Source organism: Oncorhynchus nerka, linkage group LG11 (genome assembly GCF_034236695.1).
Source record: "Oncorhynchus nerka isolate Pitt River linkage group LG11, Oner_Uvic_2.0, whole genome shotgun sequence".
Classification (NCBI taxonomy): domain Eukaryota; kingdom Metazoa; phylum Chordata; class Actinopteri; order Salmoniformes; family Salmonidae; genus Oncorhynchus; species Oncorhynchus nerka.
In genome coordinates this window covers 51695715-51767803 of record NC_088406.1, presented here as the reverse complement: position 1 = coordinate 51767803, position 72089 = coordinate 51695715, and the positions used below count along the sequence as shown (strand labels likewise).

General features: G+C 42.6%; 3 protein-coding genes, 1 long non-coding RNA gene and 1 pseudogene across 5 annotated transcripts in view; 1 reads left to right on the top strand and 4 right to left on the bottom strand.

Moving 5' to 3' along the window:
- The window catches only part of LOC115137112 (ATP-binding cassette subfamily G member 4-like), an 18931-nt gene extending 11254 nt beyond the window's left edge, over positions 1 to 7677 (bottom strand). The window contains exons 1-2 of the mRNA XM_029673180.2: positions 6863 to 7677; positions 327 to 444 (exon numbers count right to left, since the gene is read on the bottom strand). Coding sequence (XP_029529040.1) covers positions 327 to 444; positions 6863 to 7103 — 359 coding nt within the window. The 5' untranslated portion in view covers positions 7104 to 7677. The remainder of the gene's footprint in view (positions 1 to 326; positions 445 to 6862) is intronic.
- A 14505-nt stretch (positions 7678 to 22182) lies between these two features.
- On the bottom strand, positions 22183 to 35309 carry LOC115137111 (porphobilinogen deaminase-like). Its single transcript, XM_029673179.2, has 14 exons — positions 35122 to 35309; positions 34870 to 34923; positions 34330 to 34402; positions 33355 to 33404; positions 33094 to 33149; positions 31153 to 31230; positions 30466 to 30543; positions 30288 to 30363; positions 30034 to 30147; positions 28238 to 28276; positions 26266 to 26385; positions 24596 to 24649; positions 24402 to 24488; positions 22183 to 24266 (listed from the first exon to the last, which is right to left on the bottom strand). The coding sequence occupies exons 1-14, from the start codon at positions 35146 to 35148 to the stop codon at positions 24093 to 24095; spliced, it is 1080 nt and encodes a 359-aa protein (XP_029529039.1). The 5' UTR covers positions 35149 to 35309; the 3' UTR covers positions 22183 to 24092.
- Positions 35310 to 42579: 7270 nt separating this feature from the next.
- On the top strand, positions 42580 to 54167 carry LOC115137110 (coatomer subunit delta-like). 2 transcript variants are annotated; one of them, XM_029673178.2, is made up of 10 exons: positions 42580 to 42662; positions 45434 to 45697; positions 45959 to 46138; positions 46243 to 46448; positions 49532 to 49693; positions 49856 to 50021; positions 51715 to 51862; positions 52000 to 52108; positions 52364 to 52568; positions 52707 to 54167. In XM_029673178.2, exons 2-10 carry the CDS (start codon positions 45500 to 45502, stop codon positions 52794 to 52796), a joined length of 1464 nt encoding a protein of 487 aa, XP_029529038.1. In that variant the 5' UTR covers positions 42580 to 42662; positions 45434 to 45499; the 3' UTR covers positions 52797 to 54167. The 2 variants fall into 2 exon arrangements, with proteins under 2 accessions (XP_029529038.1, XP_029529037.1); XM_029673177.2 differs by lacking the exon at positions 42580 to 42662 and adding an exon at positions 43826 to 44243.
- A 6583-nt stretch (positions 54168 to 60750) lies between these two features.
- LOC135573999 (uncharacterized) lies at positions 60751 to 62686 on the bottom strand. The gene is made up of 2 exons (XR_010465103.1): positions 62531 to 62686; positions 60751 to 61883 (listed from the first exon to the last, which is right to left on the bottom strand). It is a non-coding gene; the product is annotated as an uncharacterized LOC135573999 (long non-coding RNA).
- An 8-nt stretch (positions 62687 to 62694) lies between these two features.
- Positions 62695 to 72089, bottom strand: part of LOC115137109 (elongation factor G, mitochondrial-like) — a 9496-nt pseudogene continuing 101 nt past the window's right edge.

Genomic DNA, 72089 nt, shown 5'->3' with positions numbered 1-72089 from the left:
ACAATTCATTAATGAATTAGAAATGAGTGCTAATTGATTTTGGCAATTAAAGCATAAAGGAATTTAGAATTCCTCTATCAGTAAGCTATGCAAAAGCAGTGCAGAGCCGCTGCTGAGCGGTAACGTTACCCGCTCATATGCACATGTAGGACCCCTAGAGACCAGGATTCAATTCCTGCCTCAACCCTTTACCCTGTTACACCTATCTCCCTCTCATGTTCTGATATATCTGAATAAAACATAAAAAAATATATGTATGGTAGACTGGTGTTCCATTCTCCTTTAAAACAAAAAACTATGCAAAAGAATGATAACAGCCCTCTCACCTGTAGCCAGCCAGGATGTTCATCAGAGTGGACTTGCCGGCCCCAGAGGGCCCCATGATTCCGATCAGCTCTCGGCTGCAGAACCTCCCCGACAGGCACTTAAGTAAGGCTTTAAAACCTGGAAAAAGACCAGACACTTAGAAAATCCCTCAGAGAGATCAGTGAGATTGTATTGTGTAAGGAATAGGTCCATCTATGCAGTGGTGTAAAGTACTTAAGTAAAAATACTTTAAAGTACTACTTCAGTAGTTTTTTTGTGGTATCTGTACTTTACTATTTATATTTTTTACAACTTTTACTTTATTACATTCCTAAAGAAAGTTATGTACTTTTTACTCCATACATTTTCCCTAACACCCAAAAGTACTCATCACATTTTGAATGCTTAGCAGGACATGAAAATGGTCAAATTCACACACTAATCAAGAGAACATTCCTGGCCATCCCTACTGCCTCTGATCTGGTAGACTCACAGACTCACAAAACACAAATGCTTCATTTGTAAATTATGTCTGAGTGTTGGTGTGCCCCTGGCTATATGTAAATAAAAAATATTTGCTTAATATTAAGAATTTGAAACGATTTATAATTGTATTTTTTACTTTTGATACTTAAGTATATTTTAGCAATTACATTTACTTTTGATACTTAAGTATATTTCAAACCAAATACTTTTAGACTTTTACTCAAGTAGTATTTTACTGGGTGACTCACTTTTACTTGAGTTATTTTCTATTCAATGTATCTTTACTTTTACTCATGTATGACAATTGGGTACTTTTTCCACCACTGTATATATGTCACAAATGGTATGCGTTAATGCACTGACAAGCTGATTAATTTCAGTAATAACTCACATCAAATTGTATTAGTCACATGCGCCGAATACAACAGGTGTAAAACTTACAGGGAAATGCTTGCTTACGATCCCCTAACCAACAATGCAGTTTAAAAAAATATGGATAAGAATAAGATGTAAAAGTAACAGTAATTAAAGAGCAGTAGTGAAATAACAATAGTGAGACTATATACAGGGGGGTACCGGTACATAGTCAATGTGCAGGGGCACCGGTTAGTTGAGGTAATATGTAGGTAGAGTTATTAAAGTGACTATGCATAGATGATAACAACAGAGAATAGCAGCGGTGTAAAATAGGGGGAGATTTGATTAGACCATGGACCTCCCTGGCGAGGCCGGCTGTGACAGAGCCTGGGCTCGAACCCAGAGTCTCTGGTGGCACAGCTAGCATTGCGATGCAGTGCCCTAGACCACTGCGCCACCCAGGAGGCTAATAAATCCTCCTACTTAATGAAAAAAATAACACTTGTAAAACAAACTACAGCCCCCAGGAGGCAACGAAAAACGGTTGTGATCTCAGCAGGCAACTATGGCGGGAATATTTATTCTCCTCCTGTGCAGCAGCCCAACTAGTGACCTCATCACCTCATCAGGTTAATACTCCTTACAGTTGCCATAAGGTGTTCTTAAGGTGTTCTTAAGATGTGTGTAAAGGTGTTCTTCTATCCTCAGTGTAAAGAGAAACTCACTCTACATGCCTTAATAGATTGGAAGTGGAGGGGGAGTACACTATCTGACCAAAAGTATGTGGACACCTCCTCGTCGAACATCTCATTCCAAAGTCATGGGCATTAGTATGGAGATGGTCCCCTCTTTGCTGTTATAACCGCCTCCACTCTTCTGGGAAGGCTTTGGAACATTGCTATGAAGGACTGGCTTCCATTCAGCCACAAGAGCATTAGTGAGGTTGGGCACTGATGTTGGGCGATTAGAACTGGCTCGCAGTCGGCATTCCAATTCATCCCAAAGGTGTTCGATGGAGTTGAGGTCAAGGCTCTGTGCAGTTCAGTCAAGTTCTTCCACACCGATCTCGAAAAACCATTTCTGTATGGACTTCGCTTTGTGCACGGGGGCATTGTCATGCTGAAACAGGAAAGTGCCTTCCCCAAAAGGTTCACACAAAGTTGGAAGCACAGAATCATCTAGAATGTCATTGTATGCTGTAGCGTTAAGATTTCCCTTCACTGGAACTAAGGGGCCTAGCCCGAACCATGAAAAACAGGTAGCGTTTACCTGGCACACGCCAAACCCAGATTTGTCCGTAGGACTGCCAGGTAATGAAGCGTTATTCATCACTCCATAGAACTGGTTTCCACTGCTCCAGAGTCCAATGGCGGCGAGCTTTACACCACTCCAGCCGACGCTTGGCATTGCACATGGAGATCTTAGGCTTGTGTGCTGCTGCTCGGCCGTGGAAACCCATTTCTTAAAGCTCCCGATTAACAGTTTTTGTGCTGACATTGCTTCCAGAGGCACTTTGGAACTCGGTAGTGAGTGTTGCAACCTAAGACAGACGATTTTTACGCTCTACAATGTACTTGCTTCAGCACTCTTCGGTTCCGTTCTGTAAGCTTGTGTGGCCTACCACTTTGCGGCCCAGCTGTTGTTGCTCCTAGATGTTTCCACTTCACAATAACAGCACTTACAGTTGACAGGACAGCTCTAGCAGGGCAGAAATTTGCCTTACTTGTTGGAAAGGTGGCATCCTATGACAGTGCCACGTTGAAAGTCACTGAGCTCTTCGGTAAGGCCATTCTACTGCCAATGTTTGTCTATGGCGATTGCATGGCTGTGTGCTCGATTTTATACACCCGTCAGCAACGGGTGTGGCTGAAATAGCTGAATCCACTCATTTGAAGGGGTGTCCACATACTTTTGTATATATAGTGTATGTATATTTATAGTGTATTTTCAATTAGCTAGTTCCACCTTGTCCTTGATCTCTGTCATGTGAGGTGATGACAGCATGTGATGTCATGTGAAGTGATCACAATACTAGGGCAGGGTCAAAATGAATGAAACACATGCATGTACACACACAGCTATGTTTACGTTACTTGTCAAGACTTTTTGGTGAGTAAAAATGTATTCCCATTCAAAATCCTATTTTCCCAAATCCCTAAACATAACCCTAACCATAAACCTAACCTTAACCCCAAACCCCTAACCCTAAGCCTAAAACTAACCCCTAACCCTAACCCCAAACCTTAAACCTAAAGTAGCATTTTCACTTTTCAGGACATGCAAAATGTCCAGATATTTCATAAATGTTCTTGTTTTCCTATCATGTCAGGACATTCTGGTCCTGACAAGAAAGGACAACAAGTCCACACACACACACACACACACACACACACACACACACACACACACACACACACACACACACACACACACACACACACACACACACACACACACACACACACACACACACACAGAGAGAGAGAGAGAAAGAGGCTGGAGGTGTTTACGTATTAGTCTTTGCTTTGGAGAACAGTTGAAAGGAAACTGGAACACTACCAGTGTAAGACATTGTCGCATGCCAAAATATAATGTTGCTATTATGCAGGAAAACAGGTACTTTTCCTGTCTCAGTTAGCTCCCCATGGCTTAAGACCTCTTTAAATTCCAGGAAGCACACTGTTCTATTCACCCTCCACGTTATATCCTCACACAGCACCGCAGCTTAGCTGTCTATTTTAGGGAACACCTTTGAGGCAGGATTTCAGCTAGGTTTCAGTATGCTACTTATTCACGTCTTTGTTTAGAAAAGGGCTTATCAGCAGCTAGCTGCACCACATCAATCAGTGTCTCACTGAGAGTGCAGTGGATGGATGGATGGATGGATGGTGTGCGTGCAAGTGTGTGCGTGCACGCATGCATGCGTGGGTGGGTGTGTGTGCATGTGAACCAGACTGAAATATGCATTATGTGCTCCGTGGATTTGATTGAATTGGAATCTGCCACTTACTCTCGAGTGCTCTCTCCAAAGTCTGATTCCGACTGCAATGCTAAATAAGGCAATGACATTTCAAACAACCTTCAATGCAGCTGACATTCCATTATGTGATATCAGACAGCCCTGTGTAGAATGAGAGAACCAGCCTATATGACACAGACTGATCCGGCACTGCATTTATCTAGGCAGTGATGCTGCTGGACCGAGGGTAAATGACAAAACACTGACAATGGAAAGTGTTTTATTCAAGGTTTGCTCGTGGCTTTTGGGAAGGTGCCCAGTTAGTAAGGGGAGTGGAAGAGTATTTTTTTTGTGTCAAAGATCAGGGCTTTGCCAGCTCTGAGCTACAGGTCTACTAGTCCCGGAGAGCTAGCGTGAGATTTGATCATGGCTTTGAAAATTCAGATCTTCAGGTCTGCCATTCATTGTTGTGCAACTAGGGCCAGGTCATCTGGTTAGGAAAAACTCCTGGAAAAACTCCTGGGCCTAATTGTGACTGGGTGATGATGGTCAATCCATGGGTTTCATAACAGATGACCAGTATGTCTGTGTGCTAGCTGGCATACCTCTGTGTCAGTCATCTGTGTTTACCTTGAACATATGCTCCACTAAACCTTCAATCATGTACAGCGATGCATGCAATACATAAACACAGTACAACATCTACACTCAGTCAATTAGTGTAATTCTCTGACCCAGGTATCTATTATCAAACGATTAGCTGTACTTAAATTCCGTGGCTGCCACACAGCCAAATTCATGTGACTTGTTGGGCAAGAATCAACTGATTTGTTGCTTTTCCTTGATGATGGGGGACATAAAACAGTTACTATATTGATCTATCCCTGTCTGCCAGCAATGTACATGCAGCCCCAGAGTGAGATGTGGATTAGGGGGGACATAGCCATTCAAAGCAACTGACAACTGTTTGCAAACCTGTCAAACTCCTAGGCTAGGCCAGGGGACACTTACACACTCAGTGTGGGGCACCATGGCACTCTTAATCACTATGTCTGATTCCCAAATGGCATCCTATTCCCTATATAGTGCACTACTTTTGACCAGAGCCCTGGTCAAAAGTAGTGCCCTCTGGTCAACAGTAGTGCACTATATAGGGATTAGGGTGCCATTTGGGACGCAGACCTGTGTATACGGATGTAAAGCCACAAGTCCCTTCCCCCAGTAATGATGAGGTCCCCCAAAATTAAACATATAGGAGCTGTGATTGGTGTTCCTGGATTTCAGAGACATCAAAGGCTGAATGAGACAGCTGTGTGTATTAGCACGGGGGCTGGCTGTGCTGGCTGAAGGGGATAGTTTCTCTACCACTATACTGCATGGCTTGTGAATGTGAGGAACAGTGAGAAGGTAGAGGGAGAGAGAGATAGAGAGGGAGAGAGATAATGAAAGAGAGAGAGCCCACTGGGCACAGACTTCAATTGAATGTCTATTCCATGTTGGTTCAACGTAACTTCATTGAAAAAACGTGGAAATAACGTTGATTCAACCAGTGTGTGCCCAGTGGCGGGGGGGAGAGAGAGAAAGAAAGGGAGAGAGAGCGTGCAAGAGAGATAGAGAATAAAAAGAGTAAAGAGGAAGAGGTAAAGAGAGTGTGCAGACAGTTCATTTTTAGCTTATCTTGCACACCTGAGAGAATTAAGATGTTACCCGCTTTCGATGTGGATTTCTTGCCATGTGAGAGATTTATAGAGAAAATGTCACGTGACTTTTCTAAATCAGAAATCCTGAGTCAATAGTCAATAGTCAATGGTTAATTTTGGCATGACACTTGTGATGGAATATCATTTTCTTGACCATAAAGCATAAACCGCTCAAACACAGCCCATTTCCTGCATAGCATTCTGAGGGCCCACAGCTTAGTGTAATGGTGGTGAATTATTTACTGCAATTGCTTCGACAGAAGAGCACAGGCAGAACAGGAAAATTCTGCCACTTTTCAACTTCCTATTCATCATCTCCAGCACCACACCAGTGTCTACATGTATTTTAAAGATAAGAAGAAAGTTCCTAAAAAGAAATGATTCTCTGTGACATCACAGGGTAGGATTAACAGAAGGGGGGAAAAATGCAACACGTTTCTAGCCAGAGGGAGTGTAATTGGTTTCTCCCCATGTCACCACATATCTCAAAGTGTTTGAAAATCACTGTTTTTGGGTAGAATGTTTGTTCTTTTCTACTTTTCTACAAAACATAGAAATGTGCAGTTTTCACCTATGTAGGTGGTATTGTGGAGATATGGAAAATGAGGTTGAAAAGTGGTGGAGTTGCCCTTTTAAGGTCACAGTCCTAGCGCAGGAGTTATCCTCTCATTAGTGTCCTCAGAAGGACCACTCCCACTAGTGGAGAGCTCATCTGCTCACAGTCATTGCTTTTGTCAACATACATCTATTTAATCATGCAATGCAAATCTAGACACTGAGGTATGTCTAATTCGCACCTATTCTGACAGCTATCACCAAGAAACAAATAGTCAATCCAGCAGCCTACTACAAATTGGTCCTAAACGATTCAGGAAGCCTCAACTGGGGCAAGGAGCTTTTACTGACAACAAGAACTGACTAGGAAAAGACTCAGGGCCCTAGTTCCAGGCCATAACCAAAGTCCAGAGTTTGCTGCCCCATACAGAGATCTCCTGCCCCATACACCTGTTCGTTTGAGGATCGCCGACAGACAATGTGGTGTATGTTACTGTACCTCTCTTTCTCCAGCACGGCCCTTCCCGGATGGTGTAGGAGAGCTCTGTGAATTCCAGGTCCACCGCCGAACGCTTGGGGAGATGGGAGAAACGCTGGGCCTCTGTGATGTGGTTCTCCACCTTCTTCAGATTTGTCAACAGAGAAGGCTCCTGCGTTCCCCCATTACAGATGGTTTCCTCCATCGGGATGCTGACTGATTCAGGTTCAGGAGGCTTGACGGCCGTTCCACTATCAGCCATACCACCGTTCTGCAACGGGGGTGTAGGGGTGTGTTTGAGGCCCTACAGGAGGGAGGAAGAAAAATATTTGCCATTTTTTTCCCATATATCTTTATATTTATTTTTATTTACATTGCCTCTGTTTTGTATTGTGTGTCGTGTATTCATCCTGCCTGCAAACCAAATCTCCATATGGAATAATAAAGATTACCTTTAACCACATGGCGGTGCAATTCCGATAGGATATGGTGATCCAAATGTGCCACTCACACACACGCCGGCAATTGTGCAGCTGGTAAGAACATCATCCGACAAAATGTATTCTTCCTTCCTTCCTATCCATAAAGTACAGGTCTGTAAGGTGGAGCTGGTCTAGATGTTGGTGCTCTGGCAAGAAGCACATACTGTATCTGGTTGCAGTCTAAAAGGGCTGTGCTGATGCATAGACATCACTGAGTAGCAGCAAGTCCCAGGAGGTTGTTTTGAGGAGAGGAAACACCACTGGCTAACTGCAGAGGCAATGAACAAACATGTCTGTCTGTCTGTCTGTCTGTCTGTCTGTCTGTCTGTCTGTCTGTCTGTCTGTCTGTCTGTCTGTCTGTCTGTCTGTCTGTCTGTCTGTCTGTCTGTCTGTCTGTCTGTCTGTCTGTCTGTCTGTCTGTCTGTCTGTCTGTCTGTCTGTCTGTCTGTCTGTCTGTCTGTCTGTCTGTCTGTCTGTCTGTCTGTCTGTCTGTCTGTCTGTCTGTCTGTCTGTCTGTCTGTCTGTCTGTCTGTCTGTCTGTCTGTCTGTCTGTCTGTCTGTCTGTCTGTCTGTCTGTCTGTCTGTCTGTCTGTCTGTCTGTCTGTCTGTCTGTCTGTCTGTCTGTCTGTCTGTCTGTCTGTCTGTCTGTCTGTCTGTCTGTCTGTCTGTCTGTCTGTCTGTCTGTCTGTCTGTCTGTCTGTCTGTCTGTCTGTCTGTCTGTCTGTCTGTCTGTCTGTCTGTCTGTCTGTCTGTCTGTCTGTCTGTCTGTCTGTCTGTCTGTCTGTCTGTCTGTCTGTCTGTCTGTCTGTCTGTCTGTCTGTCTGTCTGTCTGTCTGTCTGTCTGTCTGTCTGTCTGTCTGTCTGTCTGTCTGTCTGTCTGTCTGTCTGTCTGTCTGTCTGTCTGTCTGTCTGTCTGTCTGTCTGTCTGTCTGTCTGTCTGTCTGTCTGTCTGTCTGTCTGTCTGTCTGTCTGTCTGTCTGTCTGTCTGTCTGTCTACCCAATCCTCAGAGTCAAACACCATGGATTCGGTTCTGCTCAAGCTGTCAGGGGGATATGTGCTTGTGATAAGAACTAGCTGTAGTTTCACTTTGATAAGAATTGTAGGATTGTATAACGTTCCCTGGGAACTTCGGGAATTACATGTAGGGGTAACTGTATTCCTAGGACTTCCACTGTCTCGGGAGATGATGAGCGCCTGAGAAATGCAATATTTTCCGTGATCATAACGTGATGAATCGGTTATTATAAAGACGATGGAAATAGAGATATGTTATCTGGATTTTGTTCCGAGAAGAGTCCACTGTAAAGTTCCCAGACGAAGGTGGTATAGTAATTTGTCCTTTTTTTCTGAAGACAGAAGTCACATTTAATCACTCATGGGTTCCTAATCCGTCGAGGATTAACATTAACTTTCTTTTACCCTTGATCTGGGAGGGCTGGGAGCTGATGCTGGGAGCTAAGGCCTGGAGCTGAGTCTTGGGAAAGTTGCAGCCGTTACAGGTACACTGCCAAGCACGGGCATTCCAATAATGTATGGGAATGGTGTGATCCTCGACTTGCCCTTATTACAAATCTCGGCGAACACATTCTACTGACGGAGGGGAGAGAGGAAACCCTATTGGCCTCAAGGCACCCAGATTTGACAAAAGATACAGCCATGTTTTGTGGGCCTAATATGTCACGAGTCATGACAGCCAAACTAGAAACTACGGCACTCTAGGCTAATCCATGCCTGTCCTCTTCTGAACTGACCTCACTTACCAGGCCTTAGATCATTCAACCCAAAACATCCCATAGCAGGCCTACAGTACATATCTAGTTAGGACCTTATGATACCGTCATATGGATTACATAACACCTATTTCTATTAACCTTCATACATTTTTGTTCAGGGAAGATATTAACATCTTACCTGTTATATTTGAATGCCAGGATAATTGTGATCATTTCACAAGTATTTAAATCAGGACCGTTTTATTAGGTCCGATGTGCATTTCCATCTACACTTAAAAAAAAAAAAAGGTTCTAAATGGTTCTTCAGCTTGTCTCTGTAGAAGACCATGTAATGGTCCCAGGTAGAATCCCTAGAACCTTCTCGGGTTACAAAGGTTTCATGTAGAACCCTATTCCCTGTGTAGAGAGGTACTGTTGGAACCTTTTTTTCTAATAGTGCCAGACTGTGTGTAAACGTTGGTTAGTTCAGGAAATCAAGAAGGGTTCAATTAAGTTACTACTGTTTACAACATACCCTAAAGACAGAGCTGGCGAACAAAATGGGGTGGAAAAATGGATCTACGGGTCTAACCTCTACTGTTGTCATATGAACCATATCCTATCACATCAATCTGACTACATTTATGAATTTGTTTGATCACTATGTTATCACAGGAAGGAGAGCAAAAGATGACCATATTTCAACTAAGAGCTGAGGAAGGCAAGCTTTTTGATAAGTAATGTAGAACCTCTGCCTGAAGAATAATGAGATCAACAGGGAAGTGGGCTTGGTCTCTTATGACTTACTATGTAGTCTTCTAGTAAGACCTAAATTCGTAGAAGAGTCTTTGGAGAAAGGCTCACATTCTAACTGTCTGTACAGCACAGTCCCCCCCCCCCCCCCAATCACATATAGAACATGCTGTTGTGCCACGTTAAAACAGTGGAGTTGAAAGGAGTCGGTTAACCCATGTCATCATGTCCAAATCCATGGAAGTAAAACAAATAATGACATGACACACCAGGCTAATCAATACATCCCACTGATGTTATGATATCTTATAAACAGGTCCCTGATTGGCTCCATTTCTCACAATTAGACCCTATCTATGTGAATTAACCAGTCAAAATAGCTATATCTACACTGTAAAGGGGTTACCATGAATCTGACAGTATTTTACAGGCAGCTCGGGGCAAGTAAAAACCTGTATTTAATATTACAGTACACCTACTGTGATATAAAAACAGTATCAAAGCAAGTACTGTGTCATGACATAGTACAATACCATAGAATGTACTGTATTTTACTGTAAAAAGTAAATGCTACTGTAATTGGAATTAATTCATGGATGAATGAATGAATGAATGAATGAATGGATAAATTAACTAAATTCAGTGAGGGGAGAGGTTTATATTTCACAGTATTTTACTGTAATTACAAGGGATTGATGCAAGCAGGTTGGCTGCTAGGTAAAGTGTTTACACATTACAGCATATTAATGACTTCTAGACATCTTAACAAAGGCTTCCAAACTGGCAGCGACTACAGGGCAAAACAGGCCAAAAGGACCAAAATGCTCAACCATTTAAGGTTTAAGACTAGCTGCCACTCCAACCTGTCCCCTATAGATAGATATGGCTCTGTTTGTAGGAATTTTCTAACTATCATCCCGTGCCCAAGAAAGGGACAGTAACTGAACTGAATGACCACCGACCAGCAGCATTCACATCCGTCATCCGGAAGTGCTTCGAGAGGCTAGTCAAAGACCACATAACCTCCTCCCTCCGCGACACACTCGACCGTCTCCAAATCGCCTACCATCCCGACAAATCCACGAACTGCGTAATCGCCATTGCACTGCACACTGCCCTCACCCACCTGGACAAAACCAATGCATATGTGAGGATGCTGTTCGTCGACTACAGCTCGGCCTTAAATACCATAGTGCTTTCTAAGCTCACCACAAAAGCACAAGGCCCTGGGACTGAGCTGCTCCCTATGCAACTGGGTCCTAGACTTTGTGATGGACCGCCCCCAGGTGGGGAAAGTAGGCAACTACCTCTTCCACACTGATCCTCAACACGTGGGGCCCCGCAAGGGTGCGTCCTCAGTCCCCTTCTGTACTCTCTGTATATCCACGACTGCATCTAACTCCATCATAAAGTTCGCTGATGACACGACAGTAGTAGGCCTGATTACCAACAACGACGTGACGGCCTACAGGGAGGAGGTAGGCACTCTGACGGAGTGGAGCAAGGTAAACAACCTCTCCCTCAACATCAACAAAACAAAGGAACTGATTGTGGACTTCAGGAGGAACCATCCTGAAATGGTCAAGCTACACAGACACGGTGGTGAAAAAGGCACAACAGTGACTTTTCAACCTCAGGAAGCTGAAAAAATTTGACCTGTCCCTGAGGGACCTCGCAGTGTTCTACAGGGGCACCATAGAGAGCCTACTGTTGGGCTGCATCACAGCTTGGTACGGCAACTTGGTATCACTGCCGACCACAAGGCGCTACAGAGGGTGGTACGCTCAGTCGAATGCACCATTGGGTGCACACTGCCTGCCCTCCAGGACACCTGGAAGATCATCAGGAAGATCATCAGGGACCCCAGCCATCCGAGCCACGGACTGTTCTCTCTGCTTCCATCACTCAGACACAGGCAGTATAGGATCATCATGGAAAAAAACCTGAAAGAATGGCCAATAGCTTCTACACCCAGACCATCAGGCTGCCTAATAGCCACCACTAATCAGATACCTGCTCTGCCTGTCCCCCTACTGCACCCCTGGGCTCCTCCCCTGTTGCTCCCCCTATGGAGAACCCCCCCCCCAACAGACATTTACCCTGCCCTCACCCCAATGATAATTTACCATGTTACAGTTGTAAATATGTATATATTATTATTTTTATTTTTTATTGTTCATTCACTTCCCTTTGATCTGCACTGTTGCAGATCAGAGTTTAAGATGTTCTCTGTACCCTGCATTTACATCTGCAACCTTGTGATTGTGATTAATAAACTCTCTAAATCTTTACATTTTAAATTGATCGGGCACTCTAATCAGATAGGGTGTTAAATTGGTACAGCATTCCTCCCCTCATGGATGCAACAAATATAGCCTTATACAAGGCACACCTCAAAATAAATTAATGAGCCAGAAACAACAATACCATGCAACCACTAGAGGTCAAAAGGTTTTTGGTGCTCCAAAGATATGGTACAGTACTGTATTCTGTGGAGTGGAATTACAGTACCATTTTAAAAAGAGCAATTTTCTCACAATGCACCATAATATACCATAACTTTTCCCACAAAGCACCATAACGTTTCAGAGTTTTTTAAATGTATTTACTGTTGATAATACCTCAAATTACCATTTCAATGACCGTTTTCTGTTAGTGTATATGTAATAAATGCATCTGATTAACTTTGATACAATGACAAATGTCATAATACTTCATAATAATATATTTTTTAAATCGTTATAAAATAACTCACCTGAAGTTAACTCAGGATAAGAGGAATGTATTATGTTCCTCTATCATGTGAATTAAGACAAGACAGGATTAATTTAACAGCTCTTGTATAAAAAATAAGAAGATTGAATCATACAAAATAACAGAAATGACAGGTGACGTTCGATGTCAAGTAGCACATGCGGATCACAATAACGTCTGGTCCATGTTGATGCGTCCTTACGATTAGGATGTGAAGGTGGCAGTTCGCTCTCTTCTTCTAAATCCTTAGGTGCACTAGAACTGGCAGATCTGTCCTGAAATAGAAAGATCCGCTCTCATTTCCCGAGATGTGACGACTATCTGTCATTCAGAGTCCCATTTCGGAAAGAGAATGAATGGATAGCCCAACCTGCGGTTCTGTGACAAAATGCAACGTTCAACTAAATTTTAAAAAAGACAACTGATACAATGACAGACCTTACATTCGCGGCTTCCCAATAAGTTTGCTTTTTCTGGCGGTATTCAGCCTATCTTCACACTGCGTACCGCAACATAGGCTGCTAGGCTACACGGTCGGCGGTATTGCCAGCTTGTAGCATTCAGCGCTCTCTGCCTGTGTCGCTAAGGCGTTCCTAGCGGGCGTTCTGGGCGTGGACCAGTGGTCCGTTTTGAGGCGAGATGCAGTAGTTGTAACAATATCAAAGCACCCCCACCCCCGCCACTGTTTAGCTAAAAAGTTGAGGGATGGGACTGGAGAAATGTAACCACTCTCAAATTCATAGACAGAGATATGGATGCTAGGACTATTTTTGCATGGGAAAAAAATAATCGAGGCCATGCTGCCTGCTACATTGTTCTTGGAAATACAGATCCCTTCATCTTAATTCAGGATGACAGGGGAAGTGATGTAAACTGTATGCTACATCAATGGATAATCTACAGAATAGTCTTATAGTAATAGTTTCTAATATCTTAGAAATGGATATTTAATGTAGCTATGCAGGGGCTATTTATATCTATTTTTTTGCCATCTTATAATCTATGTTATGTAGGCCTATGTATAGCCTAAATCAGTCGTTTCTCTGAAACGTAGGCCCACTGTCTGTTAGCCTACATCTCAAAACTATTGCAAACTATGAGGGCTGACAAGTGTGTGTGTGTATGTGTTTTAGGGTTAGGGTGTTCATAATATTGTTGTTCCTTTAGGTTGTTGGAGACAACATCGAATTCCACGGATGAATGCAGGGATGTGATGATAATGGCAACGTGCCACAGCTAGTTGACTGGGGGCTGAATTTCTAAGAGACAGTCTCAGCCCTCTGAACGCTGCATGGCAAGTTGAGGCTTGAACACCTGAAAATGCACAAACGTCCACTGTTGCATTGTTTCGTTGTCATTTCGTGTCCCTCCACAGCTACAGGGCAGAAATGTGTCTGCATTGACTCCTGGCGTGTGGGGAAGATGTACGCTATAATTCAATCAATTGCAGATGAAGGAAAACCACACTCCGGGTTCCCTCAGAACGTACATGCTTATTCTGAGGACTTGTTGGTTTATGTCCACATCCAATGCCCCTTTAAGCCGGCACCTGTACCATTGATGCGGATGCTGCAGAGTCTAGGTTACTTTGGGTGAGGCTTGAGGTTACTAGAGTTCAGATGACTTCTCAAGTGTATACACCAACACACTATCTAACAATAAAGCATGATCAGATCTACTATAGCTTCATAAGTGTGTACATAGTGTACTGTAGGTTCATATTGAGATAAGATACAGTACGTACAGTGTATTCGGAAAGTATTCAGACCCCTTGACTTTTTCTACATTTTGTTACGTTACAGCCTTATTCTAAAATGGATTAAATCCTTGTTTTACTCATCAATCCACAGTACCCCATGATGACAAAGCAAAAATAGGTTTAACATTTTTTTTTTAAATACTAATAAAATTACTGAAATATATTTACATAAGTATTAAGAACCTTTACTCAGTACTTTGTTGATGCACCTTTGGCAGCGATTACAGCCTCGGGTCTTCTTGAGTATGACGCTACAAGCTTGGAACACCTGCATTTGGGGAGTTTCTCCCATTCTTCTCTGCAGATCTCCTCAAGCTCAGTCAGGTTGGATGGGGAGGCGTCGCTGCACAGCTATTTTCAGGTCTTACCAGAGATGTTTGATCGGGTTCATGTCCGGGCTCTGGCTGGGCCACTCAAGGACATTCAGAGCCTTGTCCCGACACCACGCCTGCGTTGTCTTGGGTGTGTGCCAAACTTCTTCCATTTAACAATGATGGAGGCCAATGTGTTCTTGGGGACCTTCAATGCTGCATAAATGTTTTGGTACCCTTCCCCAGATTGGTGCCTCAACACAATCCTGTATCGGAGCTATACAGACAATTCTTTCAACCTTTTCTCTGACATGCACTGTCAGCTGTGGGACCTCATAAAGACAGATGTGTGCCTTTCCAAATCATGTCCAATCAATTGAATTTACTGCAGATTGTAGAAACATTTCAAGAATGGTCAATGGAAACAGGATGCGCCTGAGCTCAATTTCGAGTCTCATAGCAAAGGGTCTGAATACTTATGTTAATGTTAAGGTATTTCTGTTTTCTATTTTTTATAGATTTTCAAACATTTCTAAAAACCTGTTTTTGCTTTGTCATTGTACGGTATTGTGTGTAGATTGATGAGGGGGAAAAAATATTTTATGAATTTTCGATTAAGGCTGTAACATAACATAATGTTATGCTTTCAGAATGCACTATATATTGCAAAAGGCTGTATGGTTGGAAACGATTATTATATCTAACAAATTAACATGCTCAATTTCATCATAAAAAAAATCTTTATTGAGCTAACTTTTAATGATTTGGAAGCATGCCTTTATTCTTTATCAAAATTGTTGTGGCCCTCCACTTAAGTTGTTACATACTGGAATGGTGACCCCTGGTGGAGAAGCAAAGTTAACTTAAAGAGCCCACTATAGATTTATTTACAATAATATTTGATGTAGGGGCATACTTGTAGACGCAATGGTACATTGGGGATTAGGCACAGGACCAAAACCATTGAATTAGGAATTAGAACTCTGGGGTCCTCATTCTGGAGCATCATAAGATATATTCAAAGGCAGAGCAGAGAGAGAGCAGGATAAAGATTTGCGAGCTGCGGGATGAGGGGGGGGGGGGGGGATTGACCCGCAGAATAATCAAGAACAATAAACAGCCTGGATAACTTCACATAACACCTTCTGTATATGAACTCTGTTTCCTTAACCAGACTGTGTGAGACTTAGATCCCTATACTCCACATAGCCAGAGCTCTAGGAATATAGTAATAGTAAAGTACAATACAATACAGGTACCTCTATGGCCATAGCCAGTAATCACTAACATTAGCTTGTGTACATAACCAGAGACACTATTCAGTTTACATAAAAATGGACCTAAAGTACCATGCTCTTGTTTGGATGGATCAACCACCTCAAAGTATTGATGCTGTTCGATAGAAATGAATTGACTGATTACAGCCCTTACCTCATTAAAAGGGAGTAGGCTGGAGGGAGGAGCACTGACACACGCGTGCACACACACACACACACACAAGGCATGCAAAGGCAAAGTGGTTATTTATTGGTAATTTGTTTAATACGGCCTTAGATTTAGCACTCCTACCACCAGGTCATGCATGGTTGGTGGTAGGAGTGCTCCTCGGCTTCCAATGTCAGAATGGAAGGTGTTCTTTGGATGAAAGGCTCTTCTGGGCGTAATGAAGCAAACAAGTTAAATGCCACTCGGTAATTCTAAAAATCCCTCATTAAATTGGTTCATCTTTATTGAAAAAAGATGCGTGTAGATTCAAGAATTCTGTCACGCCTGGGTCTGTTTCACCTGTCCTTGTGCTTGTCTCCAACCCCTCCAGGTGTTGACCATCTTCCCCATTATCCCCTGTGTATTTATACCTGGGATTTCTGTCTGTTGCCAGTTCGTCTTGTTTGTTCAAGCCTACCAGCAGTTTGTCTCAACTCCTGGTTTTCCCTAGTCTTTTTTTTCCCTCATCCTCCTGGTTTTTGACCTTTGCCTGTCCTGAACCTGTACCTGCTGGTCTGTCTCTGACCCTATGCCTGCCTGTCGTCCTGTACCTTGGCCTCTGCTCTGGATTATCACCCTCTGCCTGCCGTGACCTGTCGTTTACCTGCCCCTGTGGTTACAATAAACATTGTTACTTCACACTGTCTGCACTTGGCTCTTACCTTGATTCCTGATGAATTCACTAATAAGGCTTACCTGCGGTGCTTCTCGAAAGTTTTGTGATCTATTGTGTGAATTCTCAATAAGAATAATGAACTGGTAATTAACATGCAATTATGTTCTTTAAACAACCGACCAACTATATAAAACACCCTTTTTAGTAGGGTTCACAATATAGAGTGATTGTGATTTTTGTTTACATCAACATAACTTTTTATTTGCACTGTCCCCTTTAAGACCGTTCCACTGATGTTGTTGCTGTAGCTTCTAGTTACTTTGCCCAGGTGAGACTTCTCTAGTGAGACTTACTAGAGTTCATATCCCTTCTCAAGTGTACGCAACAGAACAACACACTATCTAACAATAAACTATTATCCGATCTACCGTATTGTCATACGTGTATGACTAACATAAGTTCATATGGAGATATTGTAAAAAATACATAATGAATTATTCATATACAGTATTTCATTTATTCAACATGCACAATTTCAAAAAAGGGAAATATATTATTGAGCATATCTCAATTGCATGTCCACTGAATGCAAATATAAATGCAATATGTAAGGTGTTGGTCCCATGTTTCATGAGCTGAAATAAAAGATCCCTGAAATGTTCCATATGCACAAAAAGCTTATTTCTCTTATATCTGTTACTGGGCATTTTTCCTTTGCCAAGATAATCCATCCACAGGTGTGGCATATCAAGAAGCTGATTAAACATCTACACAGGTGCACCTAGTTGTATTCCCATTCATGTGAAATCCATAGATTAGGTCCTAATTAATTCATTTGAATTGACTGATTTCCTTACATGAACTAAAATTGTTGCATGTTGAGTTTATATTTTTTTGTTGAATATGCTTCACCTTAATTGTTGTGGCCCTCATTCTAAGTCATTTCTGAATGGTGACCCCCAGTGGAGAAAGTGGAGCTAAAGCGCCTAGTCTATTGGCATCTAAAAATGGAATATTTGGCATGGCAATGTGTGACAAGGAGTTGGCATGATAGCACTTGTAAACAGATTGGCACTCACGCCACATGCCAGTTCAAAACATACATTACACATCCATTGCACAATAGCATCAGACAAAGGGAAGAGGAAGTACATCTTATTATTTTCTGTCCTTGCCATTCTACAGATAAGGAGTAGCTACTGGTTCAACAGAAAAATGTAGTACTGTACACTTCCAACCGGACCGGAATACATGATGAGTATGAGGACCGTTGCACCTGTTCTCTCCACAGCTCTGCTGTTGCTCGTTCCTGGGGGGGTTGCTTAGGGACAAGTCACCTGATGCAAATAATGGAAAAAGCATGCATGTTATTTACAATGACGGTCATAAAATATAACAACACCTCTGTCACACAAATGCTACACATACTGGATAACTACTCACACATTGACCTATTTGGGCATTATTTCTCAATGTATTGTCTGTTATATCCCAGAACCAAATGACCTCATCATCCTGAGATTTACAGTGGTCATCTCGGGCTCTCGCTCTGTGAGTGGCAACCGTTAGAATCCTGGGAACCTGGCAGCAAGAAGTCATGTAGAAAATGTAATGTTCTGTAGTGCAAGGTGACATTCGTTGCATTGCATGACATGGAGTGATACTGCGTTTTGCACTTGTCTTCAATGTCAAAGATAGTTGTGGTATTCTGGCATTTCACAACGTCTCAAATAAAAAAGAAACGCGTTGTTTTTGCCGTTTCACTTACACAGAGGACACCAAACTACGGTCCCTTCCTGGTGAGTGTGAATGGTGTGGCTGGGAACAAAACTGAGAAAGCTTTCTGGGAGCTCCTTGTTTAGACTTGGGGGGGCTACACTCAGATCTAATGTGGGTGAGTAATGGTGGAATGTTTTTTTCGGTCGGTTAATACAATCGGTTGGACCATCTGTCTGTTTGCATCTTTCTCTCTCTGTAAAAATATACATATACAGTAAGGAAAATACAGTAAGGAAAAAAAGCATGGATGACTTCTTTTCCAGTCATTCCTCAGTAATTCATTAAATATATCAGCTGTCACAAACATTTTGTATATGCTGTATAACTACTCACACCATGACCTATTTGGACATTATTTCTGTAAGTATTGGTTGTTACATCCCAGAACAAAATTACTGCATTGTCCAGAAAATTACAATGTACACCCCGAGCTTGTAATCCGCGAGTGGCAGAGGTACGAATCCGGGCGTGTTGTTGTTTCTGATGTGTTCGTTTTTTTGTTTGTTCAACCCGTGTAAAAGTTATTTTGTGTGATCATGCTGTATTGTGATTTGAAAACGTGCCACAGTTTGTGCTACAATTTATGTACTTTTTTTGTTTGTTTTAAACATGGTTATGAAATAATTCTCTAATTGTTTGAATTCCATTTAATTTTAGGATGAACATTTACCCTGACATCATAGTAAATACGGAGCCAAGGCATGGGTTCCTTGTTCTTTCTTGGTAAAGACCAAGAAGAATGAAGATTACAGATGAGGACGAAGAAAATGAAAACACCTCTTTGAAGACTGTTAAACAAATGATGAATGAAGAACTATGAATAAAATCAAATATATTTAATTAGACACACAATTAATGAATGTAGATAGCAAAAGCTAAGGTTGCCCAGCTCGGCGGAGATACGATCTTCGGCAAAAAATATTATTTGAAGGTGACGTCTGTGTCCGTCAAGGAGTCTCCTTTTCTTTTCGGGATTGGTTCTCCATGCTTACGCTCTGACATGTTTTGGTGTTGTTTGTATTGGTGATATTGGTCGACACATTTCTCTAGCCTCATAATGTGTTTTGTGTTGTTATCCAGATTGAAGGTATGTGGAGGGAAGTGCTAATATTTAGTCAAACGTACAGATGTTGAATATTACATTTTTATCTTGAGGCGTTCTGCGCAGCTGTCTTCAGTCTGCCATGGGGGTGATAGTGTTGAGTTAGTGTGTTCTTCTGTTGCAGGGGACGTCTTGCAGTCATGCAGCTGCAATACCATGGAAGGTAGCGAGCTAGCTAGCTTTTTGCTTATCACCACTTGCCCTTTCTATAACTGCTAAGTTTGTTGTTAGCTAGTTACTTCGCTAATTGTGATGATACCATATCACTGACCAGAACTGACAACGTTAACTATGGCTGGCAAGCAAATAACTAGCTTGCTAGCTGCAACTTTTGGCTATTGATTAATGTATCATGCTGGAAAAAAAGATGGAAAAAAAGATGATGCGGGCCTCAGAGGTGGAATCACAAAAGTTGCAAACACTGGTGCCAAATCTGATTATAGAAATGTGAGAGGGCTTTGTTGACCTTTGGTGGCTCTCATATCCACATTCTTGCTGGTACTGCTGCCTGGTAGGTACCTTGTCTACAATGTAATGAAGGCTACACTATAGTCACTATTTTAACATGAATTCCCATTTGAATGTCATCACGATGCTTCCGTATGGTTGGCTACTTGTAGCCCTGTGTGGATCAGTCGGTAGAGCACAGCGCTTAATTGCACCGCCATGGATCATGGGCTCGATTCATGCTGGGTCCAACAACATGAAAAATGTACCTGTTGCGCGTAGATATTGTCTATCGTCGTTTGCAACACTCACTACAGAGTTCCAAAACGGCATCTGGAAGCAACATCAGTAGAATAACTATTTTGTCGGGAGCTTCATTAAATGGGTATACATGGCCGCATACAAGCCTAACATCACCGTGTGCAATGCCAAGCGTCGGCTGGAGTGGTGTAAAGCTCGCTGCCATTGGACTCTGGAGCAGTGGAATCACGTTCTCTGGAGTGATGAATCATGCTTCATCATCTGGCAGTCCGATGGATAAATCTGGGCTTGGAGGATGCCAGGAGAAGGCTACCTTCCTACCTTCCCCAATGCATAGTGCCAACAGGGGCTGTTGTGTCTGACCTCACTAATGCTCTTGTAGCTGAATGGAAGCAAGTCATCGGGGCAATGTTCCAACATCTAGTGGAAAGCCTTCCCAGAAGAGTGAAGGATGTTATAGCAGCAAAGGGGGGGACCAAATAGCTGATTTAGATGTCCCATTAAGCTGATGGTGAGGAACTGCATGTCATATGACCGACATTGCCGCCAGCCTATATGACCGGAAAAAGGGATCTAACAAACAAGGAGCCATGTGGAAACTGCAGGGAGTAACTTAAAGTCAGTAGACAATTAAGCCTTGTTCATACTGCAGGCCTTAATGCTCAAATCAGTTTTGTTTCTCAAATCCATTTTGGAATACTGACTGTCCAAATAGCAAGTTTCAAGTGACAATATCGGATTTGTGTGTGTTCAGACAGCAGTCATTTGCTTACTTGGCTATGCTAGTTGTTATAGCAACTAAGGGTGTGTGGTCAGTGGTGTAGGCTGATTGGTGGTGGCGCTCGTGCTTCCTACCACTCAAGAAGTTATGTTGCAAGCTAAGGTGATAACAATGCCTGCCATGGACGTTTACCAGTTGCTTTGAATGTTGAAAAGCATAGTGTAAGAACACTTTGAAAGCCTCAAAGGATAAGATTATCCAAGTTTCAAAACGAGTATTTTTGGCTATCCACAGCAGTCAACTAGCTAGCTGGTTAGCGGTTTAGCTTCTAGCACATTCACTATTTTGTTTGTAAACAATTAACAAGCTAGTTAGCTACCACATGTTCTTGTCAAACTGTCAACAGATTCGAATCGGACAGGCAAGAAAATAGGATTTGAGTCACTTCAAACTGCCAATGTGAACAAGACGTTTCCATTGTCTGATGAACCTGCTGTGGTAGCCCCCACCACTTCTGTTGATTTTTAGCTTCGGTGGCCAAAGTTATCTTAAGTTTGTAGTGGCTATTTAAAGAAAACCTAAACATGGATTAGCTTCTCCTAGGCCAGATCACTTTCAGGGTGAGGAACCAACCATCTAACATTCATTTGTAAAATAGTGAACTTTCCCTTTAAAGCTACAATCAGCAGTTGAAACAATAACAATGTGTTTTCCCCACGCCTGTTTTGGTAAAAAGCTGAGGGATAGGGTTGTAACCACTCTCAAATTCATAGACAGGGCTATGGATGCAAAGACTGACCATCCATGATATTACAATTATGGTTTTACCCATATTTTGAGGCATGTTTGTTTATATTTACTTTGTTTACAAACATTGGAGTGAAAAAAAAGCTTATATTATGGTTTCCAATGGGGTACGACAGTTGAACTAAGCTTGTGAGGCATTTCTAAGTTATATTCTTCAACAATCAATGGGTACATTTAATTAACTCAGAAGTCCCAAAATGGTTGAAGCACTTGCAGATTGCTCCTTTAAGACCCGAGAAGAACGAAGAGGATTAAGAAAATGAAAACGCTTATTTGAAAACTCTGCTGCTCCACCAAACATTGGTTGAAAAATAAACTACAAATCAAATGAAATACTTTCAATGTACAAGCTAGAGAGTAACAAGTGGCTTTAATTGAGGCTGCCTCCTTTTAATGACACAGAATTAACGAAGGTGGCAAAGCAAAAGCATCACCCTTTCAGATTGCAATACATTTCCACATTCTGTCATATCATGCTGAATGCTGCAATATTGAATGACTAGATGGTATGGCAAGTATCATTTGACCAGCGTCTTCTTAAAATGTCTGAGCACTACAGCGGAAAGCAGAAAGCTGCAAAAACGAAATATGGCACAACCACCCTCTCTACGCCTTCCGAGTATCATATAACACGATGCAACATAATTGAATTCTGCAAAAATATAAGTTAGAGGGCTCACAATGGGGCAACACCCAGGAAAACCTGTGCAGGCTCAAGGGGTACAAGGGAAAATGCCTATTTGTAGTTCAAGGTAATAAGTTTGTAAGCAAAGCTATACACACAGCAGCCATATAGACAGAAACTAAAGTAAGGCACAAAACTATGCTATCTGACAGCATAAGGTTTGTTAACAGATGCCACAACATATCTAAAACGTAGCCTACAACTATAGTACGTTCAATTCATTTCTCTATTTTCTTCATAACACACACACACACATAGTTACCATATGAACAATATCTAGTGGGATGGTTATGGAATTCTTGTTCAATTCTGAAGTCGTGGAGTGGTAGGCTGGATCAAGTACACACAGTGAACATACCACACCTGATCTAGGATCAGATTTGAACATCATGAATAAGACCACATGGCCGGGGAGTACCTGGTCATCTCTCCTACTCTGAGACGCTTCATGAATATAGGCCCTGTTTTGAAGTATGCGGAGGACGTTTGTTGGGTGTCATTTTACGCTGCTTTTACGTTCTTCAAATTGGTACAGCAAAACAAGTAAGCAATAAAAATCCTCCCAGGATCAAAACACATGAAACTTATGTGAACACACTGAAAGGGAAATGCCACAGGTATCCAACATTTAGTTTTTGTACGGCATCCAGTGTTTAGCGTTTGTTTATAGGCAGCGCTTTCCTAATTGTCTTGACATAGTATTCCATCGATCAAGGGAAATAAAATAAAAATATATACACGTAATAATAATATTGGCGCTGGTGTTGTAGACAGGTGGCCTTAGGCTTGGTCTGATAGTACTCATACGCTAGAGTTTGTCACTGTAGCTTGCATGTTCTGGGTCTGGTAAACAGACATCACTAATATGTCACACACGTCATTCACCAAACAAGATTATCAGAGCTCTGTTGATGAAAGAGGTAGCATGATCCCAACAACAGTTAGAAATGGAGTCCCTCAACGTGTGTACAGGTAACTGCCAAAATAAAGGAAACACAAAGTGTTTTGAGAGGGCGTTGGGCCACCACGAGCCATCATTTGGTGTTTTGTTGATGGTGGTGGAAAACACTCTCAGGCGCTGCTTCAGAACCTCCCATGTGTTCAATTGGGTTGAGATCTGGTGACTGAGATGGCCATGGCATACGGCTTACATTGTTTTCATGCTCATCAAACCATTCAGCGACCATTTGTGCCCTGTGGATGAGGGCATTGTGATCCTATGGCCTACCCAGTATTTTTATACATGACCCCTAAGCATGATGGGATCCTAATGACTTAATTAACTCAGGAACCAAACGTCTGTGGAAGCACCTGTTTTTAATATTAATATACTTTGTAGCCGTCATTTACTCAAGTGTTTCCATTATTTTGGCAGTCACCTGTACATTAATGTTCTGGCGCTGAAAGCAGGCTAAATCAAACTCTAAATGAAAACACATACTATTCGGACCCAGGTCTAGTGGTGCTATTCTATATCATGAGTCCTCAGTCAGCCATGTGTGGGCTTTAATATTAGTATGGACTACCGGTAAGTGCAGGTTACACCTCCAGACCCAGCTGGGGGCACAGAGTGAGTTTATCGCGCATCGTTGAGCTCCCTGGCCATGGTAAGGATCTCCTTAGCCCCTTTACTCAGCAGTAGATTGGCCAGGTCTAGACCTAGCTTCTCAGAAGCATCCTGGGCCGGGCCTGGCATGTTGTTCGCTGTGACGCCAACTCGCTGGACCCACTCATCCACTCGCTCTTCCACCTACCACAGAGAAAAGACGGCTTAAATAAACTAAATAAATATGCCCTGAGAAGGGAGCCCCTTGGTGAGCTGACACGTTTAATGAGAAGAGGTTCATTTGTGTTCTGACTGGGAGTGAGAAATCAGTAGTCGGACCTTATTGTCTGAAGCAATGCTGGTCTGCATGGTCTCCTTGAGGCTGTCTGAACCATCCAGGCTGTACACTGCACCCGTCAGGTAGAGCTGGGGTAAATAGAAAACAACAGTTGCAAAAGGCACACACGCAAGAACGCAACCATGGATATGCGATGACACACGCATACACGTTAGCAAATGTCATAAGCCCTCACCTGAGAGCCCTTGACTTCAGTGTGGACAGCAACTGGTACACTGCAACCCCCCTCCTACAACAAGCGAAAGTGTTTACACTGGAGTGTAGACAGTCAAATATAATGGGACATTCAAGAAAACATTGACATTTGGTTAAAGGGGGTAATCTGCAGTTGCTGCATACATTTTTTTAAATGACAAATTCATGGAATAAAATGAAATTGTATTTGTAACATGCTTCGTAAACAATAGGTGTAGACTAACAGTGAAATGCTTGATTACGACCCCTTCCCAGCAACGCAGAGACAAATAAAATAGAGAAATAATAGAAAAGTTACAACAAGTAATAATAAATACACAATGAGTATTGATAACTTTGCTATCTATATACAACCAGTACCGAGTCGGTGTGCAGGGGTATGAGGTAATTGAGCTAGATATGTACATACGGTATAACTAGGAATAAAGTGATTATTCAATGGGACAGATAATAAACAGTAGCATCGGTGTATGTGATGAGACAAAAAAATGGTCAGATCGTTAAATAGTTAACCAATAGCTACCTGGACTAACTATACTGAACATAAATATAAACGTAACATGCAACAATTGCAAAGATTTTACTGAGTTACTGTTCATTTAAGGAAATCAGTCAATTGAAATAAACTCATTAGGCCCTAATGTGTGAATTTTACATGACTTGCAGGGCATAGGCCCTCCCACTGGGGAGCCAGGCCCAGCCAATCAGAAAGAGTTTTCCCCCACAAAAGGGCTTTATATTACAGACAGAAATACTCCTCAGTATTTTTGTTCAGTTTATTGAGCAGTCTTATGGCTTGGGGGTAGAAGCTGTTCAGGGTCCTGTTGGTTACAGACTTGGTGCATCGGTACCATTTGCCGTGCGGTAGCAATGAGAACAGTTTATGACTTGGGTGGCTGGATGCATGAAGTTTTAGGGCCTTCCTCTGACACCGCCTGAATGGCAGGGTGTTCGGCCCAGTGATGTACTGGTATACTGATGCACTGTAATGATTTATACCCATTTATTCTTGAGGAATATAATTTAGAAATGCCTCATGAGCTTAGTTCAACTGTCGTACCCAATCAGAACACAAAATATAACTGTTCTACTCCAATGTTTGTAAACATTGTAAATATATATATATTTTTAAACACTGTATTGCCTATAACCATGTTTAAAACTATATTTTTTAAAATCTTAGATGGTTAGTCATAGCTCTGTCTACAAATTTGTGAGTGGTTATATTTCTCCAGACCCCTCCATCAGCTTTTTACCAAAATAGAGGTGGGGTGTACGCGTTGTGATTGTTTCAACTCCGGATTGCCCTTTTAAGTACTGTTTATGTGACATAATTTTAAAGTCTACCATTACTTTATTTATTTTTTTAAATGTAAAGACTTCTACTTTCACTTGCAATTGTACCTCAAATGCCGGTTTCCTAGGCAAAGATTAAGCCTCGTCCTAGACTAAAAAGCCCTTTCAATGATGATTCTCCGTTGAGCATACTTTTTAGTCCAGGATTAGACCGAGGCAATTCTGAGTCTGGGAAACTGGTCCTATACGAGTATCAACATTAAGTAGCATCAACAATTCACTAGCAGCCAACAATTCACAGATACACTGGACAAACACTATAATAAAACATCTAGGAGACAGAGTGAGACTTGCCAGTCGTCTGAGGAAGGCTCGCTCTGCTATACAGCGCAGGACCGTGTTGGGGTCGTGCAGAACAGACACCATCTCCAGGATGTCCTTGTCTTTGGCCCGCACCTCAATGGCAATAGCCCCCTGGAACACAGCCAAGCATTGGACCCTCAGTCAGTTAAGACCACGCTGAAAATTCTTACAGTTGAAGTCGGAAGTTTACATTCACTTTAGCCAAATACATTTAAATTCAGTTTTTCACAATTCCTGACATTTAATCCCAGTAAAAGTTCCCTGTCTGAGGTCAGTTAGTATCACCACTTTATTTTAAGAATGTGAAATGTCAGAATATCACTAGAGAGAATGATTTATTTCAGCTTTTATTTCTTTCATCACATTCCCAGTGGGTCAGAAGTTTACATACACTCAATTAGTATTTGGTAGCATTGCCTTTAAATTGTTTAACTTGGGTCAAACATTTCACGTAGCCTTCCACAATAAGTTGGGTGAATATTGGCCCATTCCTTCTGATAGAGCTGGTGTAACTGAGTCAGGTTTGTAGGCCTCCTTGCTCGCACACGCTTTTTTTAGTTCTGCCCACACATTTTCTATAGGATTGAGGTCAGAGCTTTGTGATGGCCACTCCAAAACCTTGACTTTGTTGTCCTTAAGCCATTTTGTCACAACTTTGGAAGTATGCTTGGGGTCATTGTCCATTTGGAAGACCCATTTGCGACCAAGCTTTAAATTCCTGACTGATTTCTTGGGATGTTGCTTCAATGTATCTACATAATTTTCTTTCCTCATGATGACATCTATTTTGTGACATGCACCAGTCCCTCCTGCAGCAAAGTACCCCCACAACATGATGCTGCCACCCCCATGCTTCACGGTTGGGATGGTGTTCTTCGACTTGCAAGTCTCCCCCTTTTTCCTCCAAACATAACGATGGCCAAACAGTTCTATTTTTGTTTCATCAGACCAGAGAACATTTCTCCAAAAAGTATGATCTTTATCCCCATGTACATTTGCAAACCGTAGTCTGTCTTTTTTATGGCGGTTTTGGAGCAGAAGCTTCTTTCTGAGCGGGCTTTCAGGTTATGTCGATATTGGACTTGTTTTACTGTGGCTAGAGATACTTTTGTACCTGTTTCTTCCAGCATCTTCACAAGGTCCTTTGCTGTTGTTCTGGGATTGATTTGCACTTTTCGTACCAAAGTATGTTCATCTCTATGAGACAGAACGCGTCTCCTTCCTGAGCGGTATGACGGCTGCGTGGTCCCATGGTGTTTATACTTGAGTACTATTGTTTGTACAGATGAACGTGGTACCTTCAGGCATTTGGAAATTGCTCCCAAAGATGAACCAGACTTGTGGAGGTCTCCAATTGTTTTTCTGAGGTCTTGGCTGATTTATTTAGATTTTCCCATGATGTCAAGCAAAGAGGCACTGAGTTTATAGGTCGGCCTTGAAATACATCCACAGGTACCACCTCCAATTGAGTCAAATGATGTTAATTAGCCTCAGAAGCTCCTAAAGCCATGACATCATTTTCAAGCTGTTTAAAGGCACAGTCAACTTAGTGTATGTAAACTTCTGACCCCCTGGAATTGTGACACAGTGAATTAGAAGTGAAATCTGTCTGTAAACAATTGTTGGAAAAATTACTTGTGTCATGCACAAAGTAGATGTCCTAACCGACTTGCCAAAACTATAGTTAGTTAAGAAAGACATTTGTGGAGTGGTAGAAAAATGAGTTTTAATGACTCCAATCTAAGTGTATGTAAACTTCCGACTTCAACTGTATACAGTGCCAAAAGGGGTCTCGGACGAAGGCCTGGAGATAATGGGTTAGCAACTATGATATACCCTTTCAAGGTAAAATGTTCAGTTTTAATAACAGTTTAGCGTTTTTTGTTATTACACAATGGAATAAGGACCACCGGTATAGGAGTTAAAGTTGTACATTTCTCCTTCATAAAATAAATCTACCCACCTGTCCAACAGCGTACATACAGTCCTCAGGGCCCAGGATCTTCAAATGCAAAGACACAAATTAAAGATACAATGAATTCGTAAAGTTTTCAGACCCCTTGACTTTTTCCACATTTTGTTACGTTACAGCCTTATTCTAAAATGGTTTCAATCATTTCCCCCCCCTCATCAAATCTACACACAATAACCAAAAATGACGAAGTAAAAACTGTTTTTTATTTTATTTCTGCAAATGTATTAAAACTAAAAAACGGACATATCACATTTACATAAGTATTCAGACCCTTTACTCAGTACTTTGTTAAAAAGCAGCTTTGGCAGCGAATATAGTCTTGAGTCTTCTTGGGTATGACGCTACAAGCTTGGCACACCTGTATTTGGGGAGTTTCTCCCATTCTTCTCTGCAAATCCTCTCAAGCTCTGTCAGGTTGGATGGGGAGCATTGCTGCACAGCTATTTTCAGGTCTCTCCAGACATGTTTGATCGGGTTCAGGTCCGGGCTCTGGCTGGGCCACTCAAGGACATTCAGAGACTTGCCCCGAAGCCACTCCTGCATTGTCTTGGCTGTGTGCTTAGGGTTGTTGTCCGGTTGGAAGGTGAACCTTTGCCCTAGTCTGAGGTCCTGAGCACTCTGGGGTAGGTTTTCTTCAAGGATCTCACTGTACTTGGCTCCGTTCATCTTTGCCACGATCCTGACTAGTCTCCCAGTCGCTGCCGCTGAAAAACATCCCCATAGCATGATGCTGCCACCACCACCATGCTTCAAAGTAGGGATGGTGCCAGGTTTCCACCACACATGACGCTTGGCATTCTGGCCAAAGAGATCAATCTTGGTTTCATCAGACAAGAGAATATTTTTTCTCATGGTCTGAGTGTTTAGGTGCCTTTTAGCAAACTCCAAGCAGGCTGTCCGGTGTCTTTTACTGAGGAGTGGCTTCCATCTGGTAACTCTACCATAAAGGCCTGATTGGTGGAGTGCTGCAGAGATGGTTGTCCATCTGGAAGGTTCTCCTATCTCCACAGAGGAACTCTCTCTGACTCTATCAGAGTCACCATTGGGTTCTTGGTCACCTCCCTGACCAAGGCCCTTCTCCCCCGGTTGCTCAGTTTGGCTGGGCGGCCAGCTCTAGGAAAAATGTTGGTTAATTACAAACTTCTTCCATTTAAGAATGATGGAGGCCACTGTGTTCTTGAGGACCTTCAATGCTTCAGAAATGTTTTGGTACCATTCCCCAGATCTGTACCTCGACACAATCCTGTCTCGGAGCTCTACGGACAATTCCTTCAACCTCATGGCTTGGTTTTTGCTTTGACATGCACTGTCAACTGTGGAACATTATATAGACAGATGTGTGCCTTTCCAAATCATCATGTTCAATCAATTGAATTTACCACAGGTGGACTCCAACCAAGTTGTAGAAACATCTCAAGGATGATCAATGAAAACAGGATGCACCTGGCCTCCATTTCTGGTCTCATAGCAAAGGGTCTGAATACTTATGTAAATAAGGTTTTTCTGTTTTTATTTTTAATACATTTGCAAACATTTCTGAAAACCTGTTTTTATTTTGTCATTATGGGGTAGTATGTAGATTGGTGAGAAAAAAAGATGTAATCAATAAGGCTGTAACATAACAAAATGTGGAAAAAGTCAAGGGGTCTGAATGCTTTCCAAAGGCACCGTATACAGTAGGGCTTACATATTTTCTGTAAACCACATACAACTGAATCTTTATGCATTAAGATTAATCTTGGTATGGACAAGGTGTTGTGAAGTGGAATGTTGTAAGTAGCTACCTGGCTGACTCGGCTCTCCCAGCCCATGCGACGGAGTCCAGCTGCAGCCAGAATAATGGCAGAGAAGTCGTCCTTTTCATCCAGCTTCTTCAACCTCGTGTTAAGGTTTCCTCGCTGGAAAAAACCCCACTAAGGAAACAAACTCACAACCCTCTATAGATATAGTCATTACTGATATGATGTGCATCCGATTTGAAATGAAGATCCTGTTTTGACATTTCGCTCTACTGTGAGTGGGGTGAGTGAAAGGATACAATATCTTTAAACTCAAGGTGGGGGAATCTTTTCTTTAGCTGAGCAGCCCGTCGCAGCGAACTTGTGCCTATCACACTATAAAAATACATCAAGATCAATGTCAAGCCACTCCTTTAAAAAAGAGAGGAAAATAATCTTCAAACAGTGTCATGAGTAAAATTCAACTGTGTTTCGTACCTCTTGTCGGGCAGGGTGTCGAGGGATTTGCCCGTGTTTTTGGGATGCAAGACCACTGCATCATGGGGGTTCTCCCGCCTTAAAAGAACAGGAAGCAAAACAAATATATATATTTAAAATACCTTTATTTAACTAGGCAAGTCATTTAAGAGCAAATTCTTATTTTCAATGATGGCCTAGGAACAGTGGGTTAACTGCCTGTTCAGGGGCAGAATGACAGATGTATACCTTGTCAGCTCTGGGATTCGATCTTGCAACCTTTCGGTTATTAGTTCAATGCTCTATCCACTGGGCTACGCTGCCACCACTCAAAACAAATATTTACCATTAAAATATCGGAGGCTACTTCATTCCACAGTTGTGGTGAAGACAATCCTACTTCAATAGTAGATATTCAGAAAGTGATACACTCTAGTGCGCTCGGAGTATTCAAAATAAATGTCTACACACGTAGCTAGCTAGATCATGATTTCAAATCTACATTGTCAATGAAATCTATGTGTAGGAACCTGTATACACTTTGAAAGAAAGATCTTTAAATATATTACAATATATGAGTTAAACTGATAGTGTTTCACACCAAACCAGTGTAACGTCTGAACACAAACGAAAGAAGCCCAGATGAATTAGGACAGTGTGTTTGATTTCTCTGTGGATCCTTACAGAGGCACTATTGTGTTGACTTACTTTAGCACAGCTCCAATGGTAAAGCCAGGAGGCAGAGCCGTGGGCAAGTCCTTCAAAGAGTGGACCACCAAGTCTACCCTATAGGAGACACAGTACAACAGAGTCGTTTATTTTGCAACACTTCAGAGCGAAGACTCTGGACATTAACACCTGCACAAGTCTTGAAGACATCAATGGTTTTGTCTGAAGTGTTGAAGCTACTCAAAATGTATGCCATTAAGTTGTAATAAAGAAAGTACTTCAACAGTAGTAGCTTTCCAGATTCGGGCTAATAGTAATGTAGCCTACAGTTTGAATGTACAGTGCGTAGTGAATGTCTACACACCCCTTGCACAGTCTCCACATTTTGCTGCCTTTAAATTACATTTGAAAATGTATTAAATTATATATTTTTTCCTACAGATGTGCACAACCTACTCCACATTTTCAAAGTGAAAGAAAATTATAGAATATTTTCAAAATGTATGAAAAAATAAAAAACTAAGATGTCTTGATGGCATATGTCTTTACACCCCAGAGTTAATACTTGGTGGAAGTACCTTTGGTAGTAATTACAGCTGTGAAAGAATTTAAATCAGATTCTACAAACTTTGCACAACTCTTAGGGCAACATTTATCCACAGTTAAAATTCGTCAAGCTCAGTAAATTTGGTTGGGAGTCATTGATGGACAGCAATATTCCAATCTTGTCTCAGATTTTCAAGCAGATTTACGTCAGGACTGAGACTGGACCATTCAGGATCACTCAACAACTATTGTAAAGCCATTTTGATGTGTCTTTGGCATTACAATTGATGTAATTGTCCCGCTGAAAAATAAAACTATATCCCAGGATTAGGTATTCAGAAGACTAAGGCAATGTTTTGTGTAACTTTTTATCTGGGCTTTTCTCCTTTCATATTATATATATTTTTATATATATATTTTACCCCCTTTTTTCTCCCCAATTTTAATCTTGTCCCATTGTTTCAACTCCCCAATGGGCTCGGGAGGCGAAGGTTGAGTCATGCGTCCTCCGAAACATGATCCGCCAAACCGTGCTTCTTAACACCCGCCCATTTAACCCGGAAGCCAGCCGCACCAATGTGTCGGAGAAAACACTATTCACCTGAAGACCGAGGTCAGCCTGTAGGCTCCCGGCCCGCCACAAGGAGTCAGTAGAGCGCGATGAACCAAGTAAAGCCCCCGGCCAAACCCTCCCCTAACTGGGGAGTTTGTCAGGATAAAACAAATTATGAAAGGAGCAAATAGTTAAACCTAACCCTAACCCAGGTAAAACGTTAGAGGAAAACCCCCCTCAGTCTTCTAAAAAGCTAACCCTGTGATAGAGTTTATTTTTCAGTGGGAAAATCACAGAATTTTTGGTCAGACACACCAGAATGGCTTTTCAAAAGGTGTCAAGTGTTCATGAGTGGTCCAGCCTTAGCCCTGACTTGAATTTGCTTTAAAAATCAGAGACAAGGTTGGAATATTGCTCCATCAATGACTCCCACTCAAATTTACTGAGCTTGAGTCATTTTGACAAAAACAATGAATAAATGTTTCCCTAAGAGTCATGCAAAGTTGGTAGAATCTTATTCAAAATGATTCACCGCTGTAATGGCTGCCAAAGGTGCTTCAACCAAGTATTAACCCTGGGGTGTGAAGACATACGTTATCAACACATCAACAATTTTCTTATTCATTTTGATTTAACTTTGAAAATGTGGAGTAGGTTGTGTAGCTCGATAGGAAAGAAATCAAATATATTCCCATTTGAGATGACATTTTAAGGCAGCAAAATGTGAAGACTGTGCAAGGAGTGTGTGGACTTTCACTCGCGACTGTGTATTACAAGGCTTATTCACACACAAGAGACCGCTATAATCACCATTCTTGACAACATTTCTCTTGACAACACCCAAGCCTGACAAGTGGATCCAATTGAAATGCCAGACTTACTCGTTCCTCTCCAGAGCAGTCTCCAGTTCTTTGGTGAAAAGGCTCTTCTCTCCGATCTGCATTTAGAAAGCAAATAGGTTACTAACTGTTAACCCCATAACATTTTCAGTTCAGACCATAAGTTTATATGTACACGATGGAGAAAACACTGTATATTTTAATGGCAGTGGTTTTTTGCACACTACTGAGTCAAGTAAAATGAACAATTTGGGCAACAATTTAGTTCTCATGAGGCACGCTTTAGTATATAAATAGATGTACCTTTGATAACGCTGTGTCAAGGATTTTGTCCCCTGTTGTTGTCATGCCAACTGAAACAGAAAGACAATGACGTCATCAAAGTGACATAGTCATTTAATTACTGTATTGTACATATCTTATTGGTGATGTATCTCTATAGTCAAATGAAAAGTACTGCACTATAAGTAACACAACATACAGGTAACTGCAAAAATAAAGGAAACATCAACATAGCGTGTTTTAATAGAGCGTTGGGCCAGAACAGCTTCAATGCACCTTGGCATATATTCTACAAATGTCTGGAACTCGATTGGAGGAATGGAACACCATTCTTCCACAAGAAATTCCATAATTTGGTGTTTAGTTGATGGTGGTAGAAAACGCTGTCTCAAGAATCTCCCATAACCCTTAGATTGGGATGAGATCTGGTGACTGAGACGGCCATGGCATACGGCTTGCATCATTTTCATGCATTTTCATGCTCATGAAACCATTCAGTGACCGCTCATGCCCTTGTCATCCTATGGGTGCATAGCCATGGTAGCCCAAATATTGCCTAAATAATGGCCTTTTTATACATGACCCTAAGCATGATGGGATGTTAATTGCTTAATTAACTCAGGAAACACATCTGTGTGGAAGCACCTGCTTTCAATATACTTTTTATCTCTCATTTACTCAAGTGTTTCTATTATTTTTCCAGTTACTTATATGTATTCTATAAATCCTTTTTTTCATACACTCTTAGAAAAAAGGGTTCCAAAAGGTTCTTCAGCTGTCCCCATGGGAGAACCATTATTGGTTTCAGATAGAACCCTTTTGGGTACCAAGTAGAACTATTTTGGTTTCCAAGTAGAATCCTCTGTGGAAAGGCTTCTACAGGGAACGCAAAAGGATTCTACAAAGGGTTCTCCTATACGGACCGCCGAAGAACCCTTTTAGGTTCAAGATAGCACCTTTTTTTCTAAGAGTGTATTGCGGGACACCTGGACTCACCTATTTCTATGTGGACATCGGGATACAGTCCCTTCAGCTTTTCTGCAACGCTGTCCGTCTGAATACAAGCCAGCTGAGGTCAACAAATGAACAGAAATCAATTCAATTTGGATTACATCATTTGTGTGTCTGCATTTTGGATGGTTGGTTTCTAGCTAGTTCACTTCTTGGATAATATTGAATATCATAGGCTATTCAAGAAGCAAATGTTCAGCCGTGAGTTACCAAATCAGTGGGACATGAGCATAAGAAGCTGTAGTAAAAGGCTAGAAATTACTGGAACGATCTATCTCTGATGCAGGAGGTGTAGACGTCCCTGACTGCTGTATCAGAGGGAACAGAGAGGGGAACCTTATCTGATAAGGAGTTGCCATGCTCTCTGCCCCCTCATTCAAAAGCTGTTTCGCCATTCCAAAGTGTAACTCTACAGTAGTTTCACTGACACTGGGAAAATAGTTCAAGTGAGAAATGATATTACCTGAAATCAACAACAACAAAAAATGCAATTTGATTCCACTCAACCACCAAAAGGTATCATACCTGGCTCTTTCGGGTTCCAATTCGTATGACCCGGCTAACTTTCCCATTCCCATCCTGTTGGGAGAACATGAAAGCAATACATTTACAACAGACATTTTTTCCAATAATGGAGTTTTTAAACTTCTACTTGTAGTTGCAGTTCATGGAGGTTATTCCCTTCATATTGTGTCAACTCCTTTCACTATAAACAACATATAACTGCTCCATACAATAATATTTATATAAACTCTGCTTGAATTGCTTTCCTCTTACCCTGATGTACTTATAAGGTCCCTCCATAGTTCTCAGTAAACCTTAGCTACTACAAGCAGAGCAGCACGTTGTGTCGTCTGTAGAGCTGTGAAAGCCTGCTGTGTCTATGTGGGAAGCAGTGGCAAGTCATGTAGCCTAGCCCGAGAGATACGGAACAACTATGCATCTTAACTTCCTACACCCCCATTTCCCTGGTCCTAGCTGATAAGTCAAGAGTGCCGATTCATTGTGTCAGTTATTATGAGCAGGGAGGGGTAGTGATGGACTTTAGAAAGATAATTTGTTTTAGGCATTTTCCAAATGGTTACGAAATTGGCATGTACTGTATGTATGTGGAAAGCAACAATGTGAAAAGGATAGAGTTTTCTGTTTAAATCTGATCCCGTTCAAAGCTGGCAACCTTTAGGTTTTATAGGAGAAGACAGGAGTTGACACACTGGATATTGCAGGCATGTAATACAGCAGCTGTAGAAACTCTGACAGGCAGCAACATCATATTATGCTGTTATTTAGAGTTAGTTTAATGAATGAACGCACATCATTTGTACTGCAGGAACTGTCAATCTGCCATTTAGAAAGGGACAGCTAAAACGTAACATGACATTAGCTTCTAATCTACAGGTTGGTGAGGCAGATATTATTTGTAATGAAACCCTTTGATATATGAGATGTATTGTCCAATGGTAGAGCTCCGAGGTGCAGAAAGGCGCGTGAGTGAACCAATCAGAGCGTTCCGGCTTGGTTGTAAAAACGGCGCATGTCTCACTGCGCGGAATATTATCAGTGAGGTATGACTGTTATGCAGAGTGCTAGCTAACTAGCCAAGTCTCTCACCTGGGAATTCTCCTCTCTCGACATCTCAGTGTAGCAATAACGATCCGCGAGTATTGTCTTTGTCAGTGACAATTGTTCGCGACATGCAATCCATGAGAATATAGCTAATTCCTTGTAAACAGGGATGAAAATGGCATTTGTAACTAGGGTAATTTATTTTTAAATGTTTGTATTATTCATAATACAAAAATCAACTTACATTGCTACATCAAACATGTCTAACAAAACAAAACACAGGTATTAACAAGAAAACACTAAAACATACATACTAAAAAATATCAATTAAATATATTTTTTTAATTAACAATTCTAGTGCAATTGTATTCATTCTGAAAAAAATCGAATTATAATGATTCAGGAAGATGTTATTCTTGTTGATATTAACTAGGCATAATGTCTTAACAAGATGATTAAATTCAATCAAAAACATGTGTAATTTTGGTATAGAATTCTGTACTTTTTGTTTGTGTATAAAGTATTTGGCAACAAGAATAAGAAAAATCACTATTATTTCAATGGTCTTGTTATCATTGCAAAAGTAACATACTGTATCCTTCGTGTTAAAAACATTGGTAGTGTTCAAATTGATAAATAAGTATTCTGCAAGGTTTTCCCAAAATTGTGACACAAATGTACATGCAAAGAATTCTCAGAATTCTCAGATTCTCACCTTTTTCACAGAAAACGCAGATATCAATAGGCACAAATATGGACAACATAGAATTACATGAATATATCTTATGTAAAATGTGAAAGTGTACTTCCTTACATTTGTTTGGTATACAATATTTGCAAGGCCTTAACCAAGCTTTTTTTCCAGACAGTTGGTTCTGTCACGTCCTGACCATAGAGAGTCCTTATTTTCTATGGTAGAGTAGGTCAGGGCGAGACTGGGGGGTTAGTCTAGTTTATTATTTCTATGTGGGGTTCTAGGTTTGTTTTTCCATGTTGGTGATTGTGTATGATTCTCAATTAGAGGCAGCTGGTAATCGTTGTCTCTAATTGGGGGTCATATTTAAGTAGCTGTTTTTCCCACCTGGGTTTATGGGATATTGTTTTGAGTTAGTGCATGTAGCATCTCTGTTGTCACGGTTCGTCGTTGTTAGTTTATTGTTTATTTGAACTCAACATCGCTGCGCCTTGGTCCGATATTCATTCCAATGAACGTGACAAGTTCTGTGAACGGAAAATTTGTCTTATATATTTACTACAACAAGATTTCTCAAGTAAGCCCACGCCTTCCAAACTAAGTTCTGGATAAGATTTGTGATCATTACCAATGCTTAGATTAGTTTTCATTAGTGTAGTTAGACCACTGGGAATGGCTTTGATCACAGAAATAAACTCTCTGAAAGGTATTGGAAACTCATTCAATGTTATGAATTGTTCATATGTAAGAATATTACCCCTGAGTAATGTCTGCTTTCAACTCACACTCTCAAAAACGTAAATCCCCTGAACACAGCTCACTCTCCAGATCCCAATCACCTGAATTCTGACCACCTTTTCACACACCTGTATGCCATTTACACACACTATTTGGTTCAGTTCTTTGCACCCCATCAATGTGAGGTATTGTTTGTTTTTATTACAAGGTCTACTTGGAGCGCTGTTCATTTCCGTATTAGTCCTCCTGTGTATCGTCGTTTTTGGCCGTCCTCACCAACGACGCCGTTTTGCCTATTCCCTGCCTGTCAGATTTCCTGTCGTATATCTCTTGCCTGCTCTCCAAGACTTCATTAGCCTTTTCCCTGCATGTACTGTTTCCGTTTTGGAATCCCTGTGTATGATCTTCTGTCTGTCCCTGGACCCAGCTACCTGCCTCTTCCTGGGGTCCTTTGCTAATAAACACCTGCTGCGCCTTGCGCTAAAAACCAGCACTCTGTCTCCCATCGTATTCATTACACCCTGTTGTCAAAAACATCAAGAACAACGTCAACATTCCTCTTCCTTACAGTTATGTCTGAATTATTTCACAAAAGAGCTTTATGCTGGGAAAAATTGTGCAGGAAACATATTTTCCAGGCCATTAAAGCTTATTGGTGAAACCTAGCCAATTTAGTGGGTAATCTTTCAGGAATATAATTGCGTTTCAGTACAAATTGAAGACCTCCCAACTTATTAAACACATTATTTGGAACGAAATACCATATTGAATCAATATTGATCAAACATCCTTTCAACCAGTTGATCTTAAAATATTATTTATGTCAACAAAACCCAACACTTCCAAACTGCCTTCAGCTCTTCTATTAGAGAGGACTGACTTTTTCAGTTTGTGAGACTTATTTTCCCAGATGAAGTCAAGAAAGGTCTTGTTGATCTCTTTACAAGTAGAGGGATTCACAAATCAAGATATTGAGGGGTACACAAAGCGAGACAGTCCCTCTGCCTTGGACAGAAGCACTCTCCCATGTACAAAAAGATCCCTTTGTAGCCAATTCTTAAATATATTTAGGGTTTTCTTAATTTTAGGAGAGAAATTCATGTTTTTTTTTGACAGATGTATTCCTAAATATTTAATACAGTCCTTTTAAAGGAATATTTTCTATTTCTCATCAGTCATATAAACATGTGATTTCACATTTAGAAACATTCAGTTTTAATTGTGATGCAATAGAGAATGCAGTGATCGCATTAAGGGCAACCTGGTCTTGGTCTCTTAAAAACAGTATCATCAGCCAGTTGGGAAATGTTGATTTCTTTGTTAAAAATGGTTAAGCCATACAGATTTGCAATATTCAGAATATCTAGACATAGAAGTTCCACAACCAAAATGAATAGAAAATGGCGAAATTGGTCATCCCTGTCAAACACTTCTGTTGATACTGAATCTTTTGGATGTATTAAGGTTAAGTAACGCAGAACTATTTATGTCTTTGGAAAACATGCGAATGACTTTAATAACATTTTCACCAAAGCCAAAAAGTTTAAGTGACCTGAAGAGAAATTAATGTTCAATTGTGTTAAAGGCTTTACAGAAGTTCAAAAATAAGACATCCACATCTGAGTCAATTGCATCTGAATAATCTAGAAGGTCCAAGACTAAATGAATGTTAGAGCATATGTGACGGCCCTTCATAAATCCTGTTTGAGTCTCATTTATAATGGTACATATTCCTTAAATCTTTTGGCATAAACCAGAGCAATCAATTTGTAATCAATATTTAATCAAGTAATTGGTCTCCTTGCCATGGCTAGCTAGCATGCCTGCCGTCTTCTGTTGAGGCTTGGATATTCCATCTGCTGCCTACTGTGTTCTAGGGTACTGTGTAACTAGGGTCAATTCTGCCGACTGCCGGTGCCCTTCTGACGTCACGCCATGGAACGTCATTTAACTTCTTTGTATTTTGGCTGCGTTCACGAACATCTAAAAATGGTACTTACAAATGTGTTCTTGGTCACACACTGTAACCATTTGGAAACAGCCCTAAACTCAGCAAAAAAAGAAACCTCCTTTTTTCAGGATCCTGTCTTTCAGATCATTCGTAAAAATCCAAATAACTTCACAGATCCTCATTGTAAACGGTTTAAACACTGTTCCCCATGCTCGTTCAATGAACCATAAACAATTCATCAACATGCACCTGTGGAACGGTCGTTAAGACACTAACAGCTTACAGACGGTAGGCATTTAAGGTCACAGTTATGAAAACTTAGGACACTAAAGAGGCCTTTCTACTGACTCTGAAAAACACCAAAAGAAAGATGCCCAGGGTCCCTGCGTGAACGTGCCTTAGGCATGCTGCAAGGAGGCATGAGGACTGCTGATGTGGCCAGGGCAATAAATTGCAATGTCTGTACTGTGAGACGCCTACGACAACGCTACATGGAGACAGGATGGACAGCTGATCGTCCTTGCAGTGGCAGACCACGTGTAATAACACCTGCACAGGATCGGTACATCCGAACATCACACCTGCGGTACAGGATGACAACAACAACTGCCCGAGTTACACCAGGAATGCACAATCCCTCCATCAGTGCTCAGACTGTCCACAATAGGCTGAGAGAGGCTGGACTGAGGCCTTGTAGGCCTCTTGTAAGGCAGGTCCTCACCAGACATCACCGGCAACAACGTCGCCTATGGGCATAAACCCACCGTCTCTGGACCTGACAGGACTGGCAAAAACTGCTCTTCACTGATGAGTCGCGGTTTTGTCTCAACGGGGGTGATGGTCGGATTCGTGTTTATCATCGAAGGAATGAGCGTTACACTGAGGCATGTACTCTGGAGCGGGATCGATTTGGAGGGGAGGGTCCATCATGGTCTGGGGCGGTGTGTCACAGCATCATCGGCCTGAGCTTGTTGTCATTGCAGGCAATCTCAACGCTGTGCGTTAAAGGGAAGACATCCTCCTCCCTCATTTGGTACCCTTCCTGCAGGCTCATCCTGACATGACCCTCCAGCATGACAATGCCACCATCCATACTGCTCGTTCTGTGCGTGATTTCCTGCAAGACAGGAATGTCAGTGTTCTGCCATGGCCAGCAAAGAGCCCGGATCTCAATCCCATTGAGCATGTCTGGGACCTGTTGGATCGGAGGGTGAGGGCTAGGGCCATTCCCCCCAGAAATGTCCGGGAACTTGCAGGTGCCTTGGTGGAAGAGTGGGGTAACATCTCACAGCAAGAACTGGCAAATCTGGCGCAGTCCATGAGGAGGAGATGCACTGCATAACTTAATGCAGGTGGTGGCCACACCAGATACTGACTCTTACTTTTGATTTTGACTCCCCCCCTTTGTTCAGGGACACATTATTCAATTTCTGTTAGTCACATGTCTGTGGAACTTGTTCAGTTTATGTCTCAGTTGTTGAATCTTGTTGTGTTCATACAAATATTTACACATGTTAAGTTTGCTGAAAATTAACACAGTTGACAGTGAGAGGACTTTTTTTTTTCTGAGTTTATTTGCTGGTTTTCTTATTAAGGTGTTTTATCGATTTAAAGTACATTTCACTAGCAAAATGAGCCAATTCAGTAAGAATGGACTTTTTTGTGCATTGACAATTTATGAGTAAAATGTGTGCAGTTGACCACTGTCTTCTTCAAGACCAATGTCATTGAGCTATAAAAGAAAGGGTCAAGACTGGAGAGCTAGCTACTTTCCAAGCCCAATCCTCTTTTCTGAAATGTTGGATTATCTATCTAGCCTATTTCTAGTTTTTTTCTCTGTTCAGAAACGTGTTCAGGCCATAGAGATAGTAGTAGTTATAAACTGTTTAAGCATGGACATTACCATTGAGGGCTTCCACCATTTAAAGTCATCATGATTCGACCTTGTTTTTTTCCGAGTTCCAAGTTGTCTTGAAAGCACCATAAATCCAGAGCATGCCAGACTTTGATTACAAAATTTGCCCACGAAGGACCGCCTCGGCACCTTTCTGATCAAGTAAGCACAGCACAACAACGTGAGTCCAAAAATGTATTGTATGCAGCTGCATACATTATGTAATATACCAGAGATATATTTATACTGTAGCTAAGAAAGTAATACTAAGTGTATGTTCTGTAGTAAGCTGTTAGTTGCCCGTGTGCTTCACCCTAGTAATTTTGTATATTTTCACCTCTTCATTTCACCTACTGTTCTGACTTAGTAGTGCACATGTAGCCTATAGCCTGTTTTAGAGAAATGTGATCATTGAATATTGTTAGAGCTATCATTGTCTGCTTTATATCCCCTTTATTTATCATACGGTTCTGACTTGGTGTAAACAAAGAACACTGTAAGAATGACCCATGTTCTGAATTCTGTCGCTGTACATTTCAAAAGTGCTGAACAAATAGTTATTTTGATTATGTCATCCTAGCTCGCTCATTAATGTCTTAATCGAAATTATGGATCACCTCTTATCTGCTTGTCATCCCCTTATGCCATAGTTTGTACATCTCAATTGTCAGTAGAAACCACATTTGTTTAAGCAAGTCAGCCATATCAGCCATGTTTCTTTTAAAGGCAGTAAATTAGACTGAATGAACTGTTTCGCTGCCAGACAAGGCTCCGCTGATAGCCAGGTGTATCAGTGGTAAGGTGTTGAGACTGCTGTTCGGACATCTTTATGTACAGTTGGCCCTAACAGTTTGTGGGCATCGTTTGTCACTGTTTTCGTGCAATTAATGTATTGTTTAGTGTAGTGGCTTTGCTGGCATGCATCCCACATTTTTAGTTTTTGTTTGCCACTGGCGTCATGTGCAAAAAGAGGGATACATGCTCCAGTAGTTCAGAGACGGAACCTGGCGAAGGTGAGGATGAAGTACCTGCGGTGAGGACCGCCGAGTTCAGTCCTCATCCTAGGGAGAATAAGGATGATTCTGGCTGAGTGCGAGTAAGATTTATAGAGAGAATGAATCCTTGCATTTTGGCTGATCCATATGTGGTGTCAGATTGGGTGGAGAAGAGGTTGGTGAAGGTGACTCGGAGTGGACTCATGATGATTTATCGTGTTTCCTCCGCCCAGAAGGAGCGGGCGCTCTGGATTACACGATTAGGGTCAAGATTTGCAACTTGCTTTGCTCTTCGGAGCAGGGCGCCGTTGAAAGGAGTGATAACGGGGTTGCATTAAGTGTTGAGGAGGAGCAGTTGAAATGGAAGATTCCCGGTGTCTGTAACGCCCGCCGTTTAGTGAGACGTAGATCCGGTGGAGAGCATGGGGAAACGGAGAAGACATTATCTGTCATGTTGAGTCTATACCAGATTATGTCAAGGTAGGAAGTGTCAATTTCCTGTGAGAGTTTTTGTTCCGACAACACACAAAAAAAAGTGTTTTAGGTGTCAAGTTTATGGGCATGTTGCAGCAGTGTGGAGGGAGATGCCTCGATGTGAGAAGTGTGCCGGTGGGCATGAGATGAAGGATGTGTGGTATCGGTGGAGAAAGTTATATGTCTCAGTTTTGGGGGTGCCCATGGGGCTGGCGTTCGGAGGTGTCCGGTGAGAGAAAGGCAGATTGAGGTAGCCAGAGTTATAGTAGTACAGAAAGTGTTGTATGCCGAAGCAGTGAAGAATGTGGTAGAGAAAGATGGGTACAAGGTGAGGGATCCTGAGAGGATTCGTGTGAGTAGGCAAAGACCAAGAGAGAATGATGGGAAGAATATGTGCCTCAGTAAGGTGGACTTTATAGCATTTATAGCCATGGCTGTCAATTGTGTTGCAGAAGTGGATCGAAAGTCACAGAAAATAGAGTTTGCGGTGGCGAAGAAGTACTTGGGATTGGGGGATTTTACTGCAGAACAGTTGTAGAGGGTGTTAATGTCATGTACTCTCAGACCATCGGTCTGGAGTAAGACTAGATATGGTTAAATAGTGGAATGGGGTGGTGGATTTTTTTAGAGTGCTAATAGTTGTCAGGGCAACTTTCCTTTTCCCCAACTTGTATTACCACATCAAATAATTGAATGTTGGTAGTACATGAATTACCTCACGGACCAGTACAGTAGGTGGCTGTGTATGCATTTACAAGTTGGATGCGATCCAAAGAGTTTTATAACTAAACCAAGGTAGTCATTTCTAATGGGAACAAGTGCGTCATCGTGGGAAGAACAAGTAAGGAGGTGGGCAGAAACAAGCATGAGCTAGTGAGATCCTATTGGCGCGTTCTAGCATGTATCTGCATATTTCCGTTAGGGAACGCTTACTCTGTGAAGTGCACACGTGCAATAACTCCATTCCCCTTTGCACTCCTTCTAAATAACGCAATTTTAAAAAATACATGTTGTAAAGGGTAAAGTCTACAAAACTTACTCCACTCTGTTCATAACAGATTTTAGTTTTGGGAACAGAAAACTGTATTGAGCTCAAATGTTTCATCGATGAGAAAATGTGCAGAATCTCGGCCAAAATCCACCTGGTTCCATCTTCTCCCACTGCTGGCCAGTGGGCTTCCTCTCACTACCATATTTGGTAGTGAGATGAAACGCCAAGCGGATGCTTCACATTTCTACATTCGGTGAAATATCGGTCTCGTTCTATCTGTGCTCGATCTCTTTGGTTCAAGCCCACATCGCGCAACTTTTGACGTTCTGAAGTTTTCTACGACAAAGCGAACGAGTGGTTTATCAAGGAAGCAACTCCGCTGGTTGGATACGTGGCTCTGCTTGGCTGCCATATTGAAGTAACTCACATTGAAGCACTACAAGCAACAAGCAGTTTAGCTAGCTATCCAACTATATTTTCTTTCTAAAGGCGCTTTAGATTTACTGGAACTCGACTGAGCAAACACCATCGGAGATTGAAGATCGTTTTCCTAACCATCTGAGATTAAAGATTTTCCTAAAGAGAGACCAACAATGGTGAGCACAGTCACATTTCAAGTCTTTTCCGCTTAGCTTAATCATAACAACAAACGTTAGCTTGCTATCATTAGCTAGCCCCTTGGCACAATGAATTGAGAAGCAAATCAAACTTCACTTGACAAACAACCACAAAGGTAGCCACTCAAGGTTATTTGCTAACTTATTAACTATATAATGCTACTATTACTTAGCAGCGTTGTAATGTAATGTAACGTATCAATGTTAGTAAGCTAGCAGTTAACTAGCTAACGTTACCACAAATGTCAGCTACTAGTGCTTGGTGACAGTTCAGCTAGCTAACGCTAGCTGGCTAAGTTTACTAGGTAACTAGCTAGCTACAATTGAACTAAGTTAGCTAGATTGATCTTTACATTTCACTGTTGGCTGTCTGCTAACTGTGTTAAGCTATGTTGGCAGGTAACGTTAAATACTTGGCCTTGGTAGGCTAGTTAACTAACTAGCTAACATTAGTTAACGTGATATGTCAACCAATGGATCTTGGCTGTATGACATTGTGATTGATTTGCATTGCGTAATCTAGTACATTTAAATCTAGTAAATTAAGTCATTTGGATCAATGCGTTATCGTGCCTTGGTCCTGGTATTCTGTGATGGTAAGTGATTTTTCACATATAGCAAATTGTAGCCAGCATATGCCCACCCTATCTTTACACTTGTTTACACACTGAACTTCACTGGGGTCAGAACGCAATCATGGTTACATTAAGACACCATGAAGCTTGTGTGAGATATGGGTCAGAAAACGTACCTCAATGCAGGGATGGGATATGCCACTGTACTCCAAATTTTACCTTTACACCCTGATAGATCAAGAAAATTGAAATACTGCTTTTTTCCCCCTGGGAAACTACCCTTTTGTCCTCATGCTAGCTAGCCGTAGCATATCCCGTCCCTGCATTGAGGTACGTTTTCCAACCCATATCACACCCTGGTTTCACGGTGTCTTAATGTAACTATGATTGCTTTCTGACCCCAGTGCAGCTCAGTGTGTAAACAAGCTTAACGATAGGGTCGGAATCTGCTTTCTAAGTAAATTGGCACATAACTACCTTTCTTGGCCCACATATTTGTACCACATATGGTTACCCTGTCTATCACGCTGTCATCCATTAATGGAGACATCCCACTTCTTAACGGATGTTTGTGATTCTCTCTGCTCGCTGCAGGTGCTTTTGGCAGCGGCGGTGTGCACCAAGGCAGGCAAAGCCATCGTGTCACGGCAGTTTGTGGAGATGACCCGGACGCGTGTCGAGGGCCTGCTGGCTGCTTTCCCCAAGCTCATGGGCTTGGGCAAGCAGCACACGTTTGTGGAGACGGAGAGCGTGCGTTACGTCTACCAGCCGTTGGACAAGCTCTACATGGTGCTGGTCACCACCAAGAACAGCAACATCCTGGAAGACCTGGAGACGCTGCGGCTCTTCTCACGCGTGGTATGATACGATCCGACGCATCTTTATTGGTCCTTTACACAGAGATTTTGCAGCCATAGTATCCAGGACCCACACACACGACAGGCTGGGAGCAGCACAGGGGATAACCCTACGGTATAGCAGCCCATTGCTGCTTACGAGTTCAGAGTTTATCCATCCCACCAATAACTTCAAATGGGATCATATCCCACTAGAAACTAGAACGGTATTATGACTTTTGGTTTGATATGGAAGTATTCAATTGTGTTTTTCTGTTTTCAGATCCCAGAGTACTGCCGTGTGCTGGAGGAAGGGGAAATCTCAGACCACTGTTTTGACCTGATATTCGCCTTCGACGAGATCGTGGCCCTGGGCTACAGGGAGAACGTCAACTTGGCCCAGATCCGCACCTTCACCGAGATGGACTCTCACGAGGAGAAGGTGTTCCGGGCAGTCAGAGAGGTGAGACACTTGTTGCTAAAACGCCCATAACGTCCAGAGGACGTGTGGCATTCGCTTATAGCAAACACGATTTAAACGTTCCCTCATCTGCTCGGGCCCCACAGACCCAGGAGCGAGAGGCCAAAGCAGAGATGCGGCGAAAGGCTAAAGAGCTGCAGCAGATCAGGCGAGACGCCGAGCGCTCGGGGAAGAAGTTGCCGGGCTTCGGCGGCTTCGGCAGTGCCGGGATGAGCAGCATGTCCTCAGGGTCCATCATCACAGACACCATCATCGAACCAGAGAAACCCAAGATGGCTACCATCCCAGTCAGGTACGGAAATGATGGAATTTCGGTGTTGAATTTGATTGTGTGTGTATAATTGTCTTAGACTGTGCTCGAATACACAGTGATTGGCAGTTAGGGCCCAGTTTGTCCTGATAATGTGACCAGGGTGGGAAATTTTATTTGTGGTCCAACAGCCAATGTGGCAGTTAGATGATAAAATCGACCAGCCACCTCTTTTGTGTTTCTAAAACAAGAAATGTATTCGTAGTAAGAAGTAATGTGGTATATTGCTCCATTCAATTTCATTTTTGTGACCTAAGTCTTTTAACCAATGTATGTTAAAAGCAATCATTTCGTTAAAATAGTGAAACAAATAAACTGTTCTACAACTGAACATTAAGAATCAACAAAGTGCCTGCCCTGCCACAAAATGCTGAGTGAAACGGCTTATTTATTGTTATTAGTTCAGAGCTCTGACACTGCCATTTTTTACAAAGAGTACATAAGTTGATATTTATGAGAACACATATTTTAATTGTGCTCAATTTATTTGTGTGTTTTAATGATAAGACATGACATAAAGTTTATGAGTAAAATGGTTTTGGAGTGTGTAACCCAGACACATTTGAGTCATTAGGTGAGACAAATGTTCAGCTGCCTCTTCAAGGGGGGGCCATTACCATGGTAACGGTTATTGAGAATCTCTGTATCTGCGTTAGCAACAGACAGTTGCAGCAAAATAATGTTGGAAAAACAACTTGGCGTTTGAACAAAAATGATGTAACTAGACAAACACTTTAGTAGCCTTTGTCAATTTCTACCGGCCACCAATGTGGCTGGTGAAAGACATTCTTTCCCGCCAATGCCCCAAATTCTGCCCGCATATGGCGGGTGTTCATTTCTCACCCTGAACGTGACATGACTAGGGCTGTTGCGGTGACCATGTTACAGCCACACCGGAGGTCAACGAGTCATGAAGGCAGTCAAATTCCACATGACCATTTAGTCACGGTAATTAGGCTTCTCCAAGCTCTGATGCTGGTCATCAGCGGCCTACCAAACTTGCTAACAGCCTGGTACTCAGCACTCTTTTGTCCCTCTAATCACTCTAACATCAATGCAAATGTATTCAAAAATCTAATCAAACAGTTAATGAGAGCTCATCAGCTCATGTTGTGCAACATTTCTATAGGCAATGCAAATAGGGAGAAAACAGTGTGATGGCTGCTAATAAAAAGAAGAGGATCCCATCAGCTTTCTATAAGCTAGGCCTATTATTGATTTCTCAACTTTCCTAATATTAAGCACATTGCTTATATTTAGATCAGGAGTATGGCCTAGCTGGCTGCCATGAAAATAAACCACTGGGAAATGTGTCGTACGTTCGCTATTTAAGAGCAAAGATGACATGTATTTATTCCCCGCTGCCCCTGTTTCGATACAGGTGCATGTTAATGGTCCATTCTAACAAATATCACACACACATTATTATTTAGTATATGAAAAGACGAGATTAAACCAAGAATAGTCTGATGTGTGACAATATTAGCCTATCACTTGTGAATGATGTATTATCACTTGTGAATGATGCTCAGCATAAGAAACAATGCCTTTGCCTTTTTTTGCTGCCTTCTTTCGAACCATAGTCACACACCTTATGTAGCCTAGCCTATAATGTTGAAATGTTTTAATAAGGTTTGTATCACAAGTAAAGTGGCCAAATAACGTCTTAAAAATTAAGCACATTAATCCGCTTTATAAGGGGTGTAGAGCCTAACTGGCATATATAAGCAGCGCATGAGTTTCAAGTTTGGTGAAGTTAATTTTCACCATAAAAATGCACCTTTATAATAATAGCATTACATGCATAATTACATTTTTCGGTCACTTTTGATAATGGTGTCTTCCCGGGAAACATTTGCGCTTTTAGCCTACTACCATGCGCACATTGCTGTGCTTATAATGTGAAGAAATAGCCTAATAGTTTATCAACATTTTAAGCTCAATGTTCTGATCTGTTGTGTCAGCCACATTGCATAATTTTTTTATTTTGAAGCTAGTGGTTGTATTAATTTGGGATCTATCGCATTCCATAACTGTCCCAGACTGTTTGGAATACTTATTTCTCGCACAAAATAGGTCGACGTTTGTACTATGGGGGATAGTAGATTGACTTTGGCTAGTGCTTTTGCTGTTCGTTAGGCCTACTCATCTTGTTGGCTGACGAAAAGTAAATGTGGACAGTTCATCCAATATCTTCAATATGCATCTCGGAATTGGATAAAAGCGTGTCTTCACTTGTAGCCTGTGAGAAATAGCCGACCACGTGACAGCGAGCCATGTGAGTGAGAGACGCTTTGGATTGCGCAGCACACTCTGGGAGCAGGGCACAACGCACTAGTCCGTGCCTGTTTTTAAAGGAATGGATTTTTTGGGGTGTGTTACGGCCATAAAGGGGATGCCTCCGTGAAATTCGAGGCATTATCAAGTGCTTGGGAAATTGTGAATTCGACTTTTGCGCAAAAAAAACAAAGCAGAGCTCATGCCTTTCAAGCAACTAAAGTTACATGAATAACTCTAAATTAAGCAAATAGGAGTACCTATTTCTTTGTTAACCGCTCAACACAGAATAGTGTGCGCACTCCCTCAAATCGTTTGAGAAAATATCATATTTTATTTAGCTTTGTTCAATTGTATTCTTCATACTATAAAATAATGCCATGGAATTCTAAGCAAATCTTGTCTGCTAAATGAACTAGTGTAGCCCACAGCCATTTGGCATAGCCACATAAGTACCTTTTCTTCTGAAATAGACTGCATTTTCTTCATGTCATACTTCTTTAGACCTGTCTAATATAATAATGGATTTATTGGGAAGGTGTAGTAGGCAATATTACATGGATTTATTAGACTTTTTTAAATGGCTTATTAATAGGTGGAAGCCAGGAGATCCTAAATGTGTTTATTAATTAACGGTCAATTACTGTGAGACCGATAGTTATTTGCTTGACAATCACCGGCTGACAATTTTGGGAAAGCCCTAGACCTGACTAGCCCTAGACCTGACCGTGAAAAACTCTGGGCCACAGATACAGATGCTGGTACTGACGATCGTGTGTCTCCCACAGGCCGACCGGATCCAGCAAAGCCCTCAAGCTGGGCGCCAGGGGGAAAGAGGTGGACAACTTTGTGGACAAGCTCAGGGGGGAGGGGGAAACCATCACGTCCAACACAGGGAAAAGGCCTTCGCTTGCGTCCAATGTCCTACCGCCACCAATTAATGTGGAGAGGTACATTATTCCTCTTAAGTTTTAATCTTTGATAGTAAGCCAAGGTTTATCTTGCATTCAATGTCTGTGCATGTGCTTTCCTATTGACATAATTCCCGTGTGTGATTGCAATGTGTGTGATGATAAAACCTCAATCTTGACACCTGTGTATGTTTTCCTCAGTGTCCACATGAGAGTTGAGGAGAAGATCAGCCTGACCTGTGGACGTGACGGCGGTCTACAGAACATGGAGCTCCTAGGCATGATCACCCTGAGAGTGACCGACGACAAGGTCAGCCGCATCCGCCTGATGGTCAACAACTACGACAAGAAGGGAGTACAACTGCAGGTGAGTTGTTCAGATCCTGACTGACCCATGACCTTTTGTAAAGACTCCTGGATGGTGTCCAGTAGGGCACAACGTTGTGGAAAAATCCAGTGTTCTTATTTGACTAGTAACCCCAGCACGATTACAAAATGTTTCTCCCCATGTGCTCCTTCTGAACACGGCCTAATGTATTCGAAGATTTCTGTAACAATTCATCCCATATCAGACATATGTACTCTACCGGTCAAAAGTTTTAACACCTACTCATTCAAGGGTTTTCTTTATTTTTTTACTATTTTCTATGTTGTTGAATAATAGTGAAGTTGTCAAAACTATGAAATGAAATAACACATGTAATCATGTAATAACCAAAAAGGTGTTACACAAATCAAAATATAATTTGATATTTGATATTATTCTTCACCTTGATGACAGCTTTGCACACTCTTGTCATTCTCTCAACCAACTTCATGAGGTGGTCACCTGTAATGCATTTTAATTAACAGGTGTGCTTTGATAAAAGTTCATTTGTGGAATTTATTGCCTTCTTAATGTGTTTAAGCCAATCAGCTGTGTTGTGACAAGGTAGGGGTGGTATACAGAAGAGAGCCCTATTTGGTAAAAGACCAAGTCCATGTTATGGCAACCGCTCAAATAATGCTTGGCTATGAAAAGCCAACTGACATTTACTCCCGAGGTGCTGACCTGTTGCACCCTCTACGACCACTGGGATTATTATTATTTGACACTGCTGGTCATCTATGAACGTTTGAACATCTTGGCCATGTTCTGTTATAATCTCAATCCGGCACAGCCAGAAGAAGACTGGCCCTATCCTCTCTAGGTTTCTTCCTAGGTTCCGGCCTTTCTAGGGAGTTTTTCCTAGCCACCATGCTTCTACGTCTGCATTGCTTGCTGTTTGGGGTTTTAGGCTGGGTTTCTACTCATGTAAGAAGGGCTTTATAAATATATTTGATTGAATAAGCAAAGAGAAATGACAGTCCAGTACTTTAAGACGAGAAGGTAAGTCAATGTGGAACATTTCCAGAACTTTGAAAGTTTCTTCAAGTGCAGTTGCAAAAACCACCAAGCGCTATGATGAAACTGGCTCTCATAAGGACAGCCACAGGACAGGAAGACCCAGAGTTGCCTCTGCTGCTGAGGATACGTTCATTAGAGTTACCAGCCTCATATGTCAGCCCAAATAAATGCTTCAGAGTTCAAGTAACGGGCACATGTCAACATGAACTGTTCAGAGGAGACTGCATGAATCAGACCTTCATGGTTGAATTGGTTTCTTTGCAGCAAAAGGCAAAGGGTGGCTTCTTTATTATTATTTTTTATTTAACCAGGGAGGCTAGTTGAGAACAAGTTCTCATTTACAACTGCGACCTGGCCAAGATAAAACAAAGCAGTGAGACACAAACAACAGAGTTAAGCATGGAATAAACAAACAGTCAATAATACAATAGGAAAAAAGTCTATATACAGTGTGTGCAAATGAGGTAGGATAAGGGAGGTGAAGAAGAAATCTCAAACACATTTTTTTGTTACTCCATGATTCCATATGTGTTGTTTCATAGTTTTGATGTCTTCACTATTCTACAACTTGGGAAATAGTAAAAAATAAAAGTAAAGTAGGTGTTCTAAAACTTTTGCCCAGGTAGTGCATGTCCACTGTGTTGGAATTGATTGTATCTCCCCTGGTATTTAGACACATCCCAACGTAGATAAGAAGCTCTTCACTTCAGACTCTGTGATTGGTCTGAAGAACCCCGAGAAGTCTTTCCCCCTCGACAACGACGTGGGGGTGCTGAAGTGGAGGCTCCAAAGCACAGACGATGCCCTCATACCTCTAACCAGTGAGTCTCATTCCAATGCCTTTCTCCACCCGTCGCCTTGCCGGCACCATCTTCCATCTGCAATTACTGTGGTGGGATTTATTCAGTGTTAACGACAGTCTATTTTTAAATGTCATTGTGCCTCGTTTTGCCTGTAGTAAACTGCTGGCCTTCAGAGAGCGCTACTGGCTGCGACGTGAACATAGAATATGAACTGCAGGAGGAGGGCCTTGAACTGAACGACGTAGTTATTGCTATCCCAATACCGTGAGTACATGGGTGATTTAAAATGACTTTTCTTGTAATGTGTTGACTGTATAACAACCTTGCTGGGCTTTCTTTTGGCCGGTTTCCCAGAGACCGATTTTTAAGCATAGCCCTGGACTAAGAAGTATGGGTAATGGAGTTTCTCCATTGAGCTGGTTTTTAGTATAAGACTATGGTTCATTTGTGACCAGGTAAACCAGCCTAAAGTTTGATGGTTGCGTTGTTTACAGTATATGGTTGTATTTCCTGGTGCAGATCTGGAGTTGGGGCACCCGTGGTTGGAGACGTGGACGGAGAGTATAAGCACGACAGCAGACGGAACGTTCTAGAGTGGAGCCTACCCGTCATAGATGCCAAAAACAAAAGCGGCAGCCTGGAGTTCAGTGTCGCCGGGCAACCCAGCGACTTCTTCCCCGTCAACGTGTCCTTTGTGTCTAAACGCAATTACTGCGACATACAGGCAAGTTTCATCTTTTTTTTAACGTCGACGCTTACTAACTATGGCCGTTTAGGCCTACGCTCAATGATGGAACACAATGCTCTTGCGATCCCTGCATTTCACTCGTTACATTGATTCTTTCCTCTCCTATTCCCTCAGGTTGCCAAAGTGACTCACGTAGAAGGAGACGCACCAGTGAAATTCTCTTTAGAAACTTCGTTCCTCGTCGACAAATACGAGATCCTGTAAAAAAACAAAATATATACGTCAAAGCTCCAGAGAAGACAAAATAAATACTTGCCTGCCTGCCCGCCTGTGGAACATTTTGAGACTGTACACATCAACAGGATCCAGCCCTTCAAAAGCCCTTCCCGCGGTGGAGCGCAGTATTGGTGTATTTATGTTTGTATGATAGAGAAAAAGATCTACAGTGTGTGTGTATATATAGAGTTCAATTTAACGGGCAGCGAAACGTGCTGTTATTCGCCGAGGAGAGGCGGGAAGTCAAAACACGAGGACTAAAGGGGCAGCAGGGAAGGGAGATGGGTGGTGCTCTTGGTTAAGTGGTGGGGTAGAAACCGTACTAGCTACAGACAGGCATCAGGGACATGTTCACTAGAACACAAAACGGAAAAAGATAAGCACTATTTTGCAACAGAAAACAAACAAAAAATATTTTCTCATTTTGAGGAAAAATAAAATTAGCCTTTCTAATTGTGTAAGTCCAGGTAGTCCCTCCCTGATTCAGTCAGTTTTCTTCCATTTGGGGCCTAATGAACATGACCCTGTTGTGTTGGCTGAGGAGCTAGTCGGTATTCAGCTGGTTCATCTTCCCTGCTATTGAGGTTGAGTAATTAAAATCATCCCCACCTCCAAAAGAGTTATGCATCCTCTACCAGAGACATTTTGTATTTTATACATTGGACCAGATTTGGAAGAAAGTGGGACTGCCTAGGTGGTCTTTAATGTTTTTGTTTCATAACTGCAGGTTCACCGCAAATCCATTTTAATGGCACCTGTTTACCCACTAAAGGCTTTTTTTTCCTCATTAGATTGATTAATCTCAATATGTAGCTTTAGGTATTGCCTGTGGTATTGAGAAACTGTTAAGATGGAAAAGAGTAAAGCAGCCAATTCACAAGGCAAACCACTGCGTTTGTGGCTATAGAAGTTCTCGAAAAGTAATCATTTAAAAGCTCCATAGCAAGCTCGCCGTTGACTATTTACAAACGTATCAGTTGTTGAAAAGAGCCGACCAATATACTGTGGTTCATATCAAACAAGCATCAATAGAGGGAATACTTTGGTCCTACTGCGAGGAGGACTCTCCTTCCAGTGACACCACCTCCCTCTGATGACTCCAGTCATTTACTCCCATAATGAACGGATGATCTTTAAAATCCACTTAATCAAAAGGACAACATGTAGTGGTTTCATATGTTTTGGTTTTGATGTTTTGTTTGTATTCCCAGAATTTCAATGCGGTTGGTTGGATAATGGGGTTTGAAGATGGCTAGGATGGGACATTTTATCTGTAAAGAAATACAGATGGGGAATCATAACATTCCAGTATAAAATGTGAAGCAAAAAATCTTTAATTGATTAAAGTGTATTATTCAACTTTGCGGTCTTGATTATTTTGGTAGTTAATGTTGTGCAATGACGTTAAAGACCGGTTGGTTGTTCAGCAACAAAACTGATGCTTGCGCAACTATGGGGCAAAACAAAGTTTATGTACGTAACCATGGTTATGTGAGCTACATGGATCACTCCAATATATTGGTATCACTCCACAGCTGAGGGATACATCCGAGGTGAGGATTTACAGAGTTACTCCCATCTACCTGTGTCGCGGCTGGGGTCCACCCCTATATATAGACCCCATGGCCACAACGCATGTTCTCTACATTGTTTTTGAGGCTCCTCTAGCACCGTAGAGGATTAGAGTGATCCATATAGCTCACATAATCATGGTTACATACGTAACCTCCGTTATGTTTCCCTACATTGGAATACCCGTACCAGATTTTGTCGGTGCTAGATGGATCTGGCCAGCCAGCGGCGAAGTCCCAGCGTGGGGCTGTCAGTGGAAGGGGTGTCCAGGCACAGTCCCCGGAAGGGGAGGCAATGACCGTGTCCGCTCCACATAGGCAGCCAGTGCCCGCACAGCATGCAGGCGCGAGGCCCAGACTCCCCCGCTACTGCCGGGGGGTCGTAAGCAGACAGGATAAAAGGGATGTTCACATGCCTGTCTGACAGAACCTTCGAGGGGAATGAAGGGTTAATGCTTCAGTATTTTATCCTAAGAAGCTGGCCAGACACAAGAAAGAGTATGCCCATGCTGGTGAGGGACTACTGGACATATGGAGACAAACTCACAATGCAGGAAGAGGTCGACAACAAAGGCTACAGGGTGGTAGTGCTAGAAACTCGACGCCTAATGATTCTCATATCCATGCAGGGCACTCTGGGGTCGAAGCCAGTCTCAAGAAAGACAGAGACTCAGTATTCTGGCCCAACATGCACCCAAGAAATTAAACATTATGTGGCTGTGTGCAGTATATGTAAAGCTAATCTACCTAAGCAGCAATAGGAAACGCTGCAGCCACATGACGTACAGTTGAAGTCGGAAGTTTACATACTACTTAGGCTGGAGTCATTATAATTCATTTTTCAACCAATCCACAAATTTCTTCTTAAAAAACTATAGCTTTGGCAAGTCGGTTAGGACATCTACTTTGTGCATGACACAAGTAATTTTTCCAACAATTGTTTACAGACAGATTATTTCACTTATAATTCACTGTATCACAATTCAAGTGGGTCAGAAGTTTACATACACTAATTTGACTGTGCCTTTAAACAGTTTGGAAAATTCCAGAAAATTATGTCATGGCTTTAGAAGCCTCTGATAGGCTAATTGACAACATTTGAGTCAATTGGAGGTGTACCTGTGGATGTATTTCAAGGCCTACTTTCAAACTCAGTGCCTCTTTGCTTGACATCATGGGAAAATCAAAAGAAATCAGCCAAGAAATAAAAAAAATTGGCGACCTCCACAAGTCTGGTTCATCCTTGGGAGCAATATCCAAACGCCTGAAGGTACCACATTCATCTGTACAAACAATAGTACGCAAGTATTAACACCATGGGACCACGCAGCCATCATACCGCTCAGGAAGGAGACTCGTTCTGTTTCATAGAGATGAATGTACTTTGGTGCGAAAAGTGCAAATCAATCCCAGAACAACAGCAAAGGACCTTGTGAAGATGCTGGAGGAAACAGGTACAAAAGTATCTATATCCACAGTAAAACGAGTCCTATATCGACAACCTGAAAGGCCACTCAGCAAGGAAGAAGCAACTGCTCCAAAACCGCCATAAAAAAGCCAGACTGCGTTTTGCAACTGCACATGGGGAAAAAGATCATACATTTTGGAGAAATGTCCTCTGGTCTGATGAAACAAAAATAGAACTGTTTGGCCATGATGACCATCGTTATGTTTGGAGGAAAAAGTGGGATGCTTGCAAGCTGAAGAACACCATCCCAACCGTGAAGCACGGTGGTGGCAGCATCATGTTGTGGGGATGCTTTGCTGCAGGAGGGACTGGTGCACTTCACAAAATAGATTGCATCATGAGGAAAGAAAATTATGTGAATATAATGAAGCAACATCTCAAGACATCAGTCAGGAAGCTTGGTCGCAAATGGGTCTTCCAGATGGACAATGACCCCAAGCATACTTCCAAAGTTGTGGCAAAATGGCTTAAGGACAACAAAGTCAAGGTATTTGGAGTGGCCATCACAAAGCCCTGACCTCAATCCTATAGAAAATTTGAGGGCAGAACTGAAAAAGCGTGTCCGAGCAAGGAGGCCTACAAACCTGACTCAGTTACACCAGCTCTGTCAGGAGGAATGGGCCAAAATGCACCTAACTTATTGTGGGAAGCTTGTGGAAGGCTACCCAAAACATTTAACCCAAGTTAAACAATTTAAAGGCAATGCTACCAAATACTAATTGAGTGTATGTAAACTTCTGACACATTGGGAATGTGATGAAAGAAATTAAATCTGAAATAAATCATTCTCTCTACTATTATTCTGACATCTCACATTCTTAAAATAAACTGGTGATCCTAACTGACCTAAGACAGGGAATTTTTACTTAGTTTAAATGTTAGCAACTGTGAAAAACTGAGTTAAAATGTATTCGGCTAAGGTGTATGTAAACTTCCGACATCAACTGTATCAACATGTCCTTGGTCTAAAGTGGGAATGGTTCTGTTCATAGTCAAGAACGTTCCTTTTCGGGGCCTCCCCAGTGGCGCAGCACTGCATTGCAGTGCTTGAGGCGTCACTACAGACCCGGGTTCGATCCCGGGCTGTGTCGTAGCCGGCCGCGACCGGGAGACCAATGAGGTGGCGCACAATTGGCCCAGCGTTGTCTGGTTTTCACTAACCGGGATGCGCTCTAGTGATTCCTCTGGCGGGCCGGGCCCATGCACGCTGACACGGTTGCCAGTTGTACAGTGTTTCCTACAACACATTGGTGCGGCTGGCTTCCGGAAGAAGCAATGCGGTTTGGTAGGGTCGTGTTTCGGAGGACGCGTGGGTCTCGACCTTCACCTCTCCCGAGTCTGTACCGGAGTTGCAGCGAGGGACAAGACTAAGTACCAATTGGGGAGAAAAGTGTATGTAAGCTTCTGACACATTGGGAATGTGATGGGTAGCCTTACAACATTTTATTGAACGTTCCTTTTCAGATTATAGTGGACTACTATTCAGATTTTTAGGAGGTGGAGAAAATGATTGACACAACAGCCACTTGCATCATTGACTGTTGTAAACAGCAGTTCAGCAGATATGGCATACCTGGTGGTGTAGTTACGGATAATGAATGAGAGTCTGCTATTTTCACTGCTGACTCCGCCTAACCATTACTCTGATTGTGATAGGGTGATGAGGTCACATGATGGAACTCCCAGGCTTTTGAAAAAAAAGCAAAGTATTGACTCGGATAATGGGCCCCAGTTCAGTCAAGTCAAAACATTGCTTTTTTTTTGCAAATGCCCGGGAGTTCCATCATGTGACCTCGTCACCCTACCACAGTCAGAGTAATGGTTAGGCGGAGTCAGCAGTGAAACAGCAAAGACTCTCATCACAAAGGCTATGCCGAAAGGCACAGATGTGTGACAAGCCATTTTTGTGTATAAATACTCCCACAGAGGGCTTCGGCAGCAGTCCTGTACAGCGCTGAATGTCTCTGTTGCCAAAAACTGTCAAGCTCCTCGCACCAAAGGTCATTAAGGATGTTCAGGCACACAAACTTGCATGTCAGGACAAGTCAAAACATTACCATGACGATAATGCAAAAAATCGGCCTGTAATTTAACAAGGCCAAGCTGTCAGAGTGCTTCTGGCACCTCAAAGCCAAGTATGTCACATGGATTCTTGGCACATCAGCGCAAGGTCATGTGAAGTGCAAGTAAAAGGCCGAAAAGGAACGAAGGAACCATGGGAAGAATATCCTCTGGATGGTGTGGGCAGGACACACGAGGAGACAGGGAAGACCCCGCCAGGTCAGTTATCTCTGCCGACCGTGCCTCCACAATTTCAGGAGGATGTGGAAGAGGAAAGAGAGGCCCCGAGGCTCCCAGAGGTGCCAGGAGAAGCCCTGAGGATCCAAGAGGTGCCCAACGTACCAGTGCGCCACACTAGGACAAGGGCTAACATAAGACCCGTAAGAGATTTTAAAAAAAAAAATTATTTCACCTTTATTTAACCATGTAGGCAAGTTGAGAACACGTTCTCATTTACAACTGCGACCTGGCCAAGATAAAGCAAAGCAGGTCGACACATATAACAACACAGAGTTACACATGGAGTAAAACAAACCTACAGTCAATAATACAGTAGAAAAATAAGTCTATATACAATGTGACCAAATGAGGTGAGATAAGGGAGGTAAAGGCAAAAAAAAGCCATGGTGGCGAAGTAAATACAATATAGCAAGTAAACCACTGGAATGGTAGATTTGCAGTGGAAGAATGTGCGAAGTAGAAATAGAAATAATGGGGTGCAAAGGAGCAAAATAAATATATAAATACAGTAGGGAAAGAGGTAGTTGTTTGGGCTAAATTATAGATTGGCTATGTACAGGTGCAGTAATCTGTGAGCTGCTCTGACAGCTGGTGCTTAAAGCTAGTGAGGGAGATAAGTGTTTCCAGTTTCAGAGATACACTACAGGTGGGTGCTGCTATGGTGACCAGCGAGCTGAGATAAGGGGGGACTTTACCTAGCAGGGTCTTATAGATGACCTGGAGCCAGTGGGTTTGGCGACGAGAGCGTACAGGTCGCAGTGGTGGGTAGTATATGTGGCTTTGGTGACAAAATGGATGGCACTGTGAGAGACTGCATCCAATTTGTTGAGTAGGGTATTGAGTAGGTGGGGGGGGGGGGGTTGATGTAAATAGGTATTTTCAATGTGGTATTAAAATGGTATGAGGTGCTCCAGAATTCTATATGAAAAGGAAGATGTTCAGATAATGGGCATAATGTCAACCCAGAGATGGCGCTAGTGGGGCACCTATCTAGGATAAACAGGTGCATTATGAGTGACTGATTAGTATCTCATGACCTGTAACCGCAGACTAAATTATTACGTTTGCAGTTTATCTAACCCTCTGACGTGAGCTACTCACACACATTTTAACACCAATGTTATTCTGGTGAATATCCAAATGCTACCCACCCTCGGGTGTTTTTCAAAGCGAGTTTGCTAATCGGCATCTCACAGCCCTGGATGAGCCAATGTTTTAGATGCAGTCATCAGCAAAACAGTGACACATACACCATCGCACAACAGGTTGAAGTCAAGCGGGGTTCCCAAATACGAATGGGGCAATACAAGGCATCCATATTGCCATAATATCACCATCCCAAAACGAAATCAATTATGTGAACAGAAAAGGCTAGGTGGAACGCGCAACTCGTTCATTCTGCAGAACAGGTGGCTTATTGGTGAGTGTTGCCTAATCATTTAAAGTAAATTTGCCATTGCTAAAGCAACTTAAGTTGTCCTAATGGTCCTCTCTATGTAGATATATGAACTTCTTTACTGGTCAAGCCACAACAGAGCGAGCAAAATAAAACATGTTGTTTGTACTCAATCTCTGACACTAGCATCTGTCTTTTTTCGTAGCTTTTTTTGTTTGCGGCTTTGTATGCCATGGTATGGCGTTGTGTATATATGAAATACAAACAGCCAAGGTCGTGCATGAGCACTGAGGCTGAGAAGAATTTGTATTTATCAATGGTTATATCCTACTGGCGTGCTTATGACGCTCGTACAATTGTTTGATAAATCACACTTTTTCTATGCGTGCGAACATTCTTTCGCATTAAAAGGGCATTATCATTTTCACAATTTCATATTGTTATTGAGACCTAATAGTGTGAAATATCACGTTTGACTGCACTCTCTTTTAAATAAATCACTTTTCTGGGGGACTGCTCTACTCAGTGTTACATGGGTAGGCCTAGATGAGACCAGAAGAGCAGTTTGTTTAGATAAATGCCAAGAAAACAGACCAGGCAGCGGCGCTGGACAGTGTCAGTTTCCTCTCACTCCCACCCTCTCTTACGTAACCCTGAATTGGATGCCTATTTACACTCAACTTGCCTTCCTTAGGATTCCGCAATCCTCTTTGGCATTAGTTTTCTGTTCTCAGATCTTAGTGTGGAGTATGGGCTGGACGCTGCTTATCCTTCTGGTTGTTCTGACCGTGGTCCACGGGAACCCGATCGTGACGGTCAGAACTGGGTCAGGACCAACAGTGGGGTTCGATCAACACCCAAACAATGTTCCTCTGGGAGAGGACATACAGACCACTACAGAGGTGAGTGAGCTACAAACCCCTAGAATCCTCTATTCCGAGAGGAAGCACATCAGCATAGATTCGGGAGACTTGCTGTATAGGCCTACATAACATGGAGAATGAGTCTCCAGTTTGTTTTGCTTGAAAATACTGGTTTGACTTAACGTTGTCCAGCTTCTTGCTGTGATGCACATTGGATAGTATTTCACAACCCGAGTTGTGTTTTCCAGTCGAATCCGGATTAGATCAAATTCAGGCAACCTAAAATGAACACATCAACCACATAACCATCTGCTAAGTAAATGAAGGAACAATGACACCCTGGTGAAATGGTAGTATTAGGTCAATCTTATTTAATCATCATTACAACATATGCTGTACATAGTACAAAACCAGTTAATATACATGCTCAAGTTGAAGTCCAAACTTCATAAAAAATGCTAGGCTGTGGGACAAGGCTGTTTGCTGGAGAGCAAAGGCTGAATGGAAATAGTCATAATAAATACTTTAGAACAGTGTGTGTGGGGGGGGCAAGGGGGTGAATCAAGGGAATTCACTTGGTCATCTCTGATCATTTGTAGCATTTTGAATGCACATATGATATAATAAACCCACCTTATTTTAATATCACGTTTATTTAACTAGGCAAGTTAAGAACAAATTCTTATTTACGATGATGGCCAAACCCTAAAACGGATGCCGCTGGGCCAATTGTGTGCCGCCCTATTGGACTCCCAATCGTGGCCGGGTTGTGATACAGCCTGGAATCGAACCAGGGTCTGTAGTGACGCCTTAGACCGCTGCGCCACTCGGGAGCCCTTGGCGAGGCAGAGTATGTTTACAGTTGATTGAGCACTGTGTAGGTTTGTGTGCATCTGTCAAGGATTCCATTGCAGTACTGTAATGTTATTTTTTAAGGGGGTAGACGAGCTTTATGAAAGCTACAATCTATGTAATTGTCTGCATCATTTCAAATTCCCCATGTTCTTTATACATACACACATACCAGTCAAAAGTATGGACACACCTACTCATTCAATGGTTTTTCTTTATTTTTACTATTTTCTACATTGTAGAATAATAGTGAAGACAAAACTATGAAATAACACATGGAATCATGTAGTAACCAAAAAAAGTGTTAAACAAATAAATGTATTTGTTTATCAGATTCTTTAAAGTAGCCACCCTTTGCTTTGATGACAGCTTTGCACACACTAAGCATTCTCTCAACCAGCTTCACCTGGAATGCTTCTCCACCAGTCTTGAAGGAGTTCCCACATATGCTGAGCACTTGAAGGCTGCTTTTCGTTTACTCTGTGGTCCAACTCATCCCAAACCATCTCAATTGGGTTGAGGTCGGGTGATTGTGGAGGCCAGGTCATCTGATGCGGCACACCATCACTCTCCTTCTTGGTCAAATAGCCCTTAAACTGCCTGGAGGTGTGTTGGGCCATTGTCCTGTTGAAAAACAAATGATAGTCCCACTAAGCGCAAACCAGATGGGATGGTGTATCGCTGCAGAATGCTGTGGTAGCATTAAGTGTGCCTTGAATTCTAAATAAATCACGGACAGTGTCACCAGCAAAGCACCAAATATAAAATGAACACTTTTTTTGGTTACTACATGATTCCACATGTGCTATTTCATAGTTTTGATGTCTTCACTATTATTCCACAATATAGTAAAAAATAAAACCCTTGAATGAGTAGGTGTCAACTTTTGACTGGTACAGTACATACAAATACATGCATATCTTAAACATTTTTTTCCTTCATTACTTTCTAACCCTACCACCCCTATCATAATTGGAGTAAACAACAACTCTTAGGCTTCTACTTCCAGGTTATACATACTATATACATTTTATGGACAGTCTATTTTACAATAGTTTAGTTTGTTTTTACTCCTGTCCTTCCTCAACCTCTCTCATCTATTTCTGATGTCCATCCGGTTAGATTTTTATTTGCCATTTCTTTCAAACTGTGCTCTTTCACAAAAGTTCTTAACCTATATACGTTTTATGCACACCGTATGTTTTACATTTAGTTATATTGCTATTAGTCCCAACCTTCAGCGCCATTCAAACCCTCTGTAATGTGTTTACAATTCATTGATTGTGTGTGTTGTCCATCCTCAGTTCTTCCACTTCCCCTTCTTGGCAGGCAGCTGTCCTGTTGATGAGCTCCTCCTGAGTGCCAGGCAGACAAGGCTGGTATCTGCTATACACCATGGTGTACTCTCCTTTCCCCTGGACACAACACCCCCCACATCAGTTCTCCAGAAAGGATCATAGACTGAGCAATAACTTTAGTCCAAATAAATTAACAGAAAAAATTAGCAAATACAAACTCAATTCAATATCACTGAAAGTGCATGGCTTGATATCTTGGCCATTTTTATGACTAATTGACGTCTTGACATCCGACTAGAGGAGCCAGCGCCTTACAGGACTGGAGCTCTGTGGCGTAACCAAACATGTCATTCAGTGGAATCTGGGGAGAGGAAATGGCGATTGACCATCAAATACACAGTGACTGGACAGACGTTTAACCTATCCTGTCTTGGCAGAAAGAAAAGGGCATAGGAAGTATGAGTAGGACAGAGCTGCACTCACATCAGCACACAGCGTAAAGTAGCCCTCCGCCCCATCCTGCCCACTGATAACCCCATGGCGACGGTTGACCCCGGCGATGACTGTCCCTTGGAACTCATCGGGCACCACAATTTCTACTGACATGATTGGCTCCAGCACGGCAACGTTGGCCTTCTCCATGGCTACCAAGAGGGGAACATGGATGGAAGGAGAGAGGAGACATTCATTCAGTAGGTTTGTCAAAAAGCTGAGAAGCACGGAAAAGGTATAGAGGGAAAAATATGCGAGAACAATGGGGGTGTATTCTGGTTAGTTGACACTCACCTTGTTTAAGAGTGCCCCCCTGCACGGATGACCGAGATCTCATTCGAGTCCACCATGTGATGCGCTCCGTCTTCCAATAGGACCTTGACGCCTGAGATCTTGTGACCAGTCAAGAGGGCCTTTCTGAATCACTGCAGGAGAGAAGGGATGTGATGGAGAAAGAGTGACAGTGGTGGGCAAACTACGACCCGCGGGCCCATTAAATCTGGCCCACGGGAGGTTTGAGTAAAGAAAATAGAAATTATAATGGACCTATATATTCAAATGAATGCCCTTTCTGTAGTCCACAATTTGTATTTTGACCGATTTAGTTTGTCAAAAATCAAATCTGTGGCCCTCTTGAATTTTTCAATCCCGATGTGGCCCTCAAGTCAAAAAGTTTACCCACTCTTGCGGTATGAGATTAGAGGTCTACTAGAATTTCAACCTGAATAAGATACAGGATTTTTGCAATCATAATTACACTTACTGAGAAGGGCCTATGTGATTCAGACTACAGCCAGGCATGCACACCTTCTCAACAGCCGGCACAAACTGTTTGGGGATGTTGGTTCCAACAGTCTGGTCTTCAAACTCTACTTTTGTGTAATTTTCTTGGTCCAGAGGTTCAAGAACTCCTATCACTTTACCGTACTGCCCAGAACCACCAGACTGCTTCTTATGGGTGAAGTCAAACCTGCAGAGACAAGCACATAGCCAAAATCAGTAACTAATTTAGAGGATTTTCATTAAAGCATTGGTAGGTAAAGAACTGCCATAGTTGCCAAAACGATCAACTCACATTAACATAGACAAACAAAGTAGCTGTATGGTCATTTGCCATGCTTTTATGTTAGTGAGGAGAAGGGAAATGTGTGGCCTGTCTCTTTTACAAGGCGGTACTAACTGAATTATTGGCTTTGGAGGAAGCAGGAAGTTCTCCCCCTGCATGTGGCCGTTTCTCCAGCTGTCTAACCGCAACAGCCTCAACGGGCAGGGAGTTACAGCCTTTTCAGGCACACTTTCTTCCTCTCTGACACTTCTACCCTCCCCTTACTCACTATAGTTCTCTGTATCCTCCCTCTTTCTCCTTATCTAGAACTAGGGCAGGACTCGACTCTCTGCACCAGCACACACAGAGGTCAAAGTCCCATCGTGGCAGACTGACTCTCCCTACCTGTCCTCACCCACCCTCTTTGCTCTCACTCCCCTTCTCTCCGGTGCGGATTAGGGGGAAAGCGAGGTGGTGGAGGAAGTGATGACGACTGGCGTGCTGAACCCGAGTCACTACCCTGCCCGCCGGGCAGCCACGGTGGTCCAACACTACCTGAACACCCGCTACGGCTCACCCTACAGGTGGATCTTTCTCAGCACGGTACACAGCGGCAGCGCGGAGGTAGGAGTGGAGGTGGAGGATCAGCATACCTTGGGGAGTGCGTTGGGCAAGGGGCAGTTAATATTGCAAGGCAAGGAAGGATCCTTGGAAGGGGATGGATACGGGAGGTCTGTGCTCATAAAAAGTCAATTCTCAATACCGCATACAGTGGGGGGATTTTTATTTATTTTAATTTTACATTTTGTAACTAGGCAAGTCAGTTAAGAACATGTTCTTATTTTCAATGACGGCCTAGGAACAGTGGGTTAACTGCCTTGTTCAGGGGCAGGATGACAGATTTTTTTTACCTTGTCGGTTCGATCTTCTAACCTTTTGGTTATTAGTCCAATCCTCTAACCACTAGGCTACCTGCCGCCCCACTTGAGGGGGCGACGGCTTTATGGAACATAGTTCTGTTTGCTTACATTTTGTCTTAAGTGGTTAATTTCTGCTCTCTCTCTCTCTCCCCGGCTGTCAGGATGTGGCAGAGATGGGGAGGAAGTATCAACTGGAGCTTACCATGCAGGAGATGATCAGTAACGTAAGATCCGATTCACATTCTCAGTGACACACTATTGCACAGAACAACCGTGTGAATAAATACACGGTGTGTTAAGTAACCTTGTCTACACTGCCATGGTGATTAACACCTGTGTTAGGTAAATTCCTTTCCCCAACTCTCCTTTCATATTCTCACTTTCTCCTCAATTACCTCACCCTTTCCTCTCCCTATAAAAGGTTTCGGGGCAGTGCTCTGCGGAGCTCTTCTTTCCAGGGGGAGAGGGGCAGAGTGCTCCCCAGGTCCAGGCCTCCTGTGAGGGACTGCATCAAAGCAACACCACGGCTCAGGAAGAGGCCTTCTACCAGCAACACAGAGCCAGCAATAACCTAGTGTCAGGAAACAATATACCAGGTAGATATAGAGCCACAAACACACACAACTGACCCACCCCCCCCCATCTCTCTTCTGACTGTGACGTTTGTGGTTTCTTTGACAGACAGCTACGGTCACATGGAGCCCAGCATGAAGCCCTTCTGGCAACTGGGGGGCGTGGCCTCCAGTTTCATCATGCTGAGGGAGTCCAATGAGAGCACGCTTTACAACATGGCCCAGGTGGCCAACTTCACACAGCTGGTGAGCAGCCAAGAGGTCGGTTCGACCGTACGTTACTGTGCAGTCGGGCATCAGATTGCTAGATCATATATGGTTAGCTGATACGTTCAACACCTATCCGGGTGTGGTATGATCAGGCATGCGTCTGATGTAGTCTTGAGAAGAACCTCCGTGTAACCATGGAGATATCTGCCCAAATTCCAAATGGACACTTAACTCCCCACCCATTCCTTTCCATCTGTCCTTCTCACACAATTGGTTCCCTGCTTCTGTCTGTCCCTCAACAGGAGACTGAGAAGGACCAGCTGAGGTTCAACTACCATGTCCTGCTGCACGAAATGATTTCCCAGGTAACTAAAACGTTCTGCCATCGGTCTTAACAGAACTCAGACGTCATGTTTGTTAATACAAAAGGTGCATTCATTGTATGTGTGTGGTTACGCGCAGGAGATCATCCACTGGAAGCTGCTAGTCACCTGGTCCCCAGAACAGGGAGTTCAAGTCCTGCAGACTGAGCTGCAGCCAAAGTGCCACCACTGCGAGGCTCCTCCAAACACCACCAACTGAGATACACAGGGGGGAAACGCTCCAGAGCCTTACTGAAGTACTGCAGGGAAGAGTATAGCACATCTCTTTCTTAGGACTCAAATTGTAAAAGCCACCTTCTACCTGCTTTGAAAAGCTGAGCTTTACACTTCACACTTGTCTTAGCTTCAGTAATTATGTTTACCTTCACCGCCACTACTGCTTCAGAGGAGGTGAGAGGGCACACGTCAATGGCCTTACTGCAGCTATATACCGAATGCACTGCTTTTACTGGTCAGCTTGTAAGACTCTTGGTAAGCTATAACAATGTGTTTCAACTTGTTGTTCATATACTCCATTGGCTCGCTTCACTTCGTCAATAAAGCCATCGCTGTACACAATGTAATGCTTCTGAGAGTGGCTCATTTGGACTTTTGTTTGACGCGTGGTACTTACCGTGACCGCACTGGTCATACTCTCCCTGAAGGCTACCTTGGGGCTTTCCCATCGCACAGGGCCAGTTATACAGTGAGAGAAAGTAAGGTCAGCTTGATTTACCGCAGCGAAATACCATTGAAGGTTCGAGATGTTTGGAACTCGTAATGCATTCTATTATCCTTCAGGACAACTTAAGAAAAAATACAAATAAGATGAAGCCAAAACGCAAATGCTGTGGCCAGAAGGATCTTCAGATCACCGGAGAGCGGAGCACTGGACTAGTACCTGTGAGTAGATCTCCAGGTGCAGCTCTCCCATACCAGAGATGGGAGAGCTTGCTTTCTGTGTCAAAGCGGACCCTGAACGTGGTGTCTTCTCTGGTGAAGCGGTTGATGCCTTTAGAGAACTTTTCCGTGTCATTCTGATCCACAGGAAGAGGGAGGATGAGGTCATACAAGCTCATATACTCTACTGAAATAGTATCGAGCCTTGGTGTGGTCATTTTGACTCCTCATACTACATCGAATGTGAGAGGGCCTTGTTGGACGGCTTCATAGACATGGAGATGACAGCCTCTGGTATGTGGATGGACTCCTGTGGGAGAAACGTGTTGAATGAAGCTCAAAGTCATAACATTATGCACACACAGGCAGTGCACAACAGATTGCATGTTTAAATACATGTTAGTGAGTGCTGACTGGTTGTTTATCTAGTTTGGACAATGGCCATAGGGATGTACCATGGAGAGGTTGGCGCTGGTCCGGGAGGTGAAGGTGTCTCCGCTGGCACAGTTGATCCCAAATAGGGCACAGATGTCCCCTGCATACTACACATCCTGACCAACCAGAGAGGAGGGGGGGTACACAATTTATGACACAAAATTAAGATGGTTTCAGTTAAACAAATGTATTGATAAAAGTTGTTTAATCATGAGGTGTTATCACTAGGGTACGTCAGGTTGGGGAATCAGGGTCATTGGGCTTCATAGTACAGAAACTGTCAGTTTACTCCATTTACTTCTGGTTTATATTCACTTCCTGGTTCTCTCCTCCATCTGGTCGGCATGGAGACGCACTAGCCTCTGCACGTGGACTTTCTTGCCTGTGCGTGTGTTGACGATGTACTCCGTCTTCTTCAGACAGCCCTGGTACACACGCATGTACGTCAGCTGACCAAACCGACCTGCCTAGAACAGAGTCAGGGGGAGAGATCCGTCTACAATCCCTATACAGTTTATCACTCAAAAAAGTTTACACAGTAAATGTGCCAGATTACTTAAAGAGAAGATGGTTTGCTAGCTACACAGTGTTTGTGCGCTGTGATGTGCTCACCTCCAGTTTGAAGGCCAGGCTAACAAAGGGCTGCGAGGCATCTCTGGTGGGATCCATCAGGATCTTAGTGCTATTACTGGACTCCCTGACACAGAGGCCACAACACAAGAACAGTGGTGGGATCTGCCACTGGCATTTTTCAAAGTTTGTCCCTGAGCCCATACTGTCTTGATTTTGGCATATCAATTAATTCAAAGACGGCTGTGTCATATTAAATAGTGTTCACTGTCTAGGCACAGAGGTCATACTCATCGTTGAAGGTTGTAGTTGTTGACCTATGTGGGGTTGGGCAGATAATCCAGCACTGTGTTCAATAGAGGCTGAACCCCCTTGTTCTTTAGGGCAGTTCCCACCAGCACGGGGCTGAAGAGGCACTGCACTGTGGCCCTGCGTATGGCTGCCTGTGGGAGGAGAGACTGGAGAGGTCAGGGCCCTGGGGGGCAGCGTTCGCAGGTCATAGCAGGAAAGATGACTGAGGCGTAAAATCAAATGACATCATTTGTTGCGATATCCCAAAACATAATGAACAGTCACACACACACCTTAAATTCTGGCACAGTGGGGATCCTCTCTTCCAGAAACATCTCTCCCAGGGTCACGTCAGCGTTAGCCACACACTCCACCAGCTCCTATCTGCAGCCTCCACACGGAACTCCGCCGGGATCTCATCCAACCGGATATTCTGTTTGCAGGAAGCACAGAGGACGGAATTTATTATTATTATTTTCCAGTAAGAGGGTTTCCAGCGATGTAAATATTTCAGATATGAGATAGTAATGTAAGTCTTCTCTAAATCCCTGCCACGATCATATTCTCCATTCTCTTACCCGAATGGGCCCTTGAAGTACATGCTACGCTCCTCTAGGAAGTCTATGATGTCCTTCGCGTCCCCGCCCCCCCCCCCCCCCCCCAGACCGATGGGGATGTTCACAAAGGCTGCATTATGGTTCAGCTTGGTCCTGAAAGCGGGAACAGTGGAGTCGTAACACAGAGCTAATGGAAAACCAGACTCGTCTTGTCTACTCCACAGTATCTGCTGACCTCATGGCCTGCAGGACGCGGCTGGGGTTGGCTCCCATGCGGTCCAGCTTGTTGATGAAGGTGAGGAGGGGCCATCTGTCTGTTAACGGTCAGGGTCTGCCACTGGACCCCTCCAACCGCACATAGGACCAGGATCGCCCAGTCCAAAACACGCAGGGCTCGCTCCACCTCAATGGTGAAGTCCACGTGGCCTGGACAGGACAGAGCAGTAAACTGGGGTTAAAGTTAAAAGCAAAAATACATCCTAACAGCTGTTGGGTACACTGGCATTGATCTGTTACTGTGACTTATGGTATATCTGTCAAAAAGGGAACCTGGTCATAAGATCTGTGTTGCCACTAACACAAATCTTTCTGCCAGGTACCTCCATACCTGGGATGTTGATGTTGTAATCCCAGCTGACTGGATGGTGATGCCTCTCTGCATCTCCAGCTCCATCGAGTCCATGGTGGCTCCGACTCCATCTTTTCCCTTGACCTGTAGAGTTAGAGGACCAAACATAATAGTTTTTGTCTGTCTGCCTCCCTCTAAAAAACACACACACACACTTCAACTAGCTACTTCAATAAATCAGAGCCAGATCATGATTAACTCACCTCATGGATCTCTGCTATCCTGCCCGTGTGGAAAAGGATGCGCTCGGTGAGTGTGGTCTTCCCCGAGACGATGTGTGCCGAGATTCCGATGTTGCGGATTCTTCCATTGGGAACGATGCCAGAGCACGACCGACAACTGTTAATCAACACCTATAAAATTAAAAAAGAGACTGCATTCAGATAAGTTTCTCTCCATTTCCATCACTTCTCATCTGTCCTATTAACATCTTGGGGTATTTTTTCTTACCTTTTTTAATATTAGTGTTCCCCGTTTCCTTAAATGTATTTGACCTGTGGTTAGTCCTGCTTTCAGAAGTTGCATTTTGTTGGTGGACAGAACCGGTTAAACACCATTTACACCTGGAGGCCAGGTCATCTGATGCAGCACTCAATTACTCTCAATTACTCTCCCTCCTAAATATCCCTTACACAGCCTGGAGGTGTGTTGGGACATTGTCCTGTTGAAAAACAAATGATTAGTCCCACTAAGCGAAAACCAGATGGGATGGCGTATCGCTGCAAAATGCTGTGGTAGCCATGCTAGTTAAGTGTGCCTTAAATTCTAAATAAATCACAGTGTCACCAGCAATTAACCATCACACCTCCTCCTCCATGCTTCAAGGTGGGAACCACACATGCGGAGGTCATCCGTTCACCTACTCTGTATCTCACAAAGACACAGCAGTTGGAACTAAAAATCTCGAATTTGGACACATCAGACCAAGGGACAGATTTCCACCGGTCTAAGCAAGTCTCTTCTTCTTATTGGTGTCCTTTAGTAGTGGTTTCTTTGCAGCAAATTGACCATGAAGGCCTGATTCACACAGTCTCCTCTGAACAGTTGATGTTGACATGTCTGTTACTTGAACTCTGTGAAGCATTTATTTGGGCAGCAATTTCTGAGGCTGGTAACTCTAATGAACTTATCCTCTGCAGCAGAGGTAACTCTGGGTCTTCTTTTCCTGTAGGAGTCCACATGAGAGCCAGTTTCATCATAGCGCTTGATGGTTTTTGCGACTTTCAAAGTTCTTGAAATGTTCCGGATTGACTCACCTTCATGTCTTTAAAGTAATTATGGACTGTTGTTTCTCTTTGCTTATTTGAGCTGTTCTTGCCAAAATATGGGCGTGGCCTTTTACCAAATAGGGCTATCTTCTGTATACCATCCCTACCTTGTCACAGCACAACTGATTGGCTCAAATGCATTAAGAAGGAAAGAAATTCCACAAATGAGCTTTTATCAAGGCACACCTGTTAAGTGAAATGCATTCCAGGTGACTACCTCATGAAGCTGGGTGAGAGAATGCCAAGATTGTGCAAAGCTTGTCATCAAGGCAAAGGGTGGCTACTTTTGAAGAATCGGAAATATAAAATATATTTAGATTTGTTGACCAATTATTTGGTTTCTACATGATTCCATCTGTGTTATTTCATAGTTTTGATTTCTTCACTATTATTCTACAATGAAGAAAATAGTACAAATAAAGAAAAACCCTTGAATGAGTAGGTGTGTCCAAACTCTTGACTGGTACTGTACACTGAACAAAAATATAAAAGCAACATGTAAAGTGTTGGTCCCATGTTTCCTGAGCTGAAATAAAATAAATTCTCCATACGCGCAAAATGCTTATTTCTCACAGATTGTGGGCACAAATGTGTTTACATCTCTGTTAGTGAGCATTTCCCCCTTGCCATGATCATCCGTGCACGTGACAGGTGTGGCATGTCAAGAAGCTGATTAAACAGCATGCTCATTACTCAGGTGCACCTGTTTTTGTCACACAACACAATGCCACAGATGTCTAAAGTATGCTGACTGCAGGAATGTCCACCAGAGCTGTTGCCAGAGAATTTAATGTTCACTACTTGGCAGTACGGTGTTGCAATTGTGCTGGAAATCACATTCCCAATTCCCCGGAGTGCCCGGTTAGGGTAAAGGAGTTTAAAGTGGCAAGGGTCAGGGCTGTACAACAGGTCTCCTACATGGAGGCACGTTAAATAGTTGAAGGAGCGAGTGGAGCTGAAGATATGGCAGTGGACACCCTGCAGCCTTTGGAGATTCAGAATGTCGTTCAAACAGTTGAGGGAAGCTGATATGCTGATCGTAAAGAAGGTGGATTTTTGTGGCATTTATTGCTCATGTGATTAATTGTACCGCCCAACTGAACAAGAAGTCCACGAAACTGGCCATAATTGTATCTGCTGCTGAAAAGCTATTGGGTCTCCAGTACATTGCAAGGAATACTGTCCGAAAATTCTCTTCCTTCTCAGGTCCCATAGCCTGTGTGGATCAGAGTTGACATTTTAACCTGACTAAAGAAGTACATTGATTTTGTTTCTTTGTCAT

Coding starts and splice junctions, on each gene's coding strand:
- LOC115137111 (XM_029673179.2), bottom strand. CDS start 35,148: ATGGAGGGACCTTATAAGTACATCAGG. Junction 30,544..31,152: donor ACCATTGGAGCTGTGCTAAA/GTAAGTCAACAC, acceptor TGTTCTTTTAAG/GCGGGAGAACCCCCATGATG. Junction 30,364..30,465: donor GACACCCTGCCCGACAAGAG/GTACGAAACACA, acceptor GTATTTTTATAG/TGTGATAGGCACAAGTTCGC.
- LOC115137110 (XM_029673177.2), top strand. Junction 46,139..46,242: donor TGTTCCGGGCAGTCAGAGAG/GTGAGACACTTG, acceptor CGGGCCCCACAG/ACCCAGGAGCGAGAGGCCAA. Junction 52,569..52,706: donor GCAATTACTGCGACATACAG/GCAAGTTTCATC, acceptor CTATTCCCTCAG/GTTGCCAAAGTGACTCACGT.